We start from the raw sequence: 59,438 nt of genomic DNA, 5'->3' as shown, positions 1-59,438 counted from the left end.
ATAAAATATAGTTTAACGTTATGAAGATTATTGACATTTTAACAACAATTAATACATGTCATAAAATAAATGTAATTTTAAATCTTCATGAAGACTAGTATAAAAGTCAGCCTTTTTGCGAGTGGCAGCGTACTTAAAAGTCTAATTTGTATTATGCTAACTAGTAACTACGATTGCACGGCGTTAAAAATAGGCAATTTAACAACAATCATTGTCATGAATTCATTTTGGCTATGTTATCTCATGCTTACAATAATTTTAGATTTAATCAGATTAATTAAAGTGTAAAAAATAAAATAATTATGATCATATGATATACTATATAGACTATATTTTCTCTAAAATTAAGTTACATTCTTAAATGACCTTTATATAGAGATAGGTTTCGGGTTCAACCCTCTCCCCAGAATAAAAAAAAAAAAGTTGCTTAATGTTAAATAAATATTTTATTACGGGTTTTCTAATAATTTAACGATGTAGATAAACTGTTTATTTAACTGTATAAGACAGTTGGGTTATTTTGGTGTGGAGTATCGCTGCGTTTTCTTAATTGTAATTTGTGTTAGGTATTCAGATAGAGATTTTAAAATTTTAAAAATTTTAAACCCCCACTCCAAAAAAAAAAAAATATTAAAAATATGCCATTTAAATATGGATAACCGTTATAAAAATAATACATATATTAAGAATAAGACAAGAAATGCAAATTTAATTAATCAAAGTCACCGCAGAAATCCGCTAATAATGATAACCAACGTCCAATTGAGAACCATAAAAAATACTTCAATATGAAACCAAAAAATTATTCGTGACTTGAAATCGGTTTGAATTTTTAAAACCAACTGAACCAGCATAAGAAACTATTGTAAAGAAAAAATAGTAAATTGCTCATCCAGTTCCCATTTATTGTAAACCACCTCCTCCAATTTTCATACGAGGCGTAATAGACTTCTTTGATGTTAGTACAGAATAAATCGAATTAATTAGTGTCGATAATTTTATTTGCAAATGATTGGTTGATCATTTAAAAATTCAAACCTCCAATCCCAGAGTGTATAGAATACTAGTTCACTAGGTACTTAAGAAATAAACAAGCTGAATTCATACATTTCAACTAAAAGAAGATAACCCAATGCGTATAGTTATTCGTAACTTTCACCCATCTACTTCAACAGAAACGATCAAAAGTGAACTTCAACTTCGCCTATACAAAGTTAAACAAGTTACGCAGGTTATTCACAGAATTAGTAAAACACTCCTGCCATTATTTTTTGTCAACTTCGAGCTGACAGATCGTTCAAATTAAATTTTTTAACTTGAACCCTTATTGCATAATAACATTAAAATAGAAGAACCTCATAAACCTAAAATTATTAGCCAATGTCAGAACTGCCAAGCTTATGATCATACTAAAGCCTACTGCGGATATAGTCCTCGTTGTGTCCGGTGCGGTAATGACCACTCCTCATCTGCCTGTCCGAACTCACGTCAAGACCCAATGTGATGCAGAGTCTTCAAGTAACCACCCAGCAAAGTACAGGGGATGCACAGTTCATAAAAGCCTCCAGCAATGAAAGAAAACCAATTTAAATAATCACAAATAACATGTTAACTCTTGTTATAAGTCTAACAATGTACAAGAAAGCCACCCACGTAATATCACTCTCTACAATCCTCCTTCTGGCCAATCTCAAACGTATGCTCAGGAAACTCAAGGTCAACATATAAGATCTGATACCCCTACAGCAACTCCTCATATTAATTCGTAAATTTCAAGCTTTGTAAGCGAGTTTAAAACTCTTATCAATCCATTAATCTCATTAATTATACAAGAAATTTCAAGTTTATTGGTTAGAAAAAAAATGAATAATTCTGCTAAAAATAAGTCCCTCCTAGTTTTACAATTTAATGATAATGGCCTTAAAAATTATGTAAATATATTACAAAATGTATTGTACGTATATGATAAACGTAAAAAAAATTTTATAGATTGTAGTTTTATTTCAATAAAATAATCATAATAAAAACAAAACTACTTATATAACACTTACTTACTTGCTCTATATAAAAAAATTATATTGGTGTGCTCTTAAAGGATTATGAAACGAGAGAAAAAAATCATTTTTTTTTTTTTATATATTTTATGTAATACTAGAAATGATCGTATTTTCAAAAATATTATTTGATCCCTAGTTTTGCGTTAAACAGTGATCATACATATATGTATAACATAACTGGTGTTCACGGACTTGTACCGCCGTACTATTTAAAACGATGCATGCTTACATGGCGCTTTATAAAATATATATATTTTTTTAAATCTACTACACCCGAAAATTTGAAAAAAGTATCAATATTCAATATTGAGTTTACATTTGTTTAAAAAGATTAATGCATTATTACAATGAATATTTGATCATATTTGAGAATATTGTAATTTGCATAACAATTAATTTATATTTTTAGAATCTAGTGAGTTTGTTTTTCATTGAATCGTTGTAACTATTTTTCATAGGTTTTAGTTAAGGAACTATACTGCTGGTTATTACGGGTAAAATGCATTAAGTTTGTGATTGCAATATTTTTAGAACCTATGGAAGTGTCTCAAGGTTTTCCCCCTACATCTAAACCTGTAGCGTGTGGGTTACGAATGATAAGTACCGAGTCGACTGCTTATGCAGTAATTTCTTTTATTGAGGTGTTGTGGTGTATTACAAATGGAACTATAGACACATCGTAAAAGTAGCATCGAAAATTACAGGACCAGCGTCATACCCAATTATTAACTCAGAAGTTGAGTTTATCTTACTCGAAAACATCATCTGACCAGAGCGAGTCAGAAACGTACCTACATATAATATTGTTTTATTTTTATTTATTCTTCAAGAAGATAATATCGTGTCTATCGTTATTCGGTACAAAATTATATACTACGACAATACTTGTAATTTATTATTCCAGATCATGGTACACTGTACAGAACTAGGTACCGTAAACTATTATATTTTGTAGCTATTGTTTTGAAAATAAATATTTGATGATAAAATTGTAATTTTTTAACCCTCCCGATACGTAAATTTTACTGGTAAGAAGTCACAATTATAGATACCAAGTGAAAAATAATGAATGTATATAACAAATATAAAAGAAAATGGCTGTCTAATGGTTTAGTAAATATTAAAATCACCGTAGAGCATGATATCTATAATAAATGCAATGATGACGGTGATTTCCTGTAAACGGTTTTGCAATTATTAAATTATTGCGACAATTAACCATGAACTCTCACTGTAAATAATATAATAATATTACACTCAAATAACATTATAAATAATTCCAACGAGTTAATTTAAATAGAAGTAGCTGCTATTCTATTATGTTAATATATTATAACGTCAAAACGTATTTACAACAAATAATAATAAACGCGTACCTATAGGGATTTTTATTTTTCATCTTTTAGGGTTTGAGTAATCGATAAATAAAGACCAGTTACGTTCAACAGATTAATTTTTGTATTGTTATTATTTAATAATTGGTACGATGGCGACGGATAAACGACCGACGTATAAATTACATAATTATTGGTTTCGTTTAATTAAATGTTTGTTTAGCTTCAAATCGGTTCTAGAATGCTTTATTGGCTACTTACTAACATGCATTATTTTATGAATTTTGACAAAAATATGGAATTGAATAAAAAGAAAACCTTGGTATGTTGTTTTCAAAAAAAGTTATTTATTAAACTAAATTATCATTATTTTTCTATAGAATCAATTAAATTTAATAGAAATCTATTGCATATACGTAGCAAATTAAAATAATTGTATATGACTTGTATTTGATCGTTTTGTCATTTAAAATGCCGCTAATACACTTAACAATTAAAGGATATAGGTAATTTTACTTAATAACTAAAATGGCTGTTGTATAACCAGTAACTATTGTGCTTTATTATTCATATATATGTAATTAAGGTTTAAATGCTTCAATTATGGTAAATATTATCGAATTTTTATTTAAAAAAAAAAAACGATGTAATATAATATAATATATAAATATCATATATGACATTATTGTGTAATTGGAATAAAAATGTTTCTGTAGTATAAATAATATGTATACTTGAAAGGTTATAAACCCACAATACACAATATGGAAATGTCTCTTCCAAATCTAAATATTCATGGAAAAGACTAAAAATAAATAAAAAGAATAACGACATTACTTAATAGAATTATGTTAACATTTGTAACCACAGTTCCCTGTCTTTAATGGGACTTATTGTTGTTTAAAAAAAAAAACTAAACGCTTATTAAGTGATTTTTGGGCTTTAAAAAATAATTACATTTTCATTTTTTATTTCTCAATAATATGGTTAAAACTAAAAATAAAAACGAATAAATACAATATATCTCACCTTTCGCAGAGTTTTAATAATTCATATTATGTATTTTTAGTGAAAAACATCTTTCATAAAAAAAAAAAAAATAAATAAGTACTAATCATAATATTTAAAAATTAAAATATATAGGTATAATATTTTACTATACTTACATACACTATTGTTAATTCGATATTTACAAAATTTATTTAGTAAAAAATGTATACTAATCTAAGATAATATATATGAACATATATTTTGAATAATCGACAGATAACATAATAATATAAAATATTATATACACTTATATTTAATGGGGTTTCATAAATCAATCGTTCAATAGTACCTACCATGTTTCTATATCGATATATCCTATATTCCTACACATAAATGTATGCACTTTACATATACATTTAATACTTAAATATTTTATACGAACTCTATGGGTTTTTTTTATTATTATTTTAAGTTGCAAATTATAAAAGCGAATTTTGTATTATACTCATTATTATAACATGTGTACATAGCGCGTCGGCTGGCGGTCAAGATACGTCGTCGTCGTTGATATTTTTTTTAAAATGATGTGTACATTTAACGACGTAATGATTTTATAAAGTAATTTAAGAGTCTATAATAATATTATAATATATTATTAGTATGCAAGTCGATTAAATCGTTTTTTTTAAATAACGTCCACGAACGAGGATGAAAAACTGAATAAATAAATAAAATAACATAGGGTCACACGAATGGGGCTAATAAGATAGATTATGGCACAGGCTATAGATTTTTACACCAAGTCCAGTTTAAGAACGCGTCAGACAATATTAACCTGTAGCCTGCAGATCGAACTATAGTATGATAGGTAGACTGTGCATAAGCATACTATTCGTTGAATATTTTTTAACGTGGGCGTGTTGTACAAAGCGTACCCAACGGTTCGGTCGGTATGTGTGCGCAGTGCACATGAATAACGTGTTCAAAATAACAGTTCATAAAAAACGTATAGTTGTTATAATAAAAACTCACTGCATGCAGTTGTTGTTGCTTAATCAGTGCACTTGTTTCTCTTTTTATCGATGTAATCACGGCCAAGGGTCGTCAGCGGGTGTAACGACTTAATGATCACGCGTTAAAGGCGTTTAAGCCTATAATAATAATAATGATAATATTGTGTGTACGATATATAATAGTGTACTTATATAATATTATACCTAAACAATGTCTAGTGCTTAACTTGCAACTGCTGACAGCCACTGTAGGAGTAACTACACATATATTTATAAATAGTTCCAGCTTAACTTACATAAAATCATATTTTTTATCATCATACAATTTTATGGAATAATAATAATACATAATATCATGTGACAATATACGGTTATAATTGATATTTTTTCCTTATATTAGCCATATTATAACTATGATATATTTGCATATTATTTTGTTCTTATTACTGATTTAGAAATTTCATAATTTATAATTTTAATAAAAATACAAAATCACATGAATGTCTTAGACGTTTTTAAATTAGTTTATTAAAAATTTAACTTGTATTGTTCTTTATGCAGTTATGCTAAGTTTCAATTACAAGGCGTCTACGATAGGCAATCAAACAAATTGAATTTGTTTCTTATCACTAGATGTAGGAAATTAATGACCTGAAAAAAACACACAAAATGCCCTAAAAAACCCCCAAAAATGAACTTACAAATGTCTAAAAATATTCTTAATTAAGTGAAAAAAATTTATTTAAGTATTATAACTGTGGGTGTCAGATTAGTTTAAAATAAAAAATATATGTATATAATTATTTAACATGAGTTAAAAAGTAAAATAGAAATAAAAAACATTCACAAAAAAATATAATCAATTTTTGAAAAACTCCCAAAAAATAGTAATAAATTATATTTTTTATTGTACAAATTGTCTTTAAAATTACAATTTGAGAAAAATATCTTCACGTTGTACACAAACTACTAAAAATAATCCAAAATATGAAAAAATAACAATGTGTTTATAATGAAAAATTCCTGAAAATGAAAAATAAATTTAGTATCAATGTGAATCAGGATTACATTAAACTAATATTTAGTTGAGATAACATTATATTGAATTACAGGAAAAACAAATTAGTTTCTTTCATGTCCATGCGTATTCAAATTTATTCTTGGATTTATGCCTTATATTAATTTATCCAACGTTATGTGAATAAATTAATAATAATATGAAGAAGAAAAATTATTATTATAATAAACAACGCCCAAAAAAATGCACATAGACTACAATAATGGCTCTTAGACATTATAATACCGTATATTTTTTACTCCTGACATTTTAGTAATTGATTAAATTAAAATTATATATAATTTAAGAGAAGTGTATGATGTAAAAATGTTGTTGTTCTTAAAAATCTTTTTTTTTTGAAACGTGTGATAACTGTATTATCATTTTATCATTTTATTCATGTCTAAATATTAATAAAATAGAATGTTCAAATAATTAACAACTTGATCAACTTGCCAATATTATTCATATTGTTTCTCTGAATTGTTATATTTGTAATATTAATTACAATATATTAAAAATTATACATATATAATGTCACTGTTATTAATTTCGCATAAAAGGATTTATTATAGGTTTCATGTTAATTATATATTATAATATATATGTGTCACTTATCATACCTTCTTAATGTAGAAAAATTGTATAGATTGTAGTTTTATTTCAAAATAAAATAAAAATAATTTTACCGATAGTATTTATATAACACTTACTTACTTACTCTATATAAAAAAAAATTGTATTGGTACGCTTTTAAAGGACTATGAAACGAAGAAAAACAATATTACTATAAAAATAAGTAAATCATATATTTTTATTTATTTATTTTGCAATAGTTTATACATACATATAACTACTGTAGTTAAGATTTTTCAGTAGCTTATTATACTAATAGGAAAAAAAACATGGAGTACTACAAAATATATTAATTCCAATTAGATTTGATAATTTGAATCATAATATTATAATTACTAAATTTTGAATCAATTTTTAGTTTAAACAATGACGTATTTTGTTGCTCATCTATTGCATAACTATTGTTTTGTGGATATTACATAACACTTATCAATCACCCTTAATTATATTATGTTTATCGACAGTTGTATTCATGTATGGCATAATTATACAATCCAAATGAATAATTAAAATGTTTATTAACATTTTTTTTTGCAATAATTTGGGGGGGCGATAACCTTGTTATATAGGTTGTAGGATAAACGTATTTGAATATTTTCTACTTTAGTTGTGGTTGGAACATTTACTACACCAATTCCTTTGTACAACAGTGCAAAGTAAGTACATGTTATTAGTATTTTTTTTTTTTTTTAATCAGTTAAGAAGAAGAATTTATTTAATATAGATTTTTTAATATCTTGTTCAAAACACCTGTTTGTGACATAGTGTATTAAATAAAAATTCATCTTTCAATCTATGTCTCAAGTTAAGTTAATACTGAATTTATATAATTTATTCATTATATTTTTTAAGATATATCAAAAGTAACCAAGGACAGAATTACATAGCTGTAAAAATTAAAATATTTTAACTCTAAAATTATTGGTAAATAAATATGAATAATTTTATAAATAATGAAATTGTCCAAAAAGTCTTTAAGTACGATACCATGTAAAAAATCGAGCAACTTGAGTTTCATTCTATAACGCATACTACATGATGGGAGTTATTTTTAAATTGGAATATATTAATTTATACTGATAGATAGTGATTATGAGTTAAGCTTTGTAATTATACTTTTAGTGTTTATCTTAAGCGATCTTAAAAATTGAAAACTAAAAATTTTTTAAATGTTTTGGTTATATATAGTTTAAAATAATCTAATAGAGCTCATAAGTAAAATATTCTTATAACAAGTAATAATATTTTATGTATTTTATCAATATTATTGATTTATAGTTTTTTTTATAATTTTTATAATTTTTAATAAATTTTCTATTAATAATGGTATTGATAAGGTAACATTATTAAACAATGTCACTGTTATTAATTTCGCATATAAGGATTTATTATAGGGTTCATGTTAATTATATATTCTATGTCACTTATCAAACCTTCTTTTTGTAGAAAAATTGCATAGTGTAGTTTTATATTTCAATAAAATAACAATAATAATTATAACAAAATTACTTATATAACATTTATAGCCCTTCTTACAATGTTCGGTTAGTACATGACAACGCTAACTGGGAGAATTTATCATGAGTTAACCGATAGAATTCTATCGGTTAGCTTTAATCGAAACTTAACCGAACATTGTAAGAACGGTCCTTACTTACTTACTCTATATAAAACAAATTGTATTGGTTGGCTTTTAAAGGACTATGAAACGAGAAAAAATAATTTTTTTTTTATTTACTTTTATGTAATAGGTAGTAGAAATAAAATCTAAAATGATTGTATTTTCAAAGATATTAGTCGATAGCTTTTTTTTTGTGTCAAACAGTGATTGTACGTATTATACGTGTGACGTCATTACTGTTCACGGACTTGTATAATACCACCGTATTATTTAACAGAATAGATGATCTTTATAACCACTTTTTTTTTAACTATAACCATGTATAATTTTTTTTTTTATAACATCAGATGTGATATTTAGTGATACAGGTGAAATGTTTAAAAATAATAAAATATTATTAATTTAATGTATCACAGGCGTCCGCAAGGGAGGGCAAGCTGGAGCATTTGCCCCCTGGCTTTTCAAAAATATATTTTAAATTTTTAAATTAAATGTTTACTGATAAATTACTATTTATTATATAACAAATGCTAATATTGCCCCCTCCTAAAAAAATTTCTTCGGGTGCCTATGTAATGTATTCCAAAATATGGAAATGAAAAAAAAAAAACTACACATAAGGATCCTTCTCCAAACATTTGATGTGATTTTGTTAAAAAATAACACAATATTTAGCTAATGACTAATAACTTTGGTTGTTGCAAACATTTTAGTATTGAAGCGTCTCAAGATTTTTCCGCAACTTCTTAACATTCTATGGGCTAGCTTAAAATGACAATTATCGAGTTGACTACTTACGCATTAGTTTCTTTTATTGTGGTGTTATGGTGTTATTTCAAATGGAAAAACAGACACTTCGAAAAAATTGCATCGAAACTGGAGGGACCGCCGTCGTACCCAATTATTGGCACAGGACTAGAGAGTATTGGGACACATCAACGTAACACTAACAATAACAATATTCAAAAATAATGAGGAATAAAATAATGTTCTTGTTTTGCTTTTTTCAGAGTTCTCGGATAATGTAATTAAACTGCTCAGCATCTATGGTGGCGAACCGTGCAAAGTATGGTTGGGACCATATTTTGGCGTAGGCATAAGCAAGCCAGAAGACTTGCAAGTAATTATTTTAATAAAAAAACCCCATAAAGCCTTATTTAAATGAATTACAGAGATAAACTTGTTTGATGAAAACATAAGTAAAATGAAGGTGTAAGAGTAAGAAAATGAAAATATATGTGATATTTTTTTATAAATTATTCGATTTATAATTTCTAGACGTGTCAAAAAACGACAGAAATTCAATAGTTACCTAATATTTAAAATCTAATTTGTTTCAGATAATATTAAACAGTTCTAAGGCCTTGGATAAATCCAAGTTTTACAATTTTTTTAAGAATGCTGTAGGTGAAGGCTTGTTTACAGCCCCAGGTCAGTGTAAAAGAGTGTAATCTTTGATAATTTACATGCCATATTTTATGTCTTCCATAATTTAATGATATTTTATTAATAAATTGCTCTAGAAAAATAACCATAATTAAATAAAATCATTGTCGAACATTTTAATGATGTGTGAAACAATAATTAATACAACGCTTTAAAAACACAGTTAATATTTATAATGAGTGCGTATTATATTATCATTCATTAATAATTATAATATGAATTGTAATTCGTAATATTTACTAATATTTAATAAATAACGATACTCGTATATTGCGTAAGAGTGCAACAATTTGATTAGTATGTATGTTGCTGGGTTTTTGATCAAAATTATAATATGTACTGTATGTCGTATATTGACGTATTTTAATTTTATAAATCAATTATAATAATAAATTATATAATGTTTGCTGATCATTCAGGAATTACTTTAATTTTTTATATTTTGAGTTTTAATTTTCTATTTTGAATGTGGTTCGGGAAATTTTAAAATTGAAGGTCTTTTATAATTTTTTTATAATTTGGAAAAACAAACAATGAATCAAGAATAACAGATAATTAAATTACAAAAAGCCTTGGATAAATCCATGTTTTTCAATTTTTTTAAGAATACCATAGGTAAAGGTTTGTTTTCAGCCCCAGGTCTGTCTAAAAGAGTGAAATCTTTGATAATTTACATACCATTTTTTTTTATGGGTTCTATAATTTATTAATTAAGTGCTCTAAAAAAATAACCATAATTAAATAAAATCGCTGTCGCAAATTACAATAAAGAGTTAAATTCAAACAACATTATTAACATTATTAACACATATAAAATATTTATATTCCTATTCATGATTCTAAATTTGCTCCCCTAAAAACATTTTTTAACTTTAAAAACGCAGATTATACTCAAACCATTACATTCTTTAACTCTTTCAATTGGATACGTACTTTTCTTTCATACTCCCCCGATGCTTCCGCGTCTGTCTTCATTGATGCTCTCCACTATTCAATTTTATCCTTTCTTCCAAAAATCTCCCTTCGCCCTTCCACTTTTCAATCATGGTACATTAAGGAGCTCATGGATCTTGTATTTGCTAAGTCTCGCGTCCATGCCAAATTTAAGCCATCCCAGCTACTAGCTGATTATAAACATTTTTCATTTCTTCGTGCTAAATTCAAATATATCTCCAAGCAATGCTACCGTAACTTTGTCGCTCGTACAGAATCTTCCATATTAAATAACTCTCGATATTTTTGGAGTTTTGTTAGAAAAAACCGCTCTTCTCCATCTATACCCACAAGTTTTACACTCCATGGTATACAGAGCAATACTCCTTCCGATACCGCTAATTTATTTGTTACGCATTTCTCTTCTGTCTTTACCCCACCTTCTCAGATTTCATCTCAGACATTACACCCCACCCATAACTTTCCGCTCCCGTCAAATGTCCATTTTTAGATTTGTGATGTCTACCAACTACCAAGACTTATGTAGTTTTCGAAATATAAAGTCTGTTGGTCCATATGGTATCCCGGGTGAGGTACTTTATTCGTAAATTCAGCCCCTCCATCCTACAGCATGCCAAACTCCTTATATTTGCTGAAGATATGAAAATCTTCCTCCGTATAAAATTCGTCTTCGACTGTCATCTTCTCCAAAACGACCTTCAGCGTTAAGTGCCATGGGGTGAATCTATGAGACTTGATCTTAACATTCCTAAATGCTCAGTTATGGCTTTTTGTTGGACTAATGTTGCATTTTATTATACTTACTCTTTCAACAATACCCCATTGAAAACTTGTAATAATTCTGTAAAAAATTTAAGATTTACCCTTACACATAACTTGTGCCCCAATATGTATTTCCAAATAATCTGTTGTTAGGTTCTTAAGCTGCTTAGATTCATAAATCGTGTTGCTACACATTTTTACTTACTCACTTCATTAAAAGCTTTTTTTCTGTTAATTAGTTCGTTCAATTCTTGAGTATGGAACCACCCTCTGGGACCCGTCCACCAATTCTGCACGTAGTATGATTGAAGGGGTTCAAAAATTTCTTCCATCTCGCTGCCATCAAATTAAATGTACCCTGTTCATCTCACAAATACACACCAATCCAACGCCTCTTTTCTCTAGAAAATCTCGCTGACCATCACTATACAGCAAATATAGCATTTCTATCTAATCTTCTTTCCTCTAAAATTGATAGTCAAGAATCAATATCTCGTGTTTCGTTTAATGTTCCCTGTCGCAGCACACGATTATTTGTTCTATTCCACATACCTTCTCTTCTTCTAATTATTATCTTAACTCACTGATCATCCGTCTTATGCGCATTGCCAATACTGACCCTTCTCTCTGTCTCTCTAATATTGAGCCTTGATTTTCTCAGAGCTATTATTATAATTTATTATTGTAAATGTTTTTCTTGTACCATAGGATTCATCCCTTATTTTAAATAAATAAAAATAAAAAAATAAACAATAAATGCTTATTATATTATTATCATTCATTAATTATAATATAAATCATAATATTTACTTACATTTAATGAACAACGATATATATATATATATATATATATTGTGTAAAGTGCAAAAATTAGATTTTATGTATGTTGCTGAGACTTTGACCAACATAATATGTACTGTATTTCGTATATAAAAGTATTTTAATTTTTTAAATAAGTTATAACAATAATAAAATGATTGTTCAACATTTATGAATAAATCAATTTATTTTAGACTTTGATCTTTAATTTTCTACTTTGAAGGTGATTTGGAAAATTTTTAAATCAAAGGTTTCATGTAAATTTTTTATAATTTAGAAAACAAACACAGCATCAAGAAAAACTGAAATATTTACACTAATTATACATCATTCTCAATTACTACTTATAATTTAACTCACACAACAATTTATTTTATTCAATATAATAATTTTAAAAATGTTTATAGTTCATAAATGGCGAAAACATCGTCGTCTTATTGCTCCCGTCTTTAACGCCAATGTTCTTGATCAGTTTTTTCCTGTTTTTAACGAGAAAAACCGAATTCTCATTGAAAATTTAAAGAAGGAATTAGGTAAAACCCAACCATTTGATCTTTTGGACTACATTATGAAAACTAATCTTGATATAATTTGTCGTAAGTATTTAAATATCTAAAAAATGTAGCTTTATTGGTATCTAAATTGTATTCACTACGTATTCATGTAATATTTTATAATTCTTAGAAACCGCAATGGGTTACAATCTTGACTCTCAATCAAATAAAGAATCTGAGTTTTCTGATGCATTAAACAAGTAATACAATGAAATGTATAAAATACAAAAAATATATTTTAATATATATTTATTTTTAGAATAATGGAATTAGATACCTTGAGAGTTTACAAACCATGGCTATATCCCGATATAATATTTTCAATTTATAGAAGACTTATGGGGCTACAAAATGTCTACAAAAAGTTGCACAAACTTCCAAATCAGGTAATTTAATAATTTAGTATACTTTGGGTGATTTCCTTTATCATTAAGAAATTTATTTCTTAATTCATTAATTCATAAAGTAATTTGTTTTTTTTAAATTGTTTAGATACATGTTTTTCTACAACTGTATAAATTTACTTTTTTGTCACCCTATGTTTAATAATAAAAACACTATTAACTTTTGATTTTCAACTGGTAGCCTATATTAATAGTTTTACAAATTAATAAATTAATTTTCACGTTAATTTTTAACTTCTATTGATCCGTAGGCGTGTTATGTATACAAAGTTACTAATTAAAGTTTTGTGGTTTTAGATGGTTTTAGGTGTTATATATATACATATACTTATTAGCACCGTTGGAATTAAGATTTTTATTGGCGGTAATTATTTGTTCTCAGCTTCACTTTATATAATGATTATCAATCGTAGATACGACAAAATAAATTAATAATTCATTACTATTGTGACTGCTGGTTTTTTAAATAAAAATCCTAGTTCAAACGGTTCTGATTAGTATATAATTTAAAACACTTGATAACCTGTATCTGTAATTCATCAATAAAGTAACAAAAATTAAAAAAATTTAACAAGAATGTCCATGAAAAATAAAGCTTTATTAATTTATGCAATTATTAAGTTAGTATTAGAAAATCAAAAGTTGATAGTTTTTCATAACTAAATATATTTGTGAAAAAAATAAAAATTGCATACAGTTGTAGAAAACATGTACCTAAAAACTTGAAAAAAGTCTATATTTTTTGAAATAATGGGTTAGGTTAGGTGAACTTATGAAAAAATCACCCTTCATATAAATAAATATACTTTATTCTTAGTACCTATTAATATATCTTAAAAATTATTTTTTACTATTTTAGGTGATCAGGGAAATGAAAGAAACATACGCACAAAGGAAAATGGAAAATAAAAATAATGCTATAGATGCCAACCACGGTGACAGTGAGTGATTTGAAATAAAATATTATTATAGGTACATGATGTTTTATTAATTATTCAATTATATTTTAGATAAGCCTTTAAAAGTGTTTTTAAACACGTTATTAGATTTGAATGAAGCAGGTGAAAACTTTTCTGATGAAGAAATTAGAGATGAAGTTGTGACTATGATGATGACTGTAAGTGTAACAAAAAGTAGCAAAGTGCGGAGACAAATTTTTAAATACTGTTTACAAACTATTTACAGGGTAGTGAAACTAGTACTATCACAGGTTGTTATTGTTTATTGATGTTAGCTATCCATCCAAAAATTCAAGTAAGTATTATAATATTAAAAACATTTAAATAGTATGGTGTATTATTGTTAATTTTTAGTATTATCATGGTAAATTATATAATAATATTTTTGGATGGGTTTTCGGCAATGTTATAAATATATCAATGCATTATGTATTTCATCTTCGGAACGAAAATAATATATTTGATTTTTGTCTGATCTCTCAAGCTTTGATCATATTAACCAAATTAAAAATACACTATTGTACTGATTGTTACTTTTTAATATTATAGGACAAGGTTTACGATGAAATTTTTGAAGTATTAGGTGATGGTGACCAAACAATAACTATTGAAGATACTACTAAATTGGTTTATCTCGAGCAATGTATACGGGAAACACTTCGATTATACCCTTTAGTACCGGTGTTTCTTAGACAACTCCAAGATGATGTTAAAATTTGTAAGTGAATAATAAAATTTCTAAAATATAATAAATTGCACAATTTAATAAATTTTTAATTAAGTTTCCGATGATCTCATTCTGCCAAAAGGAACAATCTGTCTTATATCTCCACTGACCACTCACCATATGCCTGAGTTGTATCCAAATCCATGGTCGTATAATCCAGATAATTTTGACGCTGAAAATGTTAATAAACGCCATAAATATAGTTTTATAGCGTTCAGTGGTGGTCCGAGAGGTTGCATAGGTAATGTATAATATAATTGCTTATAACTTATAAGTTGAAAGATATATCTCATAAATGTCATATATTAACGAAAAAATAGTATATAGTTCCCATGTATGTTTGTACGTGTATTTAATTTATTTAAATTTATTTAAATGACAGGATCCAAATATGCTATGCTGTCAATGAAGGTTCTAATATCAACATTTTTACGAAACTACAGTGTGCACACAGATTTAAAATTAAGTGATATTAAATTAAAACTAGATTTAATATTAAGATGTTCTAATGGTTTTCCTGTGACTATTCGACAGAGAGATAGAAGACCTACATATAAAAAAAAATAAGAATATTGTAATTACAATTTACGACACATAATATTATTATATATATATTATCTAAGAACAAGACATTATTAAGCTAATGAGTAGTGTGTATTGATTGTAAATGGTGTGTTTATGATGATTTATAACTGTGTAACATGTGATATTTTAGGGGTTCAGAACTTGAATATGTTCGCGAGCCACATGGATAAATACAATGATATCAAAAGCCATAATGTTTATAGTTTGATACATTTTTATGAATGTATAACAACAAATTTAATTAATAAAAATATTAATACCATTAATATAATTTAACTATACTTCGTGAAAAATATTGAATGCATCACAGGGCACAGCATTGCTATTTGTGTGTTTTAGTTGATGACGTAATTACATTGAAGAAATTCGGAATCCAGTAATAATTTTTTACACGATAGTACGAAATCATTATAAATAATAATATTAAAAAATGAAAATATAAATTCAAAAAAAAAAAATTCTACATTATATGTAGGTATTATGAATTATGTTTTATTATTAAGTATTTAATACAAATTAAATAAAGATATGTTGTTTAGGTGAATTTCAGCAGGGAGCATACATTTTTTTGACCCATAAATATACCCCCGTTACCATAATACCGATAATTACCTTAAATACCAAAGAGTTTATAAAATTCTACAGACAGCCTGACACAATGATTTTTTTTAGTAGGCATCACCACCCAGAAAGATACTGTAAATACACTACCATCATACAATTTAATCAATAAATAAATCAATTTTTTTTATATCTAACATAATTAATAATTTTTTGCTATAGAAACAATATATCTGATCGGTAAAGTAAAAGGTATGAATATCGAGCTCCTACATATTCAAAAAAACACATATATACATTATTGTAAAACCAAATACCAAAATATTAATATTGCTTAATGATTATCTTATAATTAAAAGTTGTGAATATTTTAATGAAAACTTAAAATGGAAATAAGATTATGTGTAATCCTATGTAAATGTAAATATTTTTTTATTTGTATTCATAATGTTTTATTTACTACATTTACAGCAATAAATTAAATTTATAAAATTAAATATATGAGCAAATCAATATATTTTTTAAATACAATAAAAAGTGTAAACTATAATATTGAAATTTATTTTAAATAACTTTTTTTCTGATTACCTACTTATTTTATCAAAAATTTGAAAGATGTTTTCCTTAATCTCTTCTAATATATTATTATTTCCAATACATAAAACAGATAATCTTGGCAATTTTTCATTTATCAATGAAGATCTTAAATGGTTTTTTACTTTTTTAAAAATAAATAAGAACATTCTTGTGACGCATTTGAACATGGAAATCAACATAAAATTCTCAAAGATATCTCAAAATTCGAAAAATATGTCTTACGTAAATGTGTGTCAATTGATGGATTAAGAAAATTTAATAAATAAATATTTTCGTCCATAGATTTATATTATATTATTTATATAGAATTTATGACTTAAATTACGTATATATTTTATAGGTTATTATTTATTATTAATTATAAATAAATACAGTATTATTTAATATAGTCGAACTTATTAAAATCAATTTGTTTTAATATTAAAAATATATTAATTAATCTAAAGTAATTTAAATTTAATCGCTTTACATGAACGGACGATATTAATGCTTAAGGTCTAAAAATATATTAAAAAGTAAGTTTACAAAATTAGAATGTCAATTATATCTTAAATATTCACTTACTTGACTATCATATTATCAAAAAAATGTTGGATGACAAATAAACTTGAAAATTTAATTAAAAAATTCTTAGGAGTTCTTCTTATTGTAGCTAAAAAAAATATTATATGCGTTTGAATTTTAAATTTTTACAAAATTGTGTAAAGATAACGTTTTATACTCAAACGATTTTAAATATTAGTTTCTATTAAAAAGTATAAGTCGTAGGTACTTGTCAATTTCACCAGTTATTTAGATTGGAATTTTCTTTACATGTTTTAACTTTCAAAATATTTCACTAATTTTATTGTTTTTTTTTTTTTTTTGGGGCATTTTAAATATTTGTTTTTATTTAGTGTCTCATGATTTTCCCCAACCTCAAAACCTTTAGCGAGTGGGCACCGAATGACATGTGCTGAGTTGACTGCTTACGCCAGAGATTCCCAACCTGGGTGCCGCGAACTTTATTTAAACTGCCACGAAATTATTTAAAATGTATTTTTTATACAAAAGATTGTATATTAAAATTGAGAAATAGACAACCGCGAGACAATGATAAATTACAGGTTTATATATTGGATAAAATTGCACATTGGAAAGCACTATGACGGTGTATAATATGTATTTATATTTTTTAACCCTTTTGCAACGTACATTTTATTGAACGCATAAAGTCACAATTGTAGTTTCTAAGAAAAAAATAATGAGCGTATATTACGAATACAAAGAAAATGCCTGTCTAATGTTATAGTAAATATTATAATCACTGTAGAGCATAAACCTATAGTTTAAATCTATAATACATTGAGCGACGATGATTTAACAGCGATTTACTTTGAACGGTATTGCTATTAAATTATTGCGACAATAAGGTATGAACTCTTACTGTAAATAATATAATAATATTATGTCGTTCAATTAACATTATAAATAATTCCAACGAGTGAATTTAAGTAGAAGTAGCTGCTATTCTATTATGTATTAATATAGTATAACGTCAAAACGTATTTAAAACAAATAAAAATAAAGGCGTACCTATAGGGATTTTTATTTTTCATCTTTTAGGGTTTGAGTAATCGATAAACAAAGACCAGTTATATTCAGCAGATTAATTTTTGTATTGTTATTATTTTATAATTGGTACGATGGCGACGGATAAACGACCGACGTATAAATTACATCATTATTGGTTTCGTTTAATTAAATGTTTGTTTATCTTCAAATCGGTTCTAGAATGCTTTATTGGCTACTTACTAACATGCATAATTTTATGAATTTTGACAAAAATATGGAATTGAATAAAAAGAAAACCTTGGTATGTTGTTTTCAAAAAAAATTATTTATTAAACTAAATTATCATTATTTTTCTATTGAATCTATACATTTAATAGGAATCTATGCATATATACGTAGCAAATTAAAAAAATTGTATGTGACTTGTTTTGTCAGATCGTTTTGTCGTTTAAGATGCGGCTTATTTAATCTGCCATCTGCGTGTTAAAATATATTGAATGTCGCTAATAGGTGTATAACTACGCGATACTGTATACACGTTAAAATGGATATTAATATACAAAAAACTTGTACCTAGTTGATAATATTCTGATTTTTTTTTTTTAAAAAAAAAAAAAAACGATATAATATAATTTATATCTATATCATATATGACATTATTGTGTAATATTGGAATACAAATGTTTCTGTGGTATATATAATAATATGTATACTTAGAAGTACACCCACAATACAAAATATGGAAATGTCTCTTCCAAATTAAATAAGTATGCACTTTATATATACGTTTAATACTTATATATTTTATACGAACTCTGTTGGTTTTTTTTTATTATTATTTTAAGTTGCAAATTATAAAAGCGAATTTTGTATTATACTCATTATTATAACATGTTTACATGTGTACATAGCGCGTCGGCTGGTGGTCAAGATATGTCGTCGTCGTTGATATATCTTTTACAAATGATGTGCACATTTAACGACGTAATGATTTTATAAAGTAATTTAAGAGTCTATAATAATATTATAATATATTATTAGTATGCAAGTCGATTAAATCGTTTTTTTAAATAACGTCTACGAACGAGGATGAAAAACTGAATAAATAAATAAAATAACATAGGGTCACACGAATGGGGCTAATAAGATAGATTATGGCACAGGCTATAGATTTTTACACCAAGTCCAGTTTAAGAACGCGTCAGACAATATTAGCCTGTAGCCTGCAGATCGAACTATAGTATGATAGGTAGACTGTGCATAAGCATACTATTCGTTGAATATTTTTTAACGTGGGCGTGTTGTACAAAGCGTACCCAACGGTTCGGTCGGTTTGTGTGCGCAGTGCACATGAATAACGTGTTCAAAATAACAGTTCATAAAAAACGTATAGTTGTTATAATAACAACTCACTGCATGCAGTTGTTGTTGCTTAATCAGTGCACTTTTCTCTCTCTTTTTATCGATGTAATCACGGCCAAGGGTCGTCAGCGGGTGTAACGACTTAATGATCACGCGTTAAAGGCGTTTAAGCCTATAATAATAATAATGATAATATTGTGTGTACGATATATAATAGTGTACTTATATAATATTATACCTAAACAATGTCTAGTGCTTAACTTGCAACTGCTGACAGCCACTGTAGGAGTAACTACACATATATTTATAAATAGTTCCAGCTTAACTTACATAAAATCATATTTTTTATCATCATACAATTTTATGGAATAATAATAACACATAATATCATGTGACAATATACGGTTATAATTGATATTTTTTCCTTATATTAGCCATATTATAACTATGATATATTTGCATATTATTTTGTTCTTATTACTGATTTAGAAATTTCATAATTTATAATTTTAATAAAGATACAATATCACATGAATATCATTTACATTTTTAAAGTAGTTTATTAAAATTTAGTATAATTGAAATATATTATTTATTGTATCAATAATTATTGTCTCAGGATATTCAAGATAATCATTCAAATGATGAAGATGTTGGATTATTTATAGGGAAGAAGGTTGTCAATGAGGTAAAATTTAAATTTTTTACATCTCCTCGCATGCTTAGTATTTCTTATAATTATAAATCAGTTGTTACTTCTGGTAAAGACTTCTCTTACTAGCATGGCTTAAGCAATATAATTGGCTAAATGGTGATTTATATACATTTTGCATGCTTTTTGAACTCTCCCTTGATAAAGGTGGTGTGCATAGTGCATTTATGTAAGTACAAAAAGTTCCATGAACAGGTTAAATGTCATGTTAAAAAAGCTTGGCATAATCATTCAGTTCAGACAGCTAGTCAGACTAGCAGTCTTACTAAATTATATGTCATTGAATAGTTTGAATCACATAAAGCGCTTAGAAAATGTTATGAAAATTTTCTTTTTATTATCGAAGCATTAGAGTACCTTAAAGTAAATTGAAGTAAAGATATATCTTTGTAGGCTATTTACCTTTTAAATTCTATCTTTACTTCACAATTTATTATTTGCCTAAAAATAATTGAAAAATATTCTGCGATCTCTGTAAAATGTTTGGAACCGATTCTATGGGGAAACGATTGTGATATACTAAACGCTAATGAATATATTAAAAAACTCATAAAACATAATATTAGTAATGATAAAATTAGGAGTGATAACATTTTTCTGAGTTTAATGTATGATGTAAATAAGTACTAAATTGAACTTGACATTGAATCAAAAACTCCAAGAAGGTCATCAAAACAAACACTAAGAAATAATACCCCATCATCTGATCCGGTAGATTACTATAAAAATCAATTTTCATTACATACTAAGATTCATTAATTACATAATTAAATGACAGATTTGCAGAAGATTTCGAAAAATTTTAAGTTTTCTCAATCCATCCAAAATATATGAAAGATATAAAAAAAAGAAGAATTTATTACTAAATTAAAAAAATGAAGTCATTTTATGGAGATTTATTAGATAATGTAATAGAAGAAGGTCTTATTTAGTATAGTATCTGGAATGAAATATAAATTAGAGATAATACAGATTTTCTTGAACTTTTAAATGAAACGAAATTTTTACCATCAATAACAAATTGTATTTTGATAGCAATTATCCTTCCATCAGCTACTTGTAGTGTTGAAATGTCATTTAGGTATGTAAGAATTATGATTTATTAATCTGATTTTATAATGATTCTTCTTAGATATTTTTGTTTTTGCTTTATATAATAGCTCACTTAAAAAATTAAAAACATGACTTCGCAGTAGTATGACACAACTCCACTTGAATGGCTTAAAAATGTATTAATTGCATATTGAAATATATAATATAAAATTTTTCATATAGGTAAAATTTGTTTCGAAAACAAGTTTGGCATTAATCTATATATATATTAATATATACATTAACTTAAACAATGAAGATATAGACAATAGAACAATAAAATATCATCAGTATTCGAAATGTTTGTACTATCGATAATAGCAGTGCCTTTGAATCGCATGCCATGAATCTTTAATAATGGATTGAGTTATTTTATTGTAATTCGAAAACACAAAAACTTGCAACTTTTAAAATTTCAACGTACTTTATTATTATAACTTTATACCTACAGTGCCAATTTTAAATTCAGTTTTTTTTTTATCGAAAATAATGGTTTAAAGTTTAAGTTTAGTTTAATTTTTAAACTATGAAAATATGTAAATAATATATTTTTATTTATTTATTTTGCAATAGTTTATACACACATATTATAACTACTGTAGTTAAAATTTTTCAGTAGCTTATTATACTAATAGGAAAAATAACTCGTAATATTATAAAATATATTTAATCCAATTAGATTAGATAATTAAAATAACAAGTTATGCATCATAATATTATAATAACTAAATTTTGAATCAATTTTTAGTTTAAATAATGACGTATTTTGTTGCTCATCTATTGCATAATGATTGATTTGTGGATATCACATAATACCTATCAATCACCCTTAATTATTTTGTATTTACTGACAGTTGTATTCATGTATTGCTTAATTATACAACCCAAATGAATAATTAAAATGTCTATTAACATTTTTTTAATAATTTGGGGGTAATGACCTTGTTATATGACAACCTACAACCTATATAGGTTGTAAGAGATATGTACCTAATTAAATATTTTGTACTTTAGTTGTGGTTTGTAGCATTTACTACGCGAGTTCCTTTATACAACAGGGTACAAAGTAAGTACTCATCATTATTGTTTATTTTTTGAATCAGTTAAGAAAAAGAAGTTACGGAATATCGATTTTTTAATATCTAGTTTATAAAACCTGTTTAATATCTCAAGTTAAATTAATACTGAATTTAATAACCCTCCAGTTGTATAATTTATTCATTATATTTTTTAAGATATAACAAAAGTAACTAAGGACAGAATTACATAGCTGTAAAAATTAAAAGACTTTAACTCTAAAATTATTGATAAATAAATATGAATAATTTTATAAATAATTAAATTGTACAACATGGTTTTTGACTACGATATTATGCAAAAAAATGCGACAACTCGAATTCCATTCTATAATGCATAAGACATGATGGGAGTTATTTTTAAATTTGAATATATTAATTTATACTGATAGATCGTGATTACGAGTTAAACTTTTAGTGTTTATCTTAAGAGATCTTAAAAATTGAAAAGTAAAAATTTTTTAAATGTCTTAGTAGTATATAGTTTAAATAATCGAATAGAGCTTATCAGTAAAATATTCTTATAAAAAGTAATCATATTTTATGTATTTTATCAGTTGTTGATTTTTTGTTTACTTTCATAATTAATTATAACTTTTCTAAGAATAAAGATACAGATAAAGTAACACCTTTAAAAATTTAATATCAATGGTATTAATTTCATACATAAGGATTTATTATAGGATTCATGTTAAATATGTATGTATTCGCTATGTCACTTACCAAACCGTCTTATTGTAGAAAAATTTTATAGATTGTAGTTTTATTTCAATAAAATAATCATAATAAAAACAAAACTACTTATATAACACTTATTAATTTTACTTACTGTATAAAAAAAATCATATTTGTTTGTTCTTAAAGGATTATGCAACGAGAAAAAAATAATTTATTAACATCTTTAATACCCCCCCCCCCCCCCCCCCAAAAAAAAAGGTCTAGACTCTATAGTGAATTGGTATAGAGTCTATGTCACGAAAAATTGTAACAAAAGTTTAATGGTTGCCATGGTTGCCCATGTATACATGCCGTGCGAAATTTAACAGAAAAATTGTTCTTGAGTGAATTAGTGAAAGCTGGATGTCACAAAAAAGTATAACGGTAAAATATGGCTAAAACTATCTTAGAAAGGGTAAAGGCATATTGAGAGCGTTAACGAAAAAAAAAAGACTAGCAATAAAAAAAGAAATCTCCAGAGAGTACTACACAGCTGCAAAGAAAACTGCTTGACCATATTAGATGTTAACATAGCAATATTAAGTGTCAGGTGCAAACTCTGACATACACATTTTTATATATTTTTTTTGTAATAGTAGGAATGAAATCTAAACTAATTGTATTTTAAAATATATTAATCGATACTTTTTATTACGTCACACAGTGATCATACGTATATACTTGTGACGTCAATGGTGTTCACGGATGACTTATACCACCGTATTATTTAACACAAAAGAAGCTCTTAATAAACACTTTTTTTAACTGTAACCAAGTAATAGTTTTTTTTATGACATTAGATATAACATTTACTGGTACAGAGAAAATTTATAAAAAATAATAAATTATTATAAATTTTATGTATTCCAAAACATGGAAATGTATGAAAAAAATGTACACATACAATAATCATTATTTTTCAAACATTTGATGTAGTTTTGTTAAAAATTAACATAATAATTTTCGTAGAAATTTAAACAACTCCATTTTCATTAAAACTGCAGGTATACCTAGAATTTGAAATATCATTTATAACTTATTTTGAAAATATAAGTATTAAAATTATTAATGAATTTCGTGGTTGCAAAATTTTTAGTATGGAAGTGTCTCAAGATATTCCCACAACTTCTAAATATTCAGCGGGCTAGCTTAAAATGACAACTACCGAGTTGACTACTTACGCATTAGTTTCTTTTATTGTGGTGTTATGGCGTTATTTGAAATGGAAATGCAGACACTTCGAAAAAATAGCATCGAAACTGAAGGGACCGTCATCATATCCAATTATTGGCACAGGACTAAAGGGTATTGGTACACATTAACGTAACTCTAACAATAATAATATTAAAAAACAATGAATAATAAAATATGGCTCGTGTTCTGTTTTTTTCAGAGTTCTCAGGTAGAATTAAACTGTTCAACAGCTATGGATGCAAGCCGTGTAAAGTGTGATTGGATCCAAATTTTGGCGTAACCATAATGAAGCTAGAAAACTTACAAATAATTATTTTAATAAAAAAACCATAAAGATTTATTTAAATGAATTACAGAGATAAACTTGTTTGATGAAAACATAAGTGGAATGATGGTGTGAGAGTAAGAAAATGAAAATATATGTGATATATTTTACAAATATTCGATATATAATATGTAGACGTGTCAAAACATAACGGAAATTCAATAGCTATCTAGTATTTAAACCTTAATTTGTTTCAGATAATATTAAACAGTTCCAAGACCTTGATAAATCCAAGTTTTACAAATTTTTTTAAGAATACTTTCGGTGAAGGCTTGATTTCAGCACCAGGTTAGTGTAAAAGAGTGTATTCTTTGATAATTTACATGCCATTTTTTATGGCTCCCAATATTTATTGATATTTTATTAATAAATTGCTCTAGAAAAATAGTCATAATAAAATGAAATCCATATCGCAAAATTTAACGTCGTGAGAAAAAAAAATTGAGCTTTAATTTTTTACATTGAAAGTGGTTTAGGAAAATTTTAAAATAAGGTCTCATGTAAATTTTTTACAATTTGTAAAAACAAATAAAGAATCAAGAAAAACAGAAATATTTATACTATTTATACGTCATCATCATCAAATTTAACTTATAATATAACTCACACAAAAATTTATTTTATTCAATATTATAATTTTAAAAATGTTTATAGTTCATAAATGGCGATAACATCGTCTTGCTCTCGACTTTAACGCCAATCTTCTTGATCAATTTTTTACTATATTTAACGAAAAAAACCGAATTCTTATTGAAAATTTAAAGAAGGAATTAGATAAAACAAAACTATTTGATCTTTTGGACTATATAATGCATATTAATCTTGAAATAAATTTTGTCGTAAGTATTTAAATATTTAAAATATGTAGTTTTATTGGTATTTACATTTTATTCACTACATATTATATCAATTCATGTAAAATTTTATAGTTTCTAGAAACCACAATAGGTTACAATCTTGACACTCGATTAAATAAAAAGTCTGAATTTGCTGAAGCATGAATAAAGTAGTACAATGAAACGAATAAATACAAAGAATATATTTTAACATAAATTTATTTTTAGATCATAGGAATTAGATACCTTGAGAAATATCAAACCATGGTTATGTTCCGATATAATATTTTCGATTTACAGGAAACTTATGAGGCTACAAAATATCTACTATCTCAATTATGTGATATTAAATTATAAACAGATTTATAACTGAGAAGTTCTGATGGTTTTCCTGTGACTATTCGACAGATAGATAGAAAACCTACGTATAAAAAAATAAGAATATTGGAAGGAAAATTTGCGATTGATAATATTAATTTATATTATCAAAAAAAAAAATAACAAGATTAAGCTAATGAGTAGTTTGTAAATGGTTTTATAAAAAAAAGTGTGTAAATTTAATTTTTCAGTACCGTATCGTACTGTCATTGGTTATAAATACAATTGTACAGTATAGTGTATAATATCTTTTATAGACTTTGTTTGTAATCATTAACTGCGTTTTTCTATCAATTGTCTCGTTACTCTTAAAAAATGCGTCGCGTTACCGCATTATCGCGTCCCCACTTGACGTTCCGTGATCTTATACCATGATTTAATAATGTTAATACCACTTGAACTTAATTGGTACATGATTCTAAAATATTGGTTTATTTTAAGAATCTATATAACATAAAATAAAATATACTTTATCATTATGAAGATTATTGAAATTTTAACAATAATTAATACACGTCATAAAAAAATGTAATTGTAACTCTCCATTAGGAATAGTATAAAAGTCAGCCTTTTTGTGAGTGGCTTCGTACTTTAAATTCTTATTTATTTTATGCCACAAACTAAGATATAATCTTAGTCCGTGTTTTATGCTAACAATTAACTACGATTAAACGGCGTTAGCAATAGGCAATTTAACATCATTCATTGTTATGAATTCATTTTTGCTATAATATTATCTAAGGCGTACATTAATTTTAAATCAGATTAAATAAATTGTAAAAAATACAACAATTATCACTATTAGGCATACTGTATTACTATTTAAAAAAAAAATTAAGTTAGATTTTTATTTGAACCTTATATAGAGATTACTTAAAACAAGAATATTATTATTATAAAATCGTATACTTATTTCATATGTCTTAAGAACTACAGCTATCAATAAATTAAGATGAAAAATACAGAGCAGTTATAGTAGTCATTTTTAAATTTAGATAATTTACATATTTTTTTTTTTTATACTTAAAAATATTTTTTTTTATTTTTAATAAAATACGAAATCAAGTTTTATTGTAACATAAACCGATAAACTTAATGAACAAAATAGAGAAATGTTTCTCTAAGAGGATGTCACTATGTCAGTGCACTATTTGTTTTCTTTCTCTGGCCTACCCACAACATACACATAATGCATTTACGCTGAATCATTTTTTTTATGATTTTAAGTTATCTTAGAATGAGAACATCCATTAAAAAAAAAAGATAGAGATAAATACTTTTGAGGGAATGATACCTATATCTATTTGTCTAAATATGGTCTCAAAAAAATTTAATCCATTAAAATGTATAACAATATTTTGTTTATTTTGAAAGTAAAAGAACAATAAAATATGAAATTGAAATGTTATTCCTTAAAAAACAGTAATATCTATCTCTTTTTTAATGTGTGATTTTACTCTAAGATTACTAAAAAAGTATAAAACAAATGATTCAACTTAAATGCTTTCTGTCTGTTACTTATGGGCCGAAAAGAAAAAAAAAGTGCGTTGATATCCTCTTAAAATAAATTTGAATAAAATTATGAAAATATTTGAATAGAAAAATATTCATACTCACTCCTTATCTTACTGTATAAAAAATGTATGTTACTTTTGTTTTATGTCCATTTTTTTGGGCGTAGTCTTATGACTTTTATAAGAAAAAAATTTTAATTTGGAAAGTGAAATAGTAAATAATATTTAAAATAAAAACATAAAAATAATGTCGAATTTTGTTTGCCACGTCTTTCTTATTATACGTTGAATTAAATATGTAATTAACACCAATAATGGGTAAAATATCTACTGTATGAATTTCCATCTCATTTAAAATAATGAAATAATATGACATCACAGAGACATTTTAAATTTAAATTGCACATATCTGGTTTTGCATATCTGATAATATTGTATAATACGATTAATGAAATATTAAAATGATATGATGGTGTGTTTATTATGATATATAACTGTAATAAAACATGTACTATTTTAGAGGTTAACAACATAAAAGTTGTTCGCGAGTCATTGGATAATCAATAAATAAATCAATTATTATCATATCTTATATAATTAATATATTGTTGCTATAGAAAAAATATATCCGATCGGTAAAGTAGATGGTATGAAAATCGAGCTACAACATATTCAAAAAAAAAAAAACACATTAATACAATATTAATTGAGAAACCAAACAACAAAATTTAAATATTGCTTAGAATAAAACATTGTGAATAGTTTAATGAAAATTTAAAAATGTAAAACTTTATGCATGTATGGTTCTTAATAATTATAGTTATTCAATTAAAAAAAAAAAAATCTATGGAAGTCGATCTTCAAAGGTGAAATATATTTTTATTTTTTAGTAGTTCGTGACCAAAAAATGTTTGACCACCCTCGATGTACAGAAATAACATACATTTATAAAATTAAACAGATCAAAAAGATAAACTTTATTTTAATTACAGTAAAAAGTATAAACTACATAATTTAAATTGATTTTAAATACCCTTTTTTTAAATTACCTAATACCTTTTATTTTATTAAAAATATGAAAGACGTTTTCCCAATAAATCTCTTCTAATATATTATTTGCAATATATAAAACAAATAGTCCTGACAATTATTCATTTATCAATGAAGATCTTAAATATTTTTTCACCTTCTTTAAAAATAATAAGAACGTTGTTTTGACGTATTTGAATATGGAAATAAACAAAAATATCTCAACATTTGGAAGTGTCTTATAATTCGTGTGTCAATCGAAGATATAAAAATATTAAATTAATTAATATCTTTGTTCATCCAATCTCAAATGCATCATATTCACTGTTCATTGAATCTAACTTATTTAGAGCCTTGTTTGGTATTCGTTTTATTATTATTCAAAATACTTTTCTTATATCTAGGTAATTCTTAAATATTATTATATTTATAAAACGTGAAATCTTCAACGGAAAAATGTATTTACGACGTAAATTACGTATACATTTTACAAGAAATTAATTAATACAGTATTATAGTCGTACTTCTTAAAACCATTTTCTTTTAATATTAAAAATATATATTAATTTATCTAGAATAATTTAAATTTAATCACTTTACATGAACAGAGAATATCAATGCTTAAGGTCTAAAAATGTATTAAAAGGTAAGTTTACAAGATTCAAATGTCAATTATATCTTAAGGATTCACTTATTTGACTATCATGTATACATATTAATGAAATAAATATTTTACATCATCATCTAAAATTGTTGCTTGCATTTTAAGACACAACCCCTTGTCTTATCACTTTATCGAAATCAAATTTACTGGCACCCCTTTTAACTACAAAGGTTATAGCAATGCTCATCAACAATTATAAAAATACTTAAACGAATAAACATTATTTTGGTATACAAGACTAAATTAAAATTAAGGTTTAGCTTTGTATTGAATATTTATATTATGTTCAGCCTTGAGTAAATTATAAAATTATTTTATGTACTGTTGTTAAATTACTGTTTGTACGTTGTGACAAAAGTCAAGTTCAATAATATATTGTTATTAATTCTGGTTTTAAATCATACTACTTAAGTGCACCGATGTGTCGTATATTCATCAAATGAATGTATAATTGTATTATAAATCACTTATCAACCTAGGTCATATGCATTCTATTGTAACATTTTAGCTTCAAACATTTAATCATTTTTAATTACAAAATAATTGCAAATGTTCATAATTGGTAAATGAAATATATTGATTTTAAAATGTTATGCGTTTTTGTTGTTGTTTTTTATCAGATTTTGAAGTAATTCAAATATAATTTTTAACTTTTGAATTATCAATGTAGTTTTGTCTTTTGTTGAGGAACAAATTATGTGTAGACAATTGACATTTTTGATATATTTTTTTTTTTTTGTATAAATGTCAATAAAACATTTTTTGCTTGATCAAAAGATTTGAAAATTTAATCCCTGTATTTTATTATTATTATTTTCATTGATTTTTATTTATTTTAAAATTGATAGGTATGTGTACATGTAAATTAATAAAGACATCGTTACCTACCTATTATAATATGAGAATTAACAAAAATGATTATTACCGTAAGCTGAGCTTGTTGTGGAGACAGTGGTTCTTAAAATACTTCTCGTAATACCTACTGATGATAAAATAATAACAGTGAAGTCGTTTATGGTTTATATAAGAATAATCAGTTATAGAATACATATAACTATCTGACTGTAATAAAGCTACAAAAAAAATTACCTATGCTAGTTATTTATTTTTTTCGTATCATTCTCTTATATTATCTAAGGCATTAATGATATATATATATTGATATATGTTATGATTCATTTATTATCAGAATTAATGGCGTTTCTTTTTCCGAATTCCGTTCTATGCATATGAGTTAAATACGTATAAGGCTGTTTCACTATTTTTATTTTTATATTGGTTATGACTAATGTTTGAATTTAAATTATTGAATATCAAGGAAAATCATATTTGAAAATACATGTCGAACATATAATTAAGCTAAATTTATATTTTATATATTATAAAAATACAGTGGTCATCCTATTTTTAAAAGATATTTTAAATAAGAGTTTTTAATAGTGGTATAAATTAAGTTAAGGTGTATATTGTTGGCACTGCTCCAACTCTAAATACTATATGAATATTCAATATATTAACTGTGCAATAGTTATGGAAACCATTCTCATTGTGGTGGGTGAAATTGTGTTTCTAAGAGTTTTAAATTTATGGAATAATAATCTAATCTTTCTAGTTGTATTAATAATATAATTTTGTCATTTAAGGTTAGCGTCCATGTTATTAGCTAGATATTTTAAATCATGGACTGGAGAAATAGAAGTGCAATTAAGTTTACTGTTATCTCTAATAGCAGTCGTTGTATTTATATTAAATTCATTACAAGCTTTGTGCTTTAAGATAATTATTACCAGTGGTTGATTATAAAGCAATTTTGTTAAATTAAGTTCCAGGAGGTTATTGACAAACCATTTTTTGATGATACTTAATACATGAGTTGATTTATTATGAATACGATTTCTATTCGTATCATCTATAATAATTTATGTTACATCAGAAAAACTGAAAATTGACTGATTACCTTTAATACTCAATAAGTCATTAATGTACAAAATAAAAAGAGGAGGGCCCAATACAGCATCTTGCCATCTTGCGATAGGTTTTATTAAACTAGATTAACGTTTAAACTATCATTTACTATAACTTGTTGAATACGATATGAATTTTCCCTGTTACCGTTCTGTTATATTTCAGCTTACAATATTGAATGCTCAATCGAATCGAAAGTTCTTTTCATATATAGAAAAAGTCTTATTAATGCTAAATTCTTGTCTAATTTTCTATAAATCCATCCCGACGGTAACGGTGCTAAGCGAAATAAAAAAAAATCGTAGTAGCCACGAACGTATAATAACAGGAGCCTGTGTTTTACCATTGAAAAACCGTCAAAAAAAAAAAAAAATTTAGTATTAACTAAATCTTTAAACTACATGATATAATATGGAAACGAAGTAAAATGCCATTTTATAATATTACAAATACCTATGACGATAAATAAAATCAATTGTGATGTTAAATACTTAGTCAACTTTTTGTTTATACTTTATTAATTATGAAAAAAACTATAGTACTTATTATTTGTATTTATTCAAGTATACTTCTATATCTACCAAATAGTTAAACAAAAATTTTTTATGCAAAACCAGTTTTCGACCAAATTGATTTTTTTTATATGGCTGTAACTCAAAAACTAATCTCTGTAAAAGTGTAAATACTTGAAATTTTCACTAAATGCTTAGATTAGTGTTATCTATAAACAGTTAGATGAAGTGTCGATATAACATGTTGGAAGACCAAAAATACTTGAACATTGAATAGGTAGGTATAAGGGTCCTTTTGAGTTGTTCTTATTGTAGTTAAAAAAAATCAAAAATCGTTAGTCACAATTTTTTTTTATAAGTTTTTATGGTACTTGTCTAATATGTTATCTACCATAAATATTTTATAAATCGTAATTTTATGATAATGTAGTATGATATCTACCGTATGTCTGCATACTGTATATTATATATTATAATATTTTAAAGTAATTCGAAATGAAGAGATACGTGGTTTATTACCAATTGACCAAATATGTACAAAAATTAAAAACCAAACAATTTGTGGTGGTGAGTTGAAAAAAGTTCTGAAAAATTGTCGAAAACGTGATTCGGAAGGTAATATTTTGAAAACGATGCACAAAAAAAGGGTGCCAAATATTTTACTCCATACGCAAAAATAATTACCTTTTTACGTATATGGATAAAAATGGGAAGTGTAACAGTGGTTTAACTTGGAGCGATCAGAAATAAGTTTACAATGTATATTATAACCTAACCTAACCTAACTTCACAGTATAAAAAAATGACAACGAAAAAATTCTGCATAATAAAGTTAAGACAATTTAAATTTGTAGATAGTAAATACGTGTTGATATCATGCTTCACCCAAGGCTAGGCATTAATAAATTAAAAGTTAAAACATTAAGTTAATTAACTTCTTACTTTTTTTTTTTTAAAGTTAATTAACTTTTAACTTCAGAATTTCAAATTCAAGTTCAAATTTTTACGATATAGGTATGTCAAAACACGAAAATGTTCAAATAATTTTGTAGTTGAAAAATCATACAATTTTTCGTGTTTATATTTAAGGTTAAAAAATCAACACTAAGTTATCCATAAGTTTTCCTTCAAATAGCTATAGAGAAAACTCGAAACGTCATGATAGGAAAAATGTTATGTGCGTTCGAATTTTAAATTTTTACGAAATTGCGTTTCGATAACGATTTATCCTCAAATGGTTTTAAATATTTCCTATTATTCAAAAAGTATAAGTCGTGAATACTTGACATTTTTGCCAGTTGTTAAGATTGGCATTTTCTTTACAAGATTAAATTTTAAAAATATTTTGCTTATTTTATTACTATTTTTAGACATTTGAAATATTTATTTTCCTTAAGTTTTTTTTATATATAAATATCGATAACATTTTTTTTTTTGAAAAATACTTGAAAATTTAATAGAAAGTTCCTCATATATTAGTCTTATAGTGATTTAAAAATTATTGGAATATATAAGCACAATTTTTTTATTAGCGTATGAGGTTCAAAAATTGACAACAATTTGTTAAAATCACGAATATTTGCAATTTATTTTGTAGGTATAATTCATAAAATTGTTTTTATAAGTAGCTAAGAGTTGGAAATTTAATACAAGATTTTCCATAAATTTGACTTACAATAGTTATAACAAAACTTACATTTCAGGCCATTAAAACATAAACCTCCTTTTTCACCAACCACCGGAAATTATATCCTAGGCTGATAAATCATCTCCGTTCAAAATTGTTTTTCGTATATAATGATACGTATCATTGGACTCAAATTTAACACTCCTATAATACCTATATAAAAGTGATCCACTGGGCACCTAATGTACAGCTGAGCGGTATCTACTTGATAGTATATCCCAAAATTCTTAAAACGCTCTATTACAAACGAGTAATTAAAATAAAATTTTCATATTTCAATTGCTTAAGAAGTTATGCTTTAATATACAAATATAGACTGACCGTTCTCAAGTAGACTTGACGACGAATTCAAATCTATTTTCAGAATTCTTATCGCTTTTCTTTATCAATCGCTACGTTGCACAAAAACACGTCTGAATTCTTATGTTGCGCGTGTATTTGACAAAGAGATGAAATCTTTGTTTACCAATCCCCTTAACAATATAAGTTGAAATTTAGACAAAATAAATTATTTAATAAAAAAAATGGTTTTAGTTATAATATTGTAAAAATTTTAAAATATCTTAACTGAGAACTTGAAGTTTTTATGTTTTTAACTTAAGTTTTTATTATTATTTTACAATGTCATTTTAAATTCAGTTTTTTTTATTTATCGAAAAATTTGATTTAAACTATATAAAGATGTAAATTATATTATTTATTTATTTATATTGTAATAGTTAATACATACATATAATTACAGTATCTAACTAGTAACTAGTAACTAGTTTATTTTACTAGAATAAGTTAATGGAATAAATTAATATGGAATATTATAAAAGCTGTCTACCTTAGTAGATAAGATAATAACTAATAAGTACTGCAAAATAATTCATCACAATATTATAATCATTAAATTTTGAATCAATATTTAGTATAAACAATGTCATATTTTATTGCTTATATATTACATAACTATTGTTTTATGCATTTTACATAACATCTAACCATCACCCTTAATTATATTTCATCTACAGACAATTGAATTTATGTCTAGCATGATTATATATTCTAAATGAATAATTAAAGTTATTAATAACATTTTTGTTACTAATTTGGGGGTAATGGCCTTGTCATATAAGTTGTAGGAAATATAAACTTATTTTGATATTTTGTACTTTAATTGTGTTCGACACATGTAATATACCTGTTTTGATATTTTGTACTTTAGTTGTGGTTGTAATATTTATTATGCGAACTGCTTTATTCAACGGTACAAAGTAAGTACACGTTTTTATTATTTATTTTTTGAATCGATTAAACTATTGAATTTCGATATTTTAATATCTAGTTAAGGGCTGTTTGTGACATAGTTTATTAAATAAAAATCCTTCTCGTTAATCAATGTCTCATGTTAAATTAATATTAATTTTATTTTTATTTACTCCACTGAATTTAATAATAATTAAGTTGTATAATTAATTGGTTTAATTTCTTAAGATACATCAAAACCAAACAAGAAAATAATTACATAGCTGTAGCTTTGTAAAAATTAAAATACTTTAACTCTAAAATTATTGATAAATAAATATGAATAATTTTATAAATAATGAAATTGAACAAAACAGTTTAGGAGTACGATATTATGCAAAAAAAATATAAATAATTTGGTTTTATAATAATGTATTAATGTGTGTTTTTTGAGTATGTAATAGCTCTATTTTCATACTATCTACTTTTACATATAAATTCCATGGCAACAAAATATTTATTATATTGGATATAATAATTGATTTATTTTTTGATTATTATATACATTTCCTTATTTGCAGTTTTTTTCATGGTGTTGATGGCTACAAAAAAATCATTGTGTCAGGTCATCTTTAAAATTTTATTAACTCTTTTAAAAATTTTTAAAAGACATTTTCGAAACAATTATAGTTCAAATAGCACTGAGCGAAAATTCGGAAAGTCTAAAATATCTTTCATAAAAATTAAAGGAGAAGCTATTTTATCGACGGAATCGTTTGGTTCATTAGCGACAAGGAGTAAGGTTAACAGCTTTACAGCCGTCGCTTGCATAACTGTTAAAATTATTACCTTGAGTGATGTGTTCAGGATTTTTTATGGAATTGTTTTTAGGATTCGCAGATATTGTTAGATGAGCGGCTTACATAGTGTTAGATATTTTATTCGAATTTTGTACATATAGATTATTTTGTTAATATGGTACACAATGTATGCATGGAGATGACGGCATCTTTAAGGAGGGAAAACTTCACGGAACGTCGAACGATTCACACGATAATGCGATAACGAGACACGTTATATCCAGTGCTCGAAATGGACCGGAACGCATCGGAACGGCGTTCCGGTTCGTAATATAACCTTTGCGTCCGTTCCGGTTGGTTAAAATTAAAATTCAAGAGTACCGTTTTATAAAAATCGAGAGTATCACAATTTGGAAGGTAAAAATTATAAAATTTCCTTTCGACAAAATATAATTATTCGTAATTATTCGTAATAAAGACGTAAACGATTTAATGATCGTAAACTTCCCACGGGTTACGCTACCATTATAGTCGCGATCGCAATAAAAGGCAATAAAAAGTAAAAATACCCAATTTACTATCGATAAAGTATTCTGTCACAAATGTTAACGAACTCTATTTATTGACTTTCTGTAATCTGTATATATGTGTACATTGTGTATACCTACCTAATTATATTTTGATTGTAGTTTGAAAATACTTGACAAGTGACAATGTCACAACATATTTAGTCTGTGTTCTGCTAAAAATTGTAAATTTTTCGAGCTTAAAATTACTTATGTTATTTATTATTATTATCTATTTAACAATCATATTGTATTGTTAACTGTAGGTAAAGTAAATACAAATTAAAATAATTAAAATTAAAAATTAATAATATAATCTACATATTAATTTTATAAACGTTCTGTTTCGTAAAATTTTTCATTTCGAGCATTGAATAACTTATATCTCTTACAACTTATAAGAAAAACGCAGTTAATGAATGCAAGCAAACTCAGTAAAAGATACATTTTGCAAGGCCAGAAGGGACAATATAAATTTAAATTTAAATTAAAAATTAGCAATATACATATTATGTGTGTTCACTGTGTTCACCAATTTAGATAACGCTTAATTTCTCGGCCAAATTTTTTTGGAATAAATCGATTTTTTTTTTATAAACTGGTGGTATATGATTACACATTTTTCGATACATTTCGAAATTTTTTGAAAATTTGGTCTGCGCATGTGTAGTAAAAACTTTTTTTTTAATGGTAACACCTATTTTGAACACCATATTCGGATATGCCTATTTTTTTAAAAGTAATTTTCATGCATCAACAATGGTTTTAAGTTCGAAATTGACTTTATAAGGGCCATGTTAATTTTATTAAATAATACATTTTTTAAATTATTTTTAAAAATTTATAAAATCATTTGTAAATAATTCTAATTAGTAATTTTTTAAATATTTGTACGTTTTTTTTTTTTAAAGTGTTATAAAAAAAACTAACATAATATGTTTATACAATTATAAAACTTCTAAAAAAATGTGAAAATGATGTATTAACGTTTTCATAATCGGTTGCGCCAAACGAGATAGATGACAAATTAAGAGGAGTAAAATAAAAAGGTGTATATCGTGTACAGTATACCATTGATTATAAATACAATATACAATACAACTGTATTTATAATCGATGAAAGTACCAACCAGAAATGAAAAAAAAAAAATTAACACACTTTTCTTATAAAACCATTAACAAACTACTTATGAGCTTAATACTAATTTTTTGTCTTTGATAATATATTTTTATGAGTAGGTTTTCTATCTCTCTGTCGAATAGTCATAGGATAACCATTAGAACTTCTCATTAATAAATCTAGTTTTAATTTAATGCCGCTTAATTGTATATCTCTGTACATTGTAACGGAATTAATACGTGTGTTGATTTATTAATAACGTACAAATAACCAATAAGAATTTTACAGTTTTTTCTTTTTATATACATTTTTAAATGCCGTGCAGGCTGACAATAAAAATATTTTCATAAAATGTTTATTCAAATTTCTCGGTTTAACTCATGATAATACGGCTTCTGATGGTGGAGACTTCGTACTTGACACTCTGACTCTGACTTTGGTAATATTCCGGCGGCTAGATTCGTGGTAGTTGTGGCACGACAGTTGCACGAATCGGCACTGCGTATCCTGGCGGCTCGGTTGTACGGGGCGGATTGGCGCCTTTAGCTTCGGCAATTCTTGCAACGGTCTGCAGCTCGGTTGTACGATCGTTGGTCGGTCAAGGTATCCCCGCTCCATCACATCACACCCGTAGATTCTGGCAGGTATAAGTACGCACAGACGTACTCCATATACAGGTTCCAACGGGGTACAGCATTTCTCTGTCGCTTTGATATAAATACGGAGTACCATATCCCGAGAGAGGCAGAGTAAAAGTGGTGGAGTGACGTCCTCACTATCGTGTGCTGGTGTAAATACGCAAAGACGTATTCCAAACACAGCGATAGGGAGGGTGAGCGGGTCTTACCACACTGGTATAGTACGCCTTGTACTCCGCACCGTACATATGTAATAAGCAAAAACGTATTCCGTACACGGAGGGTATAGGTACAGTGCGTACTCTGCGAGTGGCAAGATGGACACAGGGAGGAGACACGGCAGCACTTGCGATCGAAGACGAAAACGCGGTGGTTTTAATCGCGGACAACAATCGGTATTTGGAATGGTGATAATAAAACTCGGTTCAAAAAATTTAGTGATTTCCTGGTCCGAATTGACCCATATTTATACACTGCCTGGTCTGAAATATCCCGACAGTGATAATGATTGGCATTATGGGTTTGTGGAGTTTTTATGCAATTCATATTGCGTATATATAGTTTTTATGCGATGTATTGATGTTGTGTACATGTTTGGTGTTTTATTTATTTTTTGTCTTTAGTAATATATAATAATATAATATTTCGCAAATTTTCCTTCCAATATTCTTATTTCTTTTTTTTATATGTAGGTCTTCTATCTATCTGTCGAATAGTCACAGGATAACCATTAGAACTTTTCATTAATAAATCTAATCTTAATTTAATGTCGCTTAATTTTATATCTGTGTGCACACTGTTGTTTCGCAAAACCGTTAATACTAAAACGTTCATTGACAGCATAACATATTTGGATCCTGTCATTCAAATAATTCGAATACACTTAAATTAGATACATTGGAATTGTATACTGTTTTTTCGTTGATATATAAAATGTATAATGTTATAAGTTATAAGCAATAATATTTTACTTTACCTAAGCAACCTCTCGGACCACCACAGAACGCTAAAAAACTATATTTATGGCATTTATTAACATTTTCAGCATCGAAATTATCCGAGTTATATGACCATGGATTTGGACACAATTTTGGAGTATGGTGAGTGATCAGTGGAGATAAAAGACAAATTGTTCCTTTCGGAGAGTGAGATCATCGGAAACTTAATTAAAAATGTATGAAATTGTGAAATTTATTCTATCATAGAAATTTTAATATTCACATACAAATTTTAACATCTTCTTGGAGTTGTTTGAGTGACAAAGGTCCTATAGGGTATAATCGAAGTATTTCCTTGTACATTGCTCGATATAAACTAATATTTAATAGTATCTTCAATAGTAATTGTTTGGTCACCATCATCTAATACTTCAAACATTTCATCGTTAACCTTATCTTATAATATTGAAAAGTAACAATCAGTAAAATAGTTTATTATTAGCTTGATTAATATGCTCAAAAGCTGAAAGCTCATACAAAAATCAAATATATAATTTTCGCCCCGAAGATGAAATTCATAATGCATTGATATTGTCGATATTGCTGAAAACCCACTAGTTTATTTTACTTATAGAATAAATTAATACAGAATATTATAAAAAGTTCCTACCTCAGTAGATTCGATAATACGTATTACAAGATAATGCATCTTAATATTATGATTATTAAATTTTGAGTCAATTTTTAGTTTACACAATGTCATATTTTATTGCTCATATATAACGTAACTATAGTTTTATGAATTTCACATAATAAATGTTTATCACCTTTAACTATATTTAGCTACACACAATTGAATTTATTCATGTCTAGAATAATTATAAAAAAATGAATTATTAAAATGTTTACTAATATTTTTTTTTACAAATTTGGTGGTAATGACCTTGACATTTAATTTGTATTAGATATATACTTATTTTGATATTTTGTACTTTAGTTGTAGTCGTAACATTTACTATACGATTTGCTTTATGCAACGGTACAAAGTAAGTATACGTTCATATTATTTATTTTTTGAATCAGTTAGGATTATTGAATGTTCAGTTTTATATACCTAGTTCAAAACAACTGTTTGTGACATAGTTTATTAAATATAAATTCGACTCGTTAATCAATGTCTCATGCTAAATTAATATTATTTTTTTTATTTTCATTTACTCAATTACTTAATTCAGTAATATTACAATGTACATTTGAACATATTTGAGGAAATAGTAATTTGCATAGCAATTAATTTATATTTTTAGAGTCTATAGTGAATTTTTATTAATTGAATCGTTGTAACTAGGTTTTAGTTGAGGAACTTTATTTCTGCTTATCATGTGTTAACTGCATTTTTCAAATATTTTTGAATTTTATCTTTTTACATGAGCTGCGATCTCTTGAACAATGTTTTTAACGTCACTCGTTATTTTTTTATAGTTAACAAGTTTTTTATTACGTTTCTAGTATCTACCGGCTGAAATACTAAATAATATAAGTGAATACGTTTTTACATACATTTTAATCATAAATTATGATACGAATCTAACCTATCCAGTGTGTAAAAAATGTGTATCATGTGTCATATCCTTCAAAAAATCTTTCGTCATGATAATTTTTTTCAAAGCATACTATGATTCGGTTTTTGGATCTATAAACAGTTTATATTGTATTTCATTTTATTAAGTTCTTTATGTTCACATGTTTTATTCACCATTATCTACTCACTGATATTCATTTGGTATGTGTTTTAGACTTTTATTTACACAAATCACTAAAGATGATTATTAATTGACGATTTCTATACAATAGAATCAGGATATTTTTTTCGATTAGTTTTATTCGTTACATTAAACTTTTACTTAAATTCCAAATATCAAAGTCGTGTTTAATATTTGTATGCTGTGTAAATATAATAGCAGATACACAGCACGTATATCTTTCAAAAACTATTCGACTTTACAATATTACTTACTCCTATCAGTTAAATCCAATAATAATAGTTCACAGGCCCACCTCTCTAAATCACCTTTTAGTTGTTCTCTTTGAAACAACTAGAAATCTATGATTTTTTCCTTGTTGATATCCATAACTGAGTATATACATTAGTTCGCATAAAAACCGGGTGAGTCATTTTCACTTTTCCAGCTAGCCAAATAAATGATACAATGTATAAAATACAAAAAAATACAATAATAATAAAAATAATAAAATAATAAATAATAAATAATAATATTAATATAAAAATACAATTATTAATAATACAATGTATTTTTTTTCTATGAACCTCACTCAAATAAACATAAAATTAAGTAAAATTACAATTTTAAAAAATATAAATATATTTTTATAAATGTAATCTTATAATTAATTTTTAATAAACATGTATATATTTAATATCATCAAACATTTAAATTAAATTACATTATACTTATTGATACTAAAAAAAGTAAATACAATCCGCACTTTTTCTTATAGTTGGAAAAATAAAATAAAAATACAAGGAGATGATATTTTATACATATTAAACAAAGTCAATTTTGTTATTTTGTTAAATTCAAAAATGAATGTACATAGGTACATAGGTATTTTTAATTTTCAATAAAATAAATTTTATGTTTTAATTTTATTTATGGTATTATGATATTTTATAAAGATGAATTTCCAAAAAAAAAAAATATATATCCAAAAAAGAGACACATAACATAATGATTCTTCTTAAAAAAACATTTCGTGTTAGAATTAACAATTCCATGCTGGTATACCTAAATAATGAAATAACATTTATAACTTGTTCTGTAATAAAGATTTCTTAAAATACTAATGAATTTTATGGTTGTAACATTTTTAGTATGGAAGGGTCTCACGATTTTTCCACGACATCTAAACATTCAGCGGATGGGATCCATATGACAAGTACCGAGTTAACTGCTTACACATCAATTTCTTTTATTGTGGTTTTATGGTGTCTTCACAAATGGAACCGTAGACACTTCGAAAGAGTAGCATTGAAAATGACGGGACTATCGTCATACCCATTTATTGGCTCAGGTCTTGAGTTTATTGGTACACCCCAACGTAAGAAAAACAATAATAATTCAAAAACAATGAGGAAAAAAATATTGCTCTTTTTTGCTTTTCAGAGGTCATGGATAGTGTATTTAAACTGTTCAATGGTTTTGAACCACGCAAATTGTGGTTAACTTCATATTTCTTCGTAACCATAAGCAAGCCAGAAGACTTACAAGTAATTATTTAAATAAAAAATCCAACAAGTCTTATTTTAACGAATTGAATAAGGTATAGGAATAAGTAAATGAAAATAATATTTTATATATATATATATTATATGTGATATTTAATTTACAAATTACTCGATGCATAACTTCTAGACGTGTCAAAATATGACAGAAATTCAATAGCTACCTAGTATTTAAAACCTAATTTGTTTCAGATAATATTAAACAGTTCCAAAGCCTTGGATAAATCCAAGTTTTACAATTTCTTTAAGAATACTGTAGGTGAAGGCTTGTTTTCAGCTCCAGGTCAGTGTAAAATAGTATAATCATTGATCATTTACATGTCATTTTTTCAGGCTTTCCATAATTTATTGATATTTTATTAATAAATTGCTCTAAAAAAATAACCATAACAAAATAAAATCATTTTCATAAAATGTAATGACGTGAGAAAAAAAATTAAGCTTTAATTGTCTACATTAAAAGGAAAGTGGTTTAGGAAAATTTTAAAATAGAAGGTCTCATGTAATTATTTTACGATTTGGAAAAATAAACAAAGAATCAAGAAAAACAGAAATTTTTACATTAGTTATACATCATTATCAATTATTACTTATAATTTAACACTCACACAATAATCTACCTTTTTCACTATAATAATTTTAAAAATGTTTATAGTTCATAAATGGCGACAACACCGTCGTCTTATTGCTCCCGTCTTCAACGCCAATCTTCTTGATCAGTTTTTTCCTGTTTTTAACGAGAAAAGCCGAATTCTCATTGAAAATTTAAAGAAGGAATTAGGTAAAACACAACCATTTGATCTTTCGGACTACATTATGAAAACTAATCTTGATATAATTTGTCGTAAGTATTTAAATATCTAAAATATGTAGCTTTATTGGTATCTAAATTGTATTCACTACGTATTCATGTAATATTTTATAATTCTAAGAAACCGCAATGGGTTACAATCTTGACTCTCAATCAAATAAAGAGTCTGAGTTTGCTGAAGCATTAATAAAGTAATATAATGAAATGTATAAAATACAAAGAATATATTTTAATATATATTTATTTTTAGAGCATCAGAATTAGATTCCATGAGAATTTACAAACCATGGTTGTATCCAGATATAATTTTTTCGATTTATAGAAAAATTATGGGGCTACAAAATGTCTACAATAGGTTGCACAAACTTCCAAATCAGGTAATTTAATAACTTAGTATATTTCGGGTTATTTCTTTTATCATTGAATATTTATTGGTTTAAAAAGTATAGACTTCTTTTTTTTCAAATTTTCAAGTACATGTTTTTCTACAACTGTATTCATTTTTATTTTTGCTTTTTTATGTTTAATAATAACAAAAAACTATTAACTTTTGATTTTCAAATTTCAACCTATAAATATTAACAATTGCACAGACTAATAAATTAATTTTCACATTATTTTTTAACTGTCGTTGATCTGTTGGCGTTTTATAGCTGTTCAATGTTAAGTGGTTTTTAGATGGTTTTTAGGTGTTAGACACAAATTAGGTGCTAATTGGAACTATGATTTTTATTGGTAGTTATTCTTTGTTATCAGCTTCACAATATAGGTAAAATCAAAAGTTGATAATTTTTTACTACTAAACATAATTGTGAAAAAAATAAAAACTGCCTTCAGTTTTAGAAAACGTGTACCTATAAACTTGAAAAAAGACTATACTTTTTGAAATAATGGGTGTTCAGTGTTCACTCATGAAAAAATCACTCTTTATATCAATTAATATATTTTATGTTTAGTGCTAATATATCTTCAAAATTATTTTTTGCTATTTTAGGTGATCAGAGAAATGAAAGAAAAACATGCACAAAAAAAAATGCAAAATAACAATAACGATATAGATGCCAACAATGGTGACATTGAGTGATATGAAATAAAATATTATTATATATGATGTTAATTGATCATTTTAATCATATTTCAGGAAAGCGCTTAAAAGTTTTTTTGGACACGTTGTTGGATTTGAATGAAGCTGGTGCAAACTTTTCTGATGAAGAAATTAGAGATGAAGTTGTGACTATGATGATTGGTGTAAGTGTAAATAAAAGTAGCGATGTGTGTAGACAATTTATAAATATAATTGACAAATAAATTACAGGGTAGTGAAACTAGTACTATCACAGATTGTTTTTGTATATTGATGTTAGCTATCCATCCAGAAATTCAAGTAAGTACTTGCAAATTATAATATTTAAAACATTTAAATAGTATGGTGTATTATTATTATTATTATTATACATATATTAGATTAGTATTTATTGAATCGTGTAAATCGTGGTTAATTATAGAGTAATTTTTTTTTTGGGGTTATGTTTTTGGATATGAGCTTTCTAGCTTTGATCATATTATTCCAGCCACAAATAAACAATTGTACTCATTAATACTTTTTTTATATTGTAGGACAAGGTTTACGATGAAATTTTTGAAGTATTTGGTGATGGCGACCAAACAATTACTATTGAAGATACTACTAAATTAGTTTATCTCGAGCAATGTATACGGGAAACACTTCGGTTATACCCTACAGCACCATTATTACTCAGAGAACTCCAGGATAATGTTAAAATTCGTAAGTGAATATTAAAATTTATATTATATAATAAATTGCATTATTTAATACATTTTGAATTTAGATTCTGATAATCAAACGCTGCCAAAAGGAACAATATGTATTATATCTCCAATATGTACTCACCATATTCCTGAGTTGTATCCAAATCCATGGTCGTATAATCCAGATAATTTTGACGCTGAAAATGTTAATAAACGCCATAAATATAGTTTTATAGCGTTCAGTGGTGGTCCGAGAGGTTGTTTAGGTAAAGTAAAATATTATTGCTTATGATTTATAAGTTATACCTTATACATTTAATTTTAACGAAAAAACAGTATATAATTTAATTGTATCTAATGTTCGTGTATTTGAATTATTTAAATGACAGGATACAAACATGCTATAGTGTCAATGAAGGTTTTAATATCAACGTTTTTGCGAAACTACAGTGTGCACACAGATATAAAATTAAGTGACATTAAATTAAAATTAGATTTATTAATGAGAAGTTCTAATGGTTATCCTGTGACTATTCGACCGAGAGATAGAAGACCTACATATAAAAAAAAATAAGAATATTGGAAGGAAAATTTGCGATAGATAATATTAATTTATATTATCAAAAAAAAAAAAATAACAGGATTAAGCCAATGAGTAGTCTGTAAATGGTTTTACAAATATTTGTGTAAATTTAATTTTCAGTACCGGTTCTTATTGTTATTGATTATAAATACAATTGTATTGTATTGTGTATAGTATCTTTTATAAACTTTGTTTGTAACTATAAACTGCGTTTTTCTATCAATTGTCTCGTTACTCCTAGGAAATGCGTCGCGTAACCGCATTATCGCGAATATCATTCGATGTTCCGTGATCTTATACCATGATTTAATAATGTTAATACCATTTGAACTTAATTGGTACATGATTCCAAAACATTAGTTTATTTTAAGAATCTATATAATATAACATAAAATAGAGTTTATCATTATGAAGATTATTGTAATTTTAACAACAATTAATACACGTCATAAAAAAAATGTAATTGTAACTCTCCATTAGGACTAGTATAAAAGTCTGTCTTCTTGCGAGTGGCGGCGTTCTTTAAATTTTTATATGTTTTATGCTAACTATTAACTACGATTACACGGCATTATCAATAGGCAATTTAACAACATTTATTGTTATGAATTTATTTTTGCTATAATATATTCTCAGGCGTACATTAATTTTAAATCAGATTAAATAAATTGTAAAAAATACAATAAGTATGACCATTAGGCATACTGTTTTACTATTTTTCTCTAAAATTACGTTAGATTTTTATATGACCTTTATATTATAGAGATTACTTAAAACAAAAATTATTATTAAGCCGCATACTTTTTTCATATGTATTCAGAACTACAGCTATCAATAAACTAAGATGAAAAATACAGAACAGTTATATAAATTGTAATAAGTATTTAGATAATTTTTTTTGTTTATATTTAAAAATATTTGTATTTATTAATAAAATACAAAATCAAGTTCTACTGTAACATAAACAAATTAACTTAATGAAGAAAATAGGGAAATGTTTCTTTAAGAGGAATCAATTTTCTCTCTCTGGCCCATGTGTAACAAACAAAACGCATTTAAGCAGAATCATTTTTTCTATGTTTTTTTTAGTAGTCTTAGAGAAAATCACACTTTAGAGTAAAATTTGAATAAAAAAATATTCATACTCACTTAATCTTATCTTACTGTATATTATACATACATATAATATATTTATTATTTATGTTACATTTGTATTATGTCAATTATTTTGGGCGTTATATTATGAATTTTAAAAGAAAATATTTTTAATTTAAAAAGTAAAATAGTAAATATAACAAAATCATATTAAAATAATGTCCCATTAAGTTTGCTACGTCTTTTTTATTATACGTTGAACTAAATATGCAATTAACACCAACAATAGGTAAAATATTTACTGTATGAATTTCCGTCTCATTTAAAATAATTAAATAATATGACATCTCAGAGACATTTTAAATTTTAAGTGCACATATCTGGTTTTGCACATTTGATAATATTGTATAATATATAAAAATTGTTCGTGAGCCTCGTGGATAAATACAATGATATCAAAAGCCATTATGTTTATAGTTTGATATATTTTTATGAATGTATAACAACAAAATTAATTAATTAAAATATTAATACCAATAATATAATTTAACTCTACTTTGTGAATAACATTGAAGAAATGCGGAATTCAGTAATAATTTTTTACATGATAGTACGAAATTATTATGAATAATAATATTTAAAAAATGAAAATATAAATTCCAAAAAAAAAATTATTCATAATATTATGTAGATATTATGAATTATGTTTTATTATTAAACATTTAATACAAATTAAATAAATATACGTTGTTTAGGTGAATATTCGCCAGGGGCATACATTTTTTCTGAACCTTAAATATACCCCCCGCAACCATAATACCGATAATTACCTTAAAGAGCTTATAAAATTCTATAGACAGCCTGACACAATGATTTTTTTCGTAGGTATCACCATCCCAAAAGGAACTGTAAATACGCTACTAACATACAATTTAATAAACAAATTAATAAATAATTATTATATCTAATATAATTAATATTTTGTTACTATAGAAACAATATATTTGATCTGTAAAGTAGATAGTATGAAAATTGAGCTACTACATACTCAAAACAACACACATTAATACAGTATTCATTTTGAAACCAAATAAAAAAATTTACAACAATATTTTGTTTATTTTGAAAGTAAAAGAACAATAAAATATAAAATTAAAATGTTATTCCCTAAAAAATATTATTATCTATCTCTTTTTTAATGTGTGATTTTACTCTAAGATTACTAAAAAATCATAGAACAAATGATTCAACTTAAATGCTTTTTGTCTGTTACTTATGGGCTGAAAAGAAAAAAAAAAAGTGCGTTGATATCCTCTTAAAATAAATTTGAATAGAAAAATATTCATACTTACTCCTTATCTTACTGTATAAAAAATTTATGTTACTTTTGTTTTATGTCCATTTTTTTGGGCGTAGTCTTATGGCTTTTATAAGAAAAAATTTATAATTTGGAAAGTGAAATAGTAAATAGTATTTATAATAAAAACATAAAAATAATGTACAATTTTGTTTGCCACGTCTTTCTTATTATACGTTGAACCAAATATGTAATCAACACCAATAATGTGTAAAATATCTAGTGTATGAATTCCCATCTCATTTAAAATAATGAAAGAATATGACATCACAGAGACATTTTAAATTTAAATCAATCTCATCTAATATATTATTTGCAATATATAAAACAAATAGTCCTGACAATTATTCATTATCAATGAAGATCTTAAATAGTTTTTGTTCCTTCTTTAAAAATAAAAATAACATTGTTTTGACGTATTTGCATATGGAAATAAACATTAAATTACCAAAAATATCTCAAAATTTGGATGTGTCTTATGAATTGTGTGTCAATCGAAGATATAAAAATATTAAATTAATTAATATCTTTGTTCATCCAGTCTCAAATACATCATATTCACTGTTCATTGAATCTAACTTATTTAGAGCCTTGTTTGGTATTCGTTTTATTATTATTAAAAATACTTTTCTTATATCTAGTAATTCTTAAATATTATTACATTTATAAAACGTGAAATCTCCAACGGAAAAATGTATTTACGACGTAAATTACGTATACATTTTACAAAAAATTAATTAATACAGTATTATAGTCGTACTTCTTAAAACCATTTTGTTTTAATATTAAAAATATATATATTAATTTATCTAGAATAATTTAAATTTAATCACTTTACATGAACAGAGAATATCAATGCTTAAGGTCTAAAAATGTATTAAAAGGTAAGTTTACAAGATTCAAATGTCAATTATATCTTAAGGATTCACTTATTTGACTATCATGTATACATATTAATGAAATAAATAAATTACATCGTTATCTAAAAATGTTGCTTGCATTTTAAGACACAACCCCTTGTCTTATCACTTTATCGAAATCAAATTTACTGGCACCCCTTTTAACTACAAAGGTTATAGCAATGCACATCAACAATTATAAAAATACTTAAACGAATAAACATTATTTTGGTATACAAGACTGAATTAAAATTAAAGTTTAGCTTTGTATTGAATATTTATATTATGTTCAGCCTTGAGTAAATTATAAAATTATTTTATGTACTGTTGTTATATTACCGTTTGTGCATTGGGACAAAATCTAGTTCAATCTATTGTTATTTAATTCTAGTTTTAAATCAAACTACTATAGTTCACCTATGTACCGTATATTCATCAAATGAATGTATAATTTTATTATAAATCACCTATCAATTTAGGTCATATGAATTCTATTGTAACATTTTAGCTTCAAACTTTTAATCATTTTTAATTTCAAAATAATTGCAAATGTTCATAATCGGTAAATGATATTTATTGATTTTAAAATGTTATGCGTTTTTGTTGTTGTTTTCTATCATCTTTTGAAGTAATTCAAATTCAATTTTTAACTTTGTGGGTGATACAAAATTAAATCGAATTATCAATGTATTTTTGTCTCTTGTTGAAGAACATACTATGTATAGACAATTGACATTTTTGATATATTTTTTTTTATTAATGTCGATAAACCTTTTTTTACTTGATCAAAAGATTTGAAAATTTAATCCCTGTATTTTATTATTATTATTTTCAATGATTTTTATTTATTTAAAAACTGATGAGTATGTATACATGTAAATTAATAAAAACATCGTTACCTATTATAATATGAGAATTAACAAAAATGATTGTTACCGTAAGCTGAGCTTGTTGTGGAGACAGTGGTTCTTAAAATACTTCTCGCAATACCTACTGATGATAAAATAATAACAGTGAAGTCGTTTATGGTTTATATAAGAATAATCAGTTATAGAATACATATAACTATCTGACTGTAATAAAGCTACAAAAAAAATTACCTATGCTAGTTATTTATTTTTTTCGTATCATTCTCTTATATTATCTAAGGCATTAATGATATATATATTGATATATGTTATGATACATTTATTATCAGAATTAATGGCGTTTCTTTTTCCGAATTCCGTTCTATGCATATGAGTTAAATACGTATAAGGCTGTTTCACTATTTTTATTTTTATATTGGTTATGACTAATGTTTAAATTTAAATTATTGAATATCAAGGAAAATCATATTTGAAAATACATGTCAAACATATAATTAAGCTAAATTTATATTTTATATATTATAAAAATACAGTGGTCATCCAATTTTTAAAAGATATTTTAAATAAGAGTTTTTAATAGTGGTATAAATTAAGTTAAGGTGTATATTGTTGGCACTGCTCCAACTCTAAATACTATATGAATATTCAATATATTAACTGTGTTGTGGACTGTAACGCTTTTTTACTTTTGGTTCTCGGATAGGAGTAATTAGGTTAAACAATATTAGAGAACGCACTTTACTAACATTAAATAAATCTCGCTTTATTGGAATTTGGCGAGACGGTGCCGATTACATTGATCGTACGCGACTGACTCAAAGTCATACAATATAATTTTAGTCCGTAATAATAATAATAATAATAATAATAATAATGTTATCGGGATCGGGCCACATTTCGCCTTTATCAAGACCGAACGAAACCGACACAAATACAAAATAATAATATAACATAATATAATATCATGCGTCAACACCGCCCGCCTTGAAATATTTTAATATTTAAACAATATAATTCACACAAAATATTAAGTAATATAATCGTAGATATACATATAAAGAAAATTAATTTTAACAAAAATATAAACATGCATTTGGCCTTGACTCATTACAAATTACCATGAAGGAGACGGAGATATCTTACATATATATATATATATATTTTTTTTTATACATGAAACTAAAAATATATAATAAATCAAATATTCATATTAAATTTCAACCAATATTATCATTAAACGGAAGTGGACACAAATTTCGTACCGCCCGGTTGTACTCGCCCGTCATAGTTTTCACCAACGCCGTACGAGTTACTCCGTCCTCTCCGTGATGGATCGACAATACCCGTCCTAATTTCCAATTTAGTGGCTTAAGATTTTCATCACGTATCAAAACGATCGTCCCGACACCTAAAGTAGGGCCCCTCTCCACTGACCATTTTTTTCTTACTTGCAATTGATTTAAATATTCGTGGCTCCATCTTTTCCACAAAATTTGAGAGTATTGTCGAATACGACGCCACCGGTCTAATCGATTCGCCGGCATTGTACTTTCATCTCTTTCCGGTACGGCCATCAGAGATTCTCCAATTAGGAAATGGGCAGGAGTAAGATATGTTAGGTCGGAAGGATCGGATGACATTTCAGTTAAAGGACGGGAGTTAAGGCATGCTTCTACCCGGGTGAGTATAGTATTTAATTCTTCGTACGTTAGATGCGACTCGCCTAGCACTTTACCGATCAGATTTTTCATCGACTTTACTGCGGCTTCCCACAGACCCCCAAAGTGTGGTGAACGCGGGGGAATGAATCGCCATTCTACTCCATCATTTGCTGTTTGTTTTTGTATTTCACTATTATATTCTGTAGATTTAAATAAATTATAAATTTCTTTTAAATACCGATTCGCGCCTACGAAGTTCGTAGCGTTATCTGAATAGATTACCGCGCTTTTACCTCTTCTATCAAAAAATCTATTTAAAGCATTTAAGAATGATTTTGTGCTGAGATCGATTACTAACTCTATGTGAATAGCTTTGGTCGCAAAACACACGAAAATACACACGTAACCTTTTGTCAGTGATGCTCGCTTTTTTAAGCTGTCTTTAATTAACAACGGTCCCGCGAAATCAATACCGCTGACTTTAAAGGGACGCGATGGTTCTATGCGTTCACGAGGTAAATCACCCATTATGGGTTCAACGAACACCGGTTTTTGCTTGAAACACGTAACACATTTATGAACCGTCGCCCGAGCGATATTTCGTGCTTTCAACGGCCAATAGTACAATCGCACTAAGGCTAATATCGCCAATGGGCCCCCGTGCATACACCTTAAGTGTTCACGCTGAAATAATAATTTCGTGTAAATACTGTCACCTGGTAAAATAATAGGCTGTCGTTGGAATACCTCTATCGTACTTGCATTTTTTAATCGACCTCCAACTCTCAATATGCCTTTATCGTCTATAAACGGTCGCAAAAGAATTATTTTACTTTTCGTTATCGTCTTTTTATCTTTTAAATTTTGTATTTCCGATTTAAAAAAAGTATTTTGTACATTTTTAATTAGACCAATATTTGCGCGTTCTAAGTCTTCTGGTTTCAGTGGTCCGACTGATGCACTAGATTTTTTTACTAAAAAGTCTCTGAATCGTAACCAATACGCCGCAATACGTAATATTTTATTTAACGACGAATATCTTTCGAATAATATAAATTCGCCGGTCGCCACAAGAGCTATATTTCGTATTGTTTTCGATTCCGGTAGCATTTCTATGTTATCATTTTGGCTGGTTTTTCCTGTCACCGGCCAGTCCTCGGTGTTGTTTTTTAACCATTCCGGTCCGTCCCACCACAAATTCATACCTGATATTTGCTCTGCGTCGCATCCGCGCGATATTATATCGGCCGGGTTCTCCGATGACTTAACATATGACCAATCTGTTATGTTCGATAGCTCCTGTATCTCGCCGATACGGTGTGCCACAAATGTCTTCCATTTTGTCGATGGCGATGCTATCCATGATAGTGCTATTTTTGAATCGGACCAAAAATATTTTTTCGCGATATTTAATTTTAATTTCGGAACAATACGGCTCACTAAACGCGCCAATAAAAGTGCTGCACATAGTTCTAACCTCGGTAATGATATAACTTTAAGTGGGGCGACTTTTGATTTTGCACATATTAATTTGGCTGTGTGCTCTCCTTGTTCATTGGTACTACGTAAAAATATACACGCTCCGTAACATTTGATACTCGCGTCCGCGAATCCGTGTATTTGTATATTTGTTAAATTTTGACTACCCCCGATATTACGTGGTATAGTCAGCTTGTTTAACATCGATAAACTTTTTCTATATTTGACCCATTCTATACGTATGTGATCTGGTAATGGATCGTCCCAACCAATACGAATTTGCCATAAACTCTGTATTATTAATTTTGCTTGTACTATAATTGGACCGACCAGTCCCATCGGGTCGAATATCGCGGCAGTCTCCGCTAAAATATGCCTTTTACTTATTGTAGTATTTTCGTTATATTCTTTTACCTTGTATTGTAATACGTCACCATTAGCGTTCCAATACAGCCCGAGTATCTTCGTTATTGATTCTTCTTCAAAAATACACCCGTTCGAGTTTTCTTTATCTGACATACAACTAACTATACTTGGTTCATTTGATGACCACTTTCTTAAAGTCATTCCCGCCTTTTTCATTATTAAAATTACTTCGTCACGTAACTTTATTGCTTCTTCTATCGTTTCCGCGCCACTTAGGAAATCGTCCATATAAAAATCATTTCTAATCGCCTCGCAAGCTTTTAAATATGACGTTTCTTGTTCAGATATTTTCCTTAAACATGCTGTTGCCAAAAATGATGCCGGTACTGTTCCATAAGTAAGTGTAGTTAAACGATAAATTTGTATTGGCAGTGAGGGGTCCGCGCGCCATAAAATTCGTTGTTTCTCGCTATCTTGCTTCGTCACTAATACTTGGCGGTACATCTTTTGTATATCTGCCGTTAATACAAATTTATGCGTTCTAAATCTTGATATTATATATAACAGTTCGTCCTGTATAACCGGCCCTTTCAATAGTGTATCGTTTAAACTATATCCGGATTCCGTTTTACAGGACGCGTCGAACACTACCCGCAACTTCGTTGTTTTACTGTTCTCATTTTTTACCGCATGGTGCGGCAAATAACACGTTTCACCAAACTTTTCTTCATTTTTTACGAGCTCCATATGACCTAACGTTTCATATTCACTCATAAACGTAGTATAATCTTGTTTTAATTTTACGTCATGTTGCAAACGGCGCTCTAATGCTAAAAATCGACGTTTCGCGATTTCGTATGACGGTCCAATTTTTATATTCGCGTCATTTTTTAAAGGTAAATGTACGATAAATCTACCGTTTTCCTTTCGATTTACCGTACTTTCGAAGTGATCAACACATTTTTTCTCTTCCTTAGTATATGGCACTGCCGCCTCAAACTCTTCAGTACGCCAAAATTTTGATACCATAATTTCCAACCTAGCACTTCTGTCTTCATCTACTAACGTCTCGGTATGACAATTTATATTATTAGGTTTGTTATCCGTACATTTCGAAGTTACTAAACCGGAAACAACCCAGCCCAATTGAGTTTCCTGAAATATTGGTCCATTTATTGTCGGTTTAATCTTTTGTTTGCATAATATTTCAAAAAAGTGACACGCGCCTAATAACAAATCAATTTTTTTTGGAATTTTAAATGAAGTATCCGCTAATTCTATATTAGAGGGTACTATGCATACCCCTCCAATATTTACTGATGGTAAAGCATTTGTAATTTTAGGCACAACTAAACAGGAACACGTTAAACTATAATTATTAATGCGTGAGCGAATCGTCACTACAACAGCCGCCTTCACGTATTGACTTTTCCCGCCAATGCCCAATACGGTATGTTGTACGCGCGTCTTTTTTAATTTTAATATTTGTGCCATACTTTCGGTTATAAAATTGCACTGTGAACCTGAATCTAACAATACACGCCCGATTTGCGATTCGCCACTTTCATTTTGAACCCACACCTCCGCTGTTGACAATAATACCTGGTCGCTCGAGTTAGCGGCTACGTGTACACTGATAGCTGATGCTGCTTCTTGATCTTCAGACGGTTTTTCTGCTTCCGACTTTCTTAACTCTGAATTATTACTTAAATGTAGCATGGTGTTATGAGGCTTCGAACAAGTAAAACAATTCTTACCATTACACTTTTTCGGTGCGTGCTGTCGTAAACACAATTTACATAATTTCATTTCGGCTACTTTTTTTTTTCTTTCTGTAACCGGTAACGCGATAAATATCGGACATTTATAAATGGTATGTGGCGCTTGACAAATATAACAACCTTTATTATTTCCTATAACTAGTGACGACGACCTTTCATTAAATTGTTTATTATGATTATTAAATTTGTACGCACCCTGTCGATTATTTATATTTTTGCACGTCTCGATTGCTTCTAATATTTTAAATCGTGCTTCTAAAAATTCAATTATTACTTCGACCGGTGCTACTTCTTCTTTAGGTGCATTTGTCTCCCACTCACGCCTACTATTTTTATCTAATTTTGTTACAATTAAATGCACTAGTAAAGGTCCCCAATTGCTAGGCATGTGACCTAGTGTTTCCAGTGCGCTCATATGACTGGTTAATGCATCCGTAAACTGTCGCAATCTTGCCGACGATTCAGATGTGACTGGTTCTAATTCAAACATTGACTTTACATGTGTTTGTACCAGCACTTTTTTATTACTATATCTTTTATTTAATTTATTCCATGCTATTTCATAATTATTTGATGTAGTCTCTACACATCGAATACAATTCTGCGCGTCACCTGTGACCGCGGAACGTAAATAAAAAAACTTTTCAACTGGAGATAAATCCGCGTTATTATGAATTAACGATGTAAATATATCGTGGAATGTTGCCCACTCGTTATATTCGCCCGAAAACGTTGGCACATTCAACGCCGATAATCTTATCGGTGGACGCGCTATTTGTCGACCATTATTTTTACTATCGCTTATCATTTCTATTGACCGGTCATTCCGTTCGCACGTTCTATCTTCATCAATACCATGATATGGTTGCGCTTCTTTTTTATTGACCACTGGTTCCGTCAATTTTTTGGCTATTCCGACTGCCTTAAAAAACATATCTTCAAACTCTTCTCGATATTTATCTTGTTCGTTCATCTCTACGCCCTCCGTCTCTTCTATTGCAGATTGGATTCGCTCGTATTCGCTCCAGATTCCTTCTATTTTCTCTTTTCTTACGTGTACCTCATTTACGTCTACGTTCTCTTTCGTTACAAAATTTAAAAATCTTGTTACGGACGCCTTCAGCTGCCCACGGAACTTAATCAAACTTGATATTTCGCTCATTATTACAATTCTATTTTATTCGTATAATATTTCTTATTTTATACGATAATAAAAACTTTTATAATATCGACGTAACGCAATCGCCCACCATAAATTTAATTGTCGACTATCACTTATCTTATATCTCTCTTGCCAAATACGCACTAATTGGTTTACGATGTAGAGAATATACGTTCACTATTTTCTGTCGCAAATAAAATACTGATAGGGACGTGCTAATCGATTATATTGTCGCCTATACTCTCACCCCGGGTAAAGCCCAGATATAAGGAATTTTAACCACGATATAAAAAATTTCAAGTATTTAAGTATTAAGGAAATTGGAGATCTCTTACCTCTTTTTTAAATTGACGACGGTGCACGCTCCTTGCCCCAATCAGCCAACATCCAACTCCAATGCACTAATAACTCTCTTTGTTATTAAATCGTTTATTAACTTATTGAGTTCGCGTACACGTGGTTTCGCACTATTTAAACCTTTTCACTCTAAATTAATCTAAATTACTCGCTATCCGTCGTCGAAGGACCATGTTGTGGACTGTAACGCTTTTTTACTTTTGGTTCTCGGATAGGAGTAATTAGGTTAAATAATATTAGAGAACGCACTTTACTAACATTAAATAAATCTCGCTTTATTGGAATTTGGCGAGACGGTGCCGATTACATTGATCGTACGCGACTGACTCAAAGTCATACAATATAATTTTAGTCCGTAATAATAATAATAATAATAATAATAATAATGTTATCGGGATCGGGCCACATTTCGCCTTTATCAAGACCGAACGAAACCGACACAAATACAAAATAATAATATAAAATAATATAATATCATGCGTCAACAAACTGTGCAATAGTTATGGAAACCATTCTCATTGTGGTGGGTGAAATTGTGTTTCTAAGAGTTTTAAATTTATGGAATAATATTCTAATCTTTCTAGTTGTATTAATAATATAATTTTGTCATTTAAGGTTAGCGTCCATGTTATTAGCTAGATATTTTAAATCATGGACTGGAGAAATAGAAGTGCAATTAAGTTTACTGTTATCTCTAATAGCAGTCGTTGTATTTATATTAAATTCATTACAAGCTTTGTGCTTTAAGATAATTATTACCAGTGGGTTGATTATAAAGCAATTTTGTTAAATTAAGTTCCAGGAGGTTATTGTCAAACCATTTTTTGATGATACTTAATACATGAGTTGATTTATTACGAATAACATTTTTATTTGTGTCATCTATAATAATTCATGTGTCATCAGAAAATCTGAAAATTGACCGATTTTATTTAATACTCAATAGGTCATTAATGTACAAAATAAAAGAGCAGGGCCCTATACAGCATCTTGCCATCTTGCGATAGGTTTTATTAAACTAGATTAACGTTTAAACTATCATTTACTATAACTTGTTGAATACGGTAGTTAAGAAAATTACATATAAGGTTATTTGAATTATCCCTGCTACCGTTCTTGTTATTTTCTATTTTTGCTGACAATTGAATGGTCAACTGAATCGAAAACTTTTTACATACATAGACAAAGTCATAAACGGGGATGTCCTCTATTTGAAGATAAAATGTTAACGAAACAACACAGAGGCACTTATGAATACCTTTGTGATAAATCCAAAAAAGTTATAATTTTAACGTGGCTTGATAATAAGGTAATTAATTCCACCGGTTCCTAAATACAGGAAAGTAAATCAAACGCTAACATTATACAGCGATATTTAAAAGATGCAAAAAAAAAAAGCGGGCAAGTGAGTACCGCTCTGCTGTACATTAGGTGCCGTATGGATCATTATTATATATTATAGGAGTGTTAAATTTGAATCCAATGATAGTTATCATTGTATACGAAAAACGATTCTGAACGAAGATGATTTGTCAGCCTAGGATATAATTTCTAGTGGTTGGTGAAAAAGTTGGTTTATGTTTTAATGGCCTGAATACAACAAAATTTAAGTTCTTTTATAACAATTGTAAGCTAAACTTATGAAAAATCTTGTGTTAAATTTTCAACTCTTAGCTACTTATACAAAATTTTTTATGAAATATACCTACAAAATAATTTGCAAATATTCATGCTTTTGACGAATTTTTGTCAATATTTAAACTTCAAATGCTAATAAAATTGTGCATATGTATTCTTATAATTTTTTAATCACTATAAGAATAACATATGAGGAACTTTGTATTAAATTTTCAAGTATTTTGATAGGGCCAAAAAAATTTTATCGACACATAAAAAAACAATTTTCAGAAAAATTGAAAACTTCAGTTGTCTATAAATAGCTCAAAAAAAGTCAAAATATTTTGAAAATTAAATCACGTAAAGAAAACGCGAATCTTAATAACTGGTAAAATTTTCAAGTATCTACGACTTATACTTTTTGAATAATAACAAATATTTAAAATCGTTTGAGGATAAATCGTTATCGTTACGCTATTTCGTTAAAATTTAAAATTCAAACGCACTTAAAATTTTTCCTATAATGATGCTTCGAGTTTTCTCTATAGATACTTGAAGATAAACTTATGGAAAACTTAGTGTTGTATTTTTAATCCTTAGTTATAAACACAAAAAATTTTATGATTTTTCAACTTCAAATATTTCGCAAATATTCATAATTTTGACGAATTTTCGTCAAAATTTGAACTTCAAATGCTAATAAAAAAAATTGTGCCTATGTATTCTTATAATTTTTTAATCACTATAAGAATAACATATGAGGAACTTTGTATTAAATTTTCAAGTATTTTGATAGGGCAAAAAAAATTTTATCGACACTTCAAAAATATTTTTTCAGAAAAATTGAAAATTTCAGTTGTCTATAAATAGCTCAAAAAAAGTCAAAATATTTTGAAATTTAAATCACGTAAAGAAAACGCGAATCTTAATAACTGGTAAAATTTTCAAGTATCTACGACTTATACTTTTTGAATAATAACAAATATCAAAAATCGTTTGAGGCTAAACCGTTATTTAACGCGGTTTTTGTAAAAATTTAAATTTCAAACACTCATAAAAATTTTTTGTCTGAATCCGGTAGAGTTTTTTTTACAGATATTTGAAGAAAAATGTATGGAGAACCTTGTACCAAATTTTCAAAACTTAGTTATAAAAGAAAAAAATTTTATGATTTTTCAACTTCAAAATTACTTGCAAATTTTCGCGTTTTCGACAGATTTCGTAAAAATTTGAACTAAAAACGCTTATAAAAAAAATTGTGACTAACGATTTTTAATTTTTTTTAGCTACATTAAAAACAACTCATAAGGAACCTTGTATTAAATTTTCAAAACTTTTTGGT

General features: G+C 26.8%; 3 protein-coding genes and 1 long non-coding RNA gene across 5 annotated transcripts; 3 read left to right on the top strand and 1 right to left on the bottom strand.

Moving 5' to 3' along the window:
• Window positions 1-7,659: 7,659 nt before the first annotated feature.
• LOC114125146 (cytochrome P450 4C1) lies at window positions 7,660-16,189 on the top strand. Its single transcript, XM_027988667.2, has 13 exons — window positions 7,660-7,743; window positions 9,422-9,648; window positions 9,719-9,828; window positions 10,049-10,139; window positions 13,097-13,285; window positions 13,374-13,443; window positions 13,503-13,629; window positions 14,507-14,588; window positions 14,658-14,764; window positions 14,833-14,901; window positions 15,156-15,324; window positions 15,389-15,574; window positions 15,716-16,189. Exons 2-13 carry the CDS (start codon window positions 9,480-9,482, stop codon window positions 15,898-15,900), a joined length of 1,554 nt encoding a protein of 517 aa, XP_027844468.2. The 5' UTR covers window positions 7,660-7,743; window positions 9,422-9,479; the 3' UTR covers window positions 15,901-16,189.
• A 6,563-nt stretch (window positions 16,190-22,752) lies between these two features.
• On the top strand, window positions 22,753-30,086 carry LOC114125148 (uncharacterized). Its single transcript, XR_007603572.1, has 5 exons — window positions 22,753-22,862; window positions 24,686-24,894; window positions 24,983-25,185; window positions 25,306-25,396; window positions 25,763-30,086. It is a non-coding gene; the product is annotated as an uncharacterized LOC114125148 (long non-coding RNA).
• Window positions 30,087-34,832: 4,746 nt separating this feature from the next.
• On the top strand, window positions 34,833-45,659 carry LOC114128770 (cytochrome P450 4C1-like). 2 transcript variants are annotated; one of them, XM_050198665.1, is made up of 13 exons: window positions 34,833-34,952; window positions 41,879-42,105; window positions 42,171-42,274; window positions 42,482-42,572; window positions 42,945-43,133; window positions 43,222-43,291; window positions 43,351-43,477; window positions 44,095-44,170; window positions 44,242-44,348; window positions 44,416-44,484; window positions 44,718-44,886; window positions 44,951-45,136; window positions 45,260-45,659. In XM_050198665.1, the coding sequence occupies exons 1-13, from the start codon at window positions 34,924-34,926 to the stop codon at window positions 45,442-45,444; spliced, it is 1,629 nt and encodes a 542-aa protein (XP_050054622.1). In that variant the 5' UTR covers window positions 34,833-34,923; the 3' UTR covers window positions 45,445-45,659. The 2 variants fall into 2 exon arrangements, with proteins under 2 accessions (XP_050054622.1, XP_027849155.2); XM_027993354.2 differs by lacking the exon at window positions 34,833-34,952 and adding an exon at window positions 39,964-40,031.
• Window positions 45,660-50,890: 5,231 nt separating this feature from the next.
• LOC126554143 (uncharacterized) lies at window positions 50,891-56,122 on the bottom strand. Its single transcript, XM_050209265.1, has 4 exons — window positions 55,602-56,122; window positions 52,246-55,493; window positions 51,628-52,137; window positions 50,891-51,504 (listed from the first exon to the last, which is right to left on the bottom strand). Exons 1-4 carry the CDS (start codon window positions 56,120-56,122, stop codon window positions 50,891-50,893), a joined length of 4,893 nt encoding a protein of 1,630 aa, XP_050065222.1.
• Between the last annotated feature and the right edge of the window lie 3,316 nt (window positions 56,123-59,438).

The sequence above is a fragment of the Aphis gossypii genome, chromosome 1 (genome assembly GCF_020184175.1).
Source record: "Aphis gossypii isolate Hap1 chromosome 1, ASM2018417v2, whole genome shotgun sequence".
Lineage (NCBI taxonomy): Eukaryota > Metazoa > Arthropoda > Insecta > Hemiptera > Aphididae > Aphis > Aphis gossypii.
The sequence above is the reverse complement of the archived record's forward strand: the minus strand, read 5'-3'. Positions and strand labels throughout refer to the sequence as shown.

Excerpts from the sequence above, each read along its gene's own strand:
- LOC114125146 (XM_027988667.2), top strand. The coding sequence starts at position 9,480 with ATGACAATTATCGAGTTGACTACTTACGCATTAGTTTCTTTTATTGTG. Across the intron at positions 13,286-13,373 it reads TAATCTTGATATAATTTGTC|AAACCGCAATGGGTTACAAT; the intron begins GTAAGTATTTAA and ends TATAATTCTTAG. Across the intron at positions 14,902-15,155 it reads CTATCCATCCAAAAATTCAA|GACAAGGTTTACGATGAAAT; the intron begins GTAAGTATTATA and ends TTAATATTATAG.
- LOC114128770 (XM_050198665.1), top strand. The coding sequence starts at position 34,924 with ATGCGAACTGCTTTATTCAACGGTACAAA. Across the intron at positions 42,106-42,170 it reads GTTTATTGGTACACCCCAAC|AGGTCATGGATAGTGTATTT; the intron begins GTAAGAAAAACA and ends TTTGCTTTTCAG. Across the intron at positions 44,485-44,717 it reads CTATCCATCCAGAAATTCAA|GACAAGGTTTACGATGAAAT; the intron begins GTAAGTACTTGC and ends TTTATATTGTAG.
- LOC126554143 (XM_050209265.1), bottom strand. The coding sequence starts at position 56,122 with ATGAGCGAAATATCAAGTTTGATTAAGTTCCGTGGGCAGCTGAAGGCG. Across the intron at positions 52,138-52,245 it reads CTTAGAACGCGCAAATATTG|ACGATAAAGGCATATTGAGA; the intron begins GTCTAATTAAAA and ends GACCGTTTATAG. Across the intron at positions 51,505-51,627 it reads TAGATTTTTTGATAGAAGAG|CAAATGATGGAGTAGAATGG; the intron begins GTAAAAGCGCGG and ends AAAAACAAACAG.